We start from the raw sequence: 72,089 nt of genomic DNA, 5'->3' as shown, positions 1-72,089 counted from the left end.
AAACTTCAACTTGTCCAGTGGACTTGTTAAAGACTCTATATGCCCTTGTGTTTGAATCATATCCTAGTAAAAAGCCTTCTACAGTCTTAGGAGCAAATTTAGATTTTCTACCTCTTTTAACAAGAATAAAGCATTTGCTACCAAAGACTCTAAAATATGAAATGTTGGGCTTTTTACCGGTTAGGAGTTCATAAGATGTCTTCTTGAGGATTCGGTGTAGATATAACCGGTTGATGGCGTAGCAAGCGGTGTTGACCGCCTCGGCCCAAAACCGATCCGAAGTCTTGTACTCATCAAGCATGGTTCTTGCCATGTCCAATAGAGTTCTATTCTTCCTCTCCACTACACCATTTTGTTGAGGGGTGTAGGGAGAAGAGAACTCATGCTTGATGCCCTCCTCCTCAAGGAAGCCTTCAATTTGAGAGTTCTTGAACTCCGTTCCGTTGTCGCTTCTAATCTTTTTGATCCTCAAGCCAAACTCATTTTGAGTCCGTCTCAAGAATCCTTTTAAAGTCTCTTGGGTATGAGTTTTTTCCTGCAAAAAGAACACCCAAGTGAAGCGAGAATAATCATCCACAATAACAAGACAGTACTTACTCCCGCCGATGCTTATGTAAGCGATCGGGCCGAATAGGTCCATGTGTAGGAGCTCCAGTGGCCTGTCGGTCATCATGATGTTCTTGTGTGGATGATGGGCACCAACTTGCTTTCCTGCTTGGCATGCGCTACAAACCCTGTCTTTCTCAAAATGAACATTTGTTAATCCTAAAATGTGCTCTCCCTTTAGAAGCTTGTGAAGATTCTTCATTCCAACATGGGCTAGTCGGCGATGCCAGAGCCAACCCATGTTAGTCTTAGCAATTAAGCATGTGTCGAGTTCAGCTCTATCAAAATCTACTAAGTATAGCTGACCCTCTAACACACCCTTAAATGCTATTGAATCATCACTTCTTCTAAAGACAGTGACACCTACATCAGTAAAGAGACAGTTGTAGCCCATTTTGCATAACTGAGATACAGAAAGCAAATTGTAATATAATGAATCTACAAGAAAAACATTGGAAATAGAATGGTCAGAAGATATAGCAATTTTACCCAATCCTTTGACCAAACCTTGATTTCCATCCCTGAATGTGATAGCTCGTTGGGGATCTTGGTTTTTCTCATAGGAGGAGAACATCTTTTTCTCCCCTGTCATGTGGTTTGTGCATCCGCTGTCGATGATCCAACTTGAGCCCCCGGATGCATAAGCCTACAAAACAAGTTTAGTTCTTGACTTTAGGTACCCAAACGGTTTTGGGTCCTTTGGCATTAGAAACAAGAACTTTGGGTACCCAAACACAAGTCTTGGAGCCCTTGTGTTTGTCCCCAATAAACTTGGCAACTACCTTGCCGGATTTGTTAGTTAAAACATATGATGCATCAAAAGTTTTGAATGAAATGTCATGATCATTTGATGCATTAGGAGTTCTCTTCTTAGGCAACTTAGCACGGGTTGGTTGCCTAGAACTAGATGTCTCACCCTTATACATAAAAGCATGATTTGGGCCAGAGTGAGACTTCCTAGAGTGAATTCTCCTAATCTTGCTCTCGGGATAACCGGCAGGGTACAAAATGTAACCCTCGTTATCCTGAGGCATGGGAGCCTTGCCCTTTACAAAATTAGACAATCTTTTAGGAGGGACATTAAGTTTGACATTGTCTCCCCTTTGGAAGCCAATGTCATCCTTGATCCCAGGGCGTCTCCCATTATTAAGCATACTACGAGCAAATTTAAATTTTTCATTCTCTAAGTTATGCTCGGCAATTTTAGCATCTAATTTTGCTATATGATCATTTTGATGTTTAATTAAAGACATGTGATCATGAATAGCATTAATATCAACATCTCTACATCTAGCACAAATAGATACATGTTCAACGATAGATGTAGAGGGTTTGCAAGATTTTAATTCTACAACCTTAGCATGTAATATATCGTTTTCACTTCTAAGGTTAGAAATAGTAACATTGCAAACATCAAAATCTTTAGCCTTAGCAAGCAATTTCTCATTTTCAATCCTAAGGCTAGCAAGAGAAACATTCAACTCATCAATCCTAGCAAGTAAATCAACATTATCATCTCTAGGATTGGAAGTTGAAACATTACAAATATGAGAATCAACCTTAGCAATTAATTTCGCATTTTCATTTCTAATGTTGGCAATAGTGTCATGGCATGTGCTTAGCTCACTAGATAATTTCTCATATTTTTTACCTCTAGAGCATAAGCATTCTTAACCTTAACATGCTTTTTATTTTCCTTGATTAGAAAGTCCTCTTGGGAGTCCAAGAGATCATCCTTTTCATGGATGGCACTAATTAGCTCATTTAGTTTTTCCTTTTGTTCCATGTTAAGGTTGGCAAAAAGGGTACACAAATTATCTTCCTCATCACTAGCATTATCATCACTAGAAGATTCATATTTAGTGGATGATTTTGATTTAACCTTCTTCCTTTTGTCGTCCTTTGCCATGAGGCACTTGTGGACAACGTTGGGGAAGAGGAGGCCCTTGGTGACGGCGATGTTGGCAGCGTCCTCGTCGGAGGAGGAGTCGGTGGAGCTCTCGTCGGAGTCCCACTCCCGGCAAACATGGGCATCACCGCCCTTCTTCTTGTAGTACCTCTTCTTTTATCTCCTCTTGCCCTTCTTGTCGTTGCCCCTGTCACTGGATATTGGACATTTTGCAATAAAATGACCGGGCTTACCACATTTGTAGGACACTTTCTTGGAGCGGGGTTTGTAGTCCTTCCCCCTCCTTTGTTTGAGGATTTGACGGAAGCTCTTGATGATGAGCGTCATCTCCTCGTTGTCGAGCTTGGAAGCGTCGATGGGTTGTCTACTCGATGTAGACTCCTCCTTCTTCTCCTCTGTCGCCTTGAATGCGACCAGTTGTGCTTCGGATGTGGAGGAGGTGCCTTGCTCGATAATTTTCTTTGAGCCTTTAATCATTAGCCCAAAGCTCACAAATTTTCCTATAACTTCCTCGGGAGACATTAGTTTATATCTAGGATCACCTCGAATTAATTGAACTTGTGTAGGATTGAGAAATACGAGGGATCTAAGAATAACCTTGACCATCTCATGGTCATCCCATTTTTCGCTCCTGAGGTTGCGCACTTGGTTCACCAAGGTCTTCAAGCGGTTGTACATAGCTTGTGGATCCTCCCCTTGGTGAAGCATGAAGCGATCGAGCTCCCCCTCGATCGTTTCCCGCTTGGTGATCTTTGTCACCTCGTCTCCTTCGTGCGCGGTCTTGAGTACGTCCCAAATTTCCTTCACACTTTTTAACCCTTGCACCTTATTATACTCCTCTCAACTTAGAGAGGCGAGGAGTATAGTAGTGGCTTGGGAATTAAGGTGGTGAATTTGAGCCACCTCGTCCGAGTCGTAGTCTTCATCCCCTACGGATGGTACCTGTACACCAAACTCAACAACATTCCATATGCTTGTGTGGAGTGAGGTTAGATGATGCCTCATTTTGTCACTCCACATATTATAATCTTCACCGTCAAAACCGGTGGTTTGCCTAATGGAACGGAGAGTAAAGGAGTATGTTTTGAAACATGGGGATAGCGTAGAGGAATCTTACTATACTTCTTGCGTTCTTGGCGCTTAGAAGTAACGGACGGTGCATCGGAATCGGAGGTCGATGGTGATGAAGAGTCGGTCTCGTAGTAGACCACTTTCCTCATCCTCTTGTGTTTGTCGCCAGGATTTCTTCTCCTTCCCCTTCCCTTTGTTGGAGGAGTTTTTCTTCTTCTTCCTCTTGTTGCGGGACTCTTCCGATGAAGTCGACCCGTGGCTTGTAGCGGGCTTGTCGCCGGTCTCCATCTCCCTCTTGGCGAGTTCTCCCGACATCACTTCGAGCGGTTAGGCTCTAATGAAGCACCGGGCTTTGATACCAATTGATAGTCGCCTAGAGGGGGGGCTGAATAGGGCGAAACTGAAATTCTCAAAAATAATCACAACTACAAGCCGGGTTAGCGTTAGAAATATAATTAAGTCCGCAAGAGAGGGTGCAAAACAAATCGCAAGCAAATGAAGAGTGTGACACGTGGATTTGTTTTACCGAGGTTTGGTTTTTGCAAACCTACTCCCCGTTGAGGTGGTCACAAAGACCAGGTCTCTTTCAACCCTTTCCCTCTCTCAAACGGTCCCTCGGACCGAGTGAGCTTTCTCTTCTTAATCACTTGGAACACAAAGTTCCTACAAGGACCACCACAAGATTGGTGTCTCTTGCCTCAATTTCAAATGAGTTTGATCGCAATAAGGAATCAAGAAAGAAGAAAGCAATCCAAGTGCAAGAGCTCGAAAGAACACAAGCAAATCTCTCTCACTAGTCACTAAAGCTTTGTGTGGAATTTGGGAGAGGATTTGATCTCTTGAGTGTGTCTAGAATTGAATGCCTAGCTCTTGTAAGTGGTTGGAAGTGTGAAAACTTGGATGCAATGAATGGTGGGTGGTTGGGGGTATTTATAGCCCTAACCACCAAACTAGCCGTTTGGTGGGGCTGACTGTCGTATGGTGCACCGGACAGTCCGGTGCACACCGGACATGTCCGGTGCGCCAGCCACGTCACCAAAGCCGTTGGGTTCCGACCGTTGGAGCTTGTCTTCTGGGCCCGCCTGAATGTCCGGTGGCGCACCGGACATGTACTGTAGAGTGTCCGGTGCGCCAGTATGGGCGTGCCTGACTTCTGCGCGCGCTGGCGCGCATTAAATGCGCTGCAGGTAGCCGTTGGCGCCGAAATATCCGTTGCTTCGATGTCACACCGGACAGTCCGGTGTACACCGGACATGTCCGGTGAATTATAGCGGACTAGCCGTTGCGAATTCCCGAAGCTGGCGAGTTCCTGAGGCGCCGTTCCTTGGAGCACCGGACACTGTCCGGTGTACACCGGACAGTCCGGTGAATTATAGTGGAGCGCCTCTGGATTTTTCCGAAGGTGACGAGTTCGACTTGGAGTCCTCTGGTGCACCGGACACTGTCCGGTGGCACATCGGACAGTCCGGTGCGCCAGACCAGGGCACACTTCGGTTATCCCTTTGCTCTCTTTGTTGAACCCAGTTCTTGGTCTTTTTATTGGATAAGTGTGAACCTTTTGGCACCTGCATAACTTATACGCTAGAGCAAACTAGTTAGTCCAAATATTTGTGTTGGACAATTCAACCACCAAAATCAATTAGGAACTAGGTGTAAGCCTAATTCCCTTTCACTATGCGATATATAGGGCTATGCCTGATTCTCCATGCATGTGTGTTGCGAGATGCCACGAAGCGAAGCGCCCGAGGCACAGTGCAATTGCACAGGGTTAGTCCTCACAAATTCGCTGCTTTGTTTATGCATGCGATGGCTGGTACCCATCCTGATTTGCAATGCTTCTCTTGTGGGCCAAAAAATACACAACCTCTTTAGATTGCCCAGTCTTTGTGACGACTGATGCCCATCGCATTTTGCATGGTGAAGACGAAGTAGACCCATCTAACCTTCTGGGGACCTCTAACCAGCCAATACCTATGCTACATGGAACACGTGCGTAATCCATGTTTGTTGAGCCATTACTTCAGCAAAAAACAATATGGTGTTAGTGATGCTTATGCCGGCACATGTAGTAGATCTATAATGTCATTCCCTTCAGCGCTTGCAACATCCAATAGGCGATGCCGACGCAGCAGAGTACATCACATGGTACCTGACGAACCATTGTCGACCACGCTTCCTTTGGACAGGTCATACGTAGATGCTCTAAAAGGTGTGTATTATGCCCAACATTCCTGGTAGCATTCTTCCTGCTTGGCTTTGGTGCTACCCTTTCTCTTCTTCCTGTGTAGATGCCTACCCTAAGAGGTCATACTACGGTGGACCTGAACACATATGCCCATACTGCCATGTTGTTTTCTGGTTCCAGGAGTGTGTTAAAAACAATTTCTGCTCCACCCAGAGGAAAATTGTGTACAACCTTTGCTGCAAAGGAGGGAAAGTGAACCTAAAACCATTTGAGCGTCCGCCGCCTTTGCTTGCTAATCTTTTGAGATTTGATGGAGGTACTCGCTCGAGGCGTTTCTTGAGGCTTATCCGGTCCTACAATTCATTGTTTGCATTCACCTCTTTCGGTGCAGCTATCGACAAAACGATAAATAACGGCACTGCACCTTACGTTTTCAAAATTAATGGGGTGGTGCACCATAAGATTGGCACCCTACTTCCACAGCGTGGGACACAACCAAAATTTGCCCAGCTGTACACATATGACACGGAACATGAGACCCAGAATAGGCTAGGCATGTTTGAGACCGATGATGGCGCTGGTGGCCAGCCAGACCCTGCAATGGCGTCGTTGCTGCTCGATATGCTAAATGAAAACAACTCGCTTGTCAAAGTGTTCCGATACGCGAGAGAGCGCCTTGAGCGTGAGGGTGATCAAAAGATAACACTCATATTGCTAGGTTGTAACACATGCCATGATGTACAATACAACCTACCCTCAAATGGTGAGATCGCTGCCATTATAGTTGGCGACTACACAGCTGGGGAATACACATACGATGTTCTTGTGCATGATAGAGAGTGTGGCCTAAAACGTGTTTCATGCTTGCATCCAACATACATGCCTTTGCAATACCCGCTGTTGTTTCCTTACGGTGAACATGGCTTCCATCTTGGTATTAGGTACTTTGGTGCAGACGATGTTGGTTCATCAAAACGAAAATATGTTACGATGCTTGAGTTTGTAAGGAGACACCTGCACTACAGATTGGACGCGCCGAACCCATATACGTGTTACGGTAGATTAAGTGATCAAATAGATGTCGATGCGTATTCAACTATCGAGGGCAACAAGCTACAGTTCATAGAAAGCCACCAAAGCGATCTACGGTCAGAAACTGTGCAGGGCATAGCTGACGCCATTGATAAGGGCTTCGTTAATGCTGATTCGATTGGCGGTCGGGTAGTTGTTCCTGTCAGCTTCACTGGTGGTAGAAGGTACCATGTCATGAATTACCAGGACGCAATGGCTATATGTAGGGTATACGGACCACCGGATCTTTTTGTGACTTTTACTTGTAATACCAAGTGGAGGGAAATAGCAGATGCCTTATGCTTTGAACCTAGCCAACAACCATGCGACCGTTCGGACCTGGTGGTGTGTGTGTTCCATATGAAAGTAAACAAATTCGTAGCGGATATTAGAGAGGGAAAGACATTTGGTTCGATACTTGTAGTCCTATACACTATTGAATTCCAAAAGCGTGGCTTGCCGCATATACACTGCCTTATGTGGCTAGCCGATGGGAACAAAGAGTTTAGTGCTTCTATTGTTGACAAATTCATTTGTGCTGAGATTCCTGATATCGTCGCTGACCCTTTAGGGTTTGCTTTGGTCGACGAATTCATGATGCATGGTCCCTGTGGTGCCGACAATAGAAGATGCCCATGTATGAAAAACGACAAGTGCAGCAAAAATTTCCCAAAGACCTTCCAAGATGAGACCATCTTATATGGATTTGGCTTTACTATCTATAGGCGTAGGCCTGATGGCAGACATGTTCTCAAGAATGGTGTGAGACTTGATAATAGAAACGTTGTTCCATATAATATGCACCTCCTGAAAAAGTATAATGCACACATAAACATTGAATGGTGCAGCAAGTCAAACATGATTAAATATATATTCAAGTATGTTATGAAGGGAATCGATAGAGCAAAGGTGTACTTTGAAATCACCGCAAACACGTCTAACGCGTTGCCTGGTGCGCAGGTAGCACCACTGAATGAAATCCAGGAATACATCGATGCTAGGTACTTGTCTACATGTGAAGCATTGTGGCGCGCATTTGAATATGACATTCACTTTAGAGTGCCTTCTGTTGAGCAGCTTGTTGTACATCTTCCTGGGTTAAACCACGTGCGCTACGAACCTGGCGCAGACCTACATGCGTTGCTTGCTAGCTCCACGGCTAAAAACACAATGCTAACTGAATGGTTTGAGACTAATTTGAGGCCTGAATAGGCTAGATGCTTGACGTATTGCGACTTCCCAAAGCAATGGACATGGGATGCCTCGGCCCGATGTTGGAAATCGAGGTCTCGCTGCACAAAAATTGGACGCATGTACTATGTACATCCTACTGCTGACGAACTATACTACTTACGCATGCTATTGATGATAGTTAAGGGTTCGACAAGCTATGTTGATATCAGGACGTTCAACGGTCAAGTGTATGACACATTCCGTGATGTGTGCAAGGCGCGTGGGTTGCTTGAGAGCGATAATGAGTGGAAGCTGTTGTTTGACGAGGCGATCATATCTGCGTCCTCGTACCAGCTTAGACAGCTTTTTGTGACCGTAGTTATGTTCTGTCCTGTTGGTAACGTTCGTGCATTATTTGATACATACTGGCTATCTTTTACAGATGACATTGGTCGACAATTTAGAGATACACTGGGAAATCCTAACTACAACATACCGTAGGAACAACTCATGTCCCTCCTGATACGCAAACTCTCAGATGCCTTTGCTAATAGTGGCGGGAACATAAATGACTATGGTCTGCCAAAGATAGATGTCCAATGCGCTTTTGTGGATGAGAACATATTAATTAATGATGAAATTTATCCTGAGCCATTAATGTTGTCGATGCACGCTGATTCCTTGGTTACACAGTTGAATGCGGACCAGCGAACCATTTACGATACCATACTTGGCTGTGTTTACAGTAACTCGCTGGGGTTTTTCTTTGTCTGTGACCATGGTGGCACATGCAAAACCTTCCTATGGAACACTATAATCGCATAGTTACGTTCCGAAAAGAAAATAGTGCTTGCAGTGGCCTCCTCTGGTGTCGCATCCCTACTTTTGCCCAAAGGGCGCACTGCACATTCAAGATTTAAAATACCATTCGATGTAAACGATGCTAGCACGTGCAATGTCAATAGGGGTACCATGCTTGCTGAACTTATACAGGTGTCCTCCCTCATTATATAGGACGAGGCGCCAATGACGCATCGTTGGTGCTTTGAGGCTTTAGATAAGACAATGTGTGATATTCTTTCAGAACATACTCCTTCAAATGTGCTCCTCTCGTTTGGTGGCAAGACTGTAGTTCTTGGTGGCGATTTCCGGCAAATACTACCTGTTGTTAGAAAAGGATCTCGCTCTTCCATAGTTAATGCCTCTATTACAAACTCTAATCTATGGCGCCATATTGTTCTCCTTAGGCTGCGCACCAACATGCACCTTTTTTATCCCTCTTTGCAAGTAGATGCGCGAAACGAGCTCGACATGTTTGCCAGATGGGTCCTATCTATTGGTGATGGTACCTTGCCTGCTGAAAGAAGAGCGAGCGAGCGTGAGGCTACGTGGATTACAATCCCTGAAGATTTGTTGCTCCGGGTTGAGGGTGATAAGGTAGCTGCGCTTGTATCAAAAGTATACCCATATTTTCTGTTGAATTACCGAGATCCCACGTACCTTTCCTCACGTGCCATTGCTTGCCCAAATAATGCCACAGTCGATGACGTTAACAACTACGTCCTCTCGTTTCTCCTGGAGACACCATCCAATACCTGAGTTGTGACGTTATAGCAAAATCATCGGAACACATACCAGACTTCGACGTCCTCTACCCTACCGAATTCTTAAACTCAATTGATGCAAACAATTTTCCTACCCACAAACTCGAGCTAAAAAAGGGTGCCATTGTGATGTTGTTGTGCAACCTGAATCAAAATAAGGGTCTCTGTAATGGCACAAGGCTTCTTGTCACTCAACTCGGTCAACGCATCTTGCACTGCGTAGTGCTTAGAGGATCAAATGTTGGGGAAGAAGTCTTAATACCGAGGATTGCCCTCAATACTACTGATGTGAAGTGGCCCTTCACACTTCAGCGACACCAATTCCTAGTGTGTCTGTGTTATGCAATGACGATAAATAAAAGGCAGGGGAAAACGTTATCAAGAGTTGGCCTTTACCTCAAGAGACCTGTCTTTACACATGGCCAACTTTATGTGGCTGTCTCCCGTTCAGCGGAAGAAGTCTTAATACCGTTTATGAAGCTGGCTCGTGTGGCTCACAGACTCAGAATGTTGTTTACAAGGAAGTCCTTGCTGCCGCTGATGCGGCTGCCACTTAGCCCTTTTCCTACTTGGTTGCTATAGCGCCACGTGTGGCGTTTGTAAATAAATAACGTTGTCAAGTACCTACGCGTTTGTTTATTATACTTTTGTTTCTATGTTTGTAACTGCTTATGTGTGCTATGTATAGGTTGGTACGAGAGTCGTGCTTTTTTGTCATGCTTTAACATGCTGCTTCATGCATGGGTTCCGATGTCCTTGCTCTTATTAGTTCCAATGGGTGTCTTGACGGGCTTAGCATCCTTCATCCCAAACTTGTTGAGTATATCTTGAATGTACTTAGTTTGGCTGATGAAGGTGCCCTATTGGAGTTGCTTCACTTGAAATCCTAGGAAATACTTCAACTCCCCCATCATAGACATCTCGAATTTTTGAATCATTATCCTACTAAACTCTTCACAAGTAGATTTGTTAGTAGACCCAAATATGATATCATCAACGTAAATTTGGCATACAAACAAATCATTTTCAATGGTTTTAGTAAAGAGTGTAGAATCGGCTTTTCCGACTTTGAAGTCATTAGTGATAAGGAAATCTCTTAGGCATTCATACCATGCTCTTGGGGCTTGCTTGAGCCCATAAAGCGCCTTTGAGAGTTTATACACATGGTTAGGGTACTCATTATCTTCAAAGCCGGGAGGTTGCTCAACATAGACCTCTTCCTTGATTGGTCCATTGAGGAGGCACTCTTCATGTCCATTTGATAAAGCTTAAAGCCATGGTAAGTAGCATAGGCAAGTAATATACGAATCGACTCAAGCCTAGCTACGGGTGCATAGGTTTCACCGAAACCCAAACCTTCGACTTGTGAATATCCTTTGGCTACAAGTCGGGCTTTGTTCCTTGTCACCACACCATGCTCATCTTGCTTGTTGCGGAATACCCACTTGGTTCCTACAACATTTTGGTTAGGACGTGGAATAAGATGACATACCTCATTCCTTGTGAAGTTGTTGAGTTCCTCTTGCATTGCCAACACCCAATCTGAATCTCTTAATGCATCTTCCACCCTGTATGGCTCAATAGAAGACACAAAAGAGTAATGTTCACAAAAATGTGCAACACGAGATCGAGTGGTTACCCCCTTATGAATATCGCCGAGGATGGAGTTCACGGGGTGATCTCTTTGTATCGCTTGGTGGACTCTTGGGTGTGGCGGTCTTTGACCCTGTACTTCTTGTCCATCTTCCTTGTCTTGATCATTATTATCTCCCCCTTGATCACTATCCTCCTCTTGAGGTGGCTCATCCTCTTGATCTTCATTTTCATCATCTTGAGCTTGATCCTCATCTTGGGTTGGTGGAGATGCTTGCATGGAAGATGACGGTTGATCTTGTGCTTGTGTGGGCTCTTCAAATTCCTTAGGACACACATCCCCAATGGACATGTTCCTTAGCGCGATGCATGGGGCCTCTTCATCATCTAGCTCATCAAGATCAACTTGCTCCACTTGGGAGCCATTAGTCTCATCAAACACAATGTCACAAGAAACCTCAACTAATCCCGTGGATTTGTTGAAGACTCTATATGCCCTTGTGTTTGAGTCATAACCAAGTAAAAAGCCTTCTATAGCCGGTGAGGAGTTTCTACCTCTTTTAACATTGGGCTTTTTACCGGTGAGGAGTTCATATGACGTCTTTTTGAGGATTCGGTGAAGGTAGAGCCGGTTGATGGAGTAGCAGGCAATGTTAATCGCCTCAGCCCAGAACCGGTCCGGAGTCTTGTACTCATCAAGCATGGTCCTTGCCATGTCAAGTAGAGTTCTATTCTTCCTCTCCACTACACCATTTTGTTGTGGTGTGTAGGGAGAAGAGAACTCATGCTTGATGCCCTCATCCTCAAGAAAGTCTTCTATTTGAGAGTTCTTGAACTCCGTCCCATTGTCGCTTCTTATTTTCTTGATCCTTAATCCGAACTCGTTTTGAGCTCGTCTCAAGAATCCCTTTAAATACTCTTGGGTTTTAGATTTTTCTGCAAAAAGAATACCCAAGTGAAGCGAGAATAATCATCCACAATTACAAGACAATACTTACTCCCGCCGATGCTTATGTAAGTGATCGTGCCGAATAAATCCATGTGGAGTAGTTCAAGCGGCATGTCGGTTGTCATGATGTTCTTGTGTGGATGATGGGCACCAACTTGCTTTCCTGCTTGACATGCGCTACAAACCCTGTCTTTCTCAAAATGAACATTTGTTAGTCCCAAAATATGTTCTCCCTTTAGAAGCTTGTGAAGATTCTTCATTCCAACATGGGCTAGTCGGCGATGCCGGAGCCAACCCTATATTAGTCTTAGCAATTAAGCAAGTATCGAGTTCAGCTCTATTGAAGTCAACTAAGTATAGTTGACCCTCTAATACTCCCTTAAATGCTACTGAATCACCACTTCTTCTAAAGACAGTAACACCTATATCCGTAAAAAGACAGTTGTAACCCATTTTGCATAATTGAGAAACAGAAAGCAAATTGTAATCTAGAGAATCTATAAGAAAAACATTGGAAATAGAATGGTCAGGTGATATAGCAATTTTACCAAGTCCTTTGACCAAACCTTGATTTCCATCTCCGAATGTGATAGCTCTTTGGGGATCATCATTTTTCTCGTAGGAGGAGAACATCCTTTTCTCCCCTGTCATGTGGTTTGTGCATCCGCTATCAATGATCCAACTTGAGCCCCCGAATGCATAAACCTACAAAACAATTGAGGCCTTGTTCTTAGGTACCCAAACGGTCTTGGGTCCTTTCACATTAGAAACAAGCACCTTGGGTACCCAAACACAAGTCTTGGAGCCCTTGTGTTTGCCCCCAACATATTTGGCAACTACTTTGCCTGATTTGTTAGTTAAAACATAAGAAGCATCAAAAGTCTTAAATGAAACATTAGGCTCATTTGATGCAACAGGACATTTCTTTCTAGGCATTTTAACATGGGTGGAATGCCTAGAACTAGATGTCTCATTCTTATACATAAAAGCATGATGAGAACCAGAACGAGACTTCCTAGAATGAATTCTCCTAATTTTATGCTCAGGATAACCAGCAGGATATAAAATGTAACCCTCGTTATCTTGTGCCATGGGAGCCTTGCCCTTAACAAAATTAGACAATCTCTTTGGGGCATTAAGCTTGACATTGTCTCCCTGTTGGAAGCCAATGCCATCCTTAATACCAGGGCGTCTCCCATTATAGAACATGCTCCTAGCAAATTTAAAATTTTCATTTTCTATCTCATGCTCATTGATTTTACTAGTTAGTTGTGCTATGTGATCATTTTGTTCTTTAATTAAAGCCAGGTGATCATGGATAGCATCAACATTAATATCTCTACATCTCATGCAAATAGAAACATGATCAACAGTGGATGTAGAGGGTTTGCAAGATTTTAAATCATCGATCTTAGCATGTAAAATAACATTCTCATCTCTAAGATTGGAAATAGAAACATTGCAAACATTTAAATCTTTAGCCTTTGAAATTAAACTAGCATTTTCAATTTTAAGGCTAGAAATTGTTTCATTCAATTTATCAATCTTAGTAATCAAACCAGCATTTTCATTTTTAAGATTGACAATTGAATCATGACAAACATTTGATTTTTCAACCTTAGCAAGTAAATTAGCATTCTCGTTTCTAAGGTTGGAAATAGTGTCATGGCAAGTGCTAAGCTCACTAGTTAATTTTTCACATTTCTCTATTTCCTGAGCATAAGCATTTTTCACTTTAACATGTTTTTTGTTTTCCTTAATAAGGAATTCCTCTTGGCTATCCAAGAGTTCATCCTTCTCATGAATGGCACCTATCAATTCATTTAATTTTTCTTTTTGCTGCATGTTTAAGTTGGCAAAAAGAGCAAGCAAATCATCTTCATCATCACTAGAGCTACCCTTATCACTAGATGTCGTATATTTAGTGGAGGCTCTAGATTTTACCTTCTTCTTTTTGCCGTCCTTTGCCATGAGGCACTTATGGCCGACGTTTGGGAAGAGGAGACCCTTATTGACGGCGATGTTGGCGGCATCCTCGTCGGAGGAGGAGTTGGTGGAGCTCTCGTCGAAGTCCCATTCCCGACACACGTGGGCATCGTCGCCCTTCTTCTTGTAGTACATCTTCTTTTCCTTCTTCTTCCCTCTCTTGTCGTCGCCCCTGTCACTAGAAATATGACATTTTGCTATAAAGTGACCGGGCTTACCACACTTGTAGCATATTTTCTTGGAGCGGGGTTTGTAATCCTTCCCCCTCCTTTGCTTGAGTATTTGGTGAAAGCTCTTGATGATGAGCGCCATTTCCTCGTTGTCGAGCTTGGAGGCATCGATGGGGAGCCTACTTGAGGTAGACTCTTCTTGAAAGCACCTAGAGGGGGGGGTGAATAGGTGATCCTGTAAAAACTTCAAAACTTAAGCCACAAAAACTTGTTAAGTGTTAGCACAGTTTATGCCAAGTGGCTAGAGAGGAGTCAAAACACAATAACCACAAGAATCCAATCACAGAGATGACACAGTGGTTATCCCGTGGTTCGGCCAAGTACAAAACTTGCCTACTCCACGTTGTGGCGTCCCAACGGACGAGAGTTGCACTCAACTCCTCTCAAGTGATCCAATGATCAACTTGAATACCACGGTGTTCTTGCTTTTCTTTTCTTAATCCCGTTTGCGAGGAATCTCCACAACTTGGAGCCTCTCGCCCTTACAAAAGATGTTCACAGAGAATCACAGAGCAAGGGAGGGATTAGCAACTCACACACGACACAAAGATCACAGCGAATACGCACACACAAGACCCAGACTTGAGCTCAAAAGACTAGCACACTAGAACGGAGCTCAAATCACTAGAATGTCGAACAAGTGCGCGAGATTGATGTGTGAGTGATCAAGAGTGCTCAAGGAATGCTTGGTGTCTTCCTCCATGCGCCTAGGGGTCCCTTTTATAGCCCCAAGGCAGCTAGGAGCCGTTGGGAACAAATCTGGAAGGCCATCTTTGCCTTCTGTCTCGTGGCGCACCGGACAGTCCGGTGCACACCGGACACTGTCCGGTGCCCGATTTGTTTCCTTAAATGGCGAAGCCGACCGTTGCCGACCGTTGCAGATCTGGCGCACCGGACAGTCCGGTGCACACCGGACAGTCCGGTGCTTCCTTCCGACCGTTGGCTCGGCCACGTGTCGCGCGCCGATCGCGCGGCCGACCGTTGGCCTGGCCGACCGTTGGCTCACCGGACAGTCCGGTGCACACCGGACAGTCCGGTGAATTTTAGCCGAAGTCGCCGGAGAAAAACCCGAGAGCGGCCTCTTCGGCCGAGGCAGCCTGGCGCACCGGACACTGTCCGGTGCACCACCGGACACTGTCCGGTGCACCACCGGACAGTCCGGTGCCCCAGACCGAAGCAGCCCCTTGGCTGTACACAGCCAAGTCTTCTCTTCTCTTCTTCTATCTGTTTCTAACACTTAGACAAATATATTAGTACACAAAACCAATGTACTAAGGCTTAGAAACATACCTTAACTTGTGATTTGCACTTTGTTCATCCTTGGGCATATTTTCACATTTAAGCACTTGTGTTTGCACTCAATCACCAAAATACTTAGAAATGGCCCAAAGGCACATTTCCCTTTCAATCTCCCCCTTTTTGGTGATTTATGCCAACACAACATAAAGTAGATAGCACAAGTGCAAAATCACTTCAAATAAAAACTCAAATTGGTTTTATTCAATTTTGACATATATGGATCATCCTTTGCCACCACTTGGTTTGTTTTTGCAAATCAAACTCAAATCTCTATCTCTAAGTCAAACACACATGTTGAAGTATAAAGAGAGTCATTCCAAAAGAGATTGATCAAAGATTTCAAAAACTCCCCCTATTTCCCATACTCAATACTTCTCCCCACAAGAAGCCAACTTTTGACAATAGAGACAATAAGAGACAATAAAAGCTTTTGACAAAACAAAAACTCTATCCTACTATTTTCAAAATCTCTCAAGTGGTAGCTGATCCATTTATCGCTTTGGCCTTTATTTTCTCCCCCTTTGGCATCAAGCACCAAAACGGGATCAATCTTGGCCTTTTAACCCCATTGCCTCACCAAAGTCTCCTATTAAGAGCAAATGGCAATAAGATTTCATGAGATGAACTTGGAATTAGTTACCCTCTCATCGGAGTGCAGTGGAAGTCTTTCATGGTCCAAGTCCACCTTTTCCCTTTCAATCCTCCTTCGAGACTAAATCAAGCAAACTCAAGCAAATGGTTAGTCTCAAAGGGTCAAGTTGTAACACATCTCCCCCTAAACATGTGCATCACTTTGCAACGGACTTGTGAGGTCCAGGGAGTGTTGGTACAACTTGAGCACCACAATAAGCAACAAAATGCAGAATGAACCTGATCAAATGCATAAACACATGTATGCTACAATTCAATCCAAGTTCCGCGAATCTAAGACATTTAGCTCACTACGCAGCCTGCAAAAGGTCTTTTCATCTAGAGGCTTGGTAAAGATATCGGCTAGCTGGTTCTCGGTGCTAACATGAAACACTTCGATATCTCCCTTTTGCTGGTGGTCTCTCAAAAAGTGATGCCGGATGTCTATGTGCTTTGTACGGCTGTGTTCAACAGGATTTTCCGCCATGCGGATAGCACTCTCATTGTCACATAGGAGTGGGACTTTGCTCAGATTGTAGCCAAAGTCCCTGAGGGTTTGCCTCATCCAAAGTAGTTGCGCGCAACACTGTCCTGCGGCAACATACTCGGCCTCAGCGGTGGATAGGGCAACGGAGGTTTGTTTCTTAGAGTTCCATGACACCAGGGACCTTCCTAAGAATTGGCACGTCCCCGATGTACTCTTCCTATCGACCTTACATCCAGCATAGTCGGAGTCTGAGTATCCAACTAAGTCAAAGGTAGACCCCTTTGGATACCAGAGCCCGAAGCAAGGCGTAGCAACTAAATATCTAAGAATTCGCTTCACCGCCACTAAGTGACATTCCTTAGGATCGGATTGAAATCTAGCACACATGCATACGCTAAGCATAATATCCGGTCTACTAGCACATAAGTAAAGCAAAGAACCTATCATTGACCGGTATGCTTTTTGATCAACGGACTTACCTCCTTTGTTGAGGTCGGTGTGTCCGTCGGTCCCCATCGGAGTCTTTGCGGGCTTGGCGTCCTTCATCCCAAACCGCTTTAGCAGATCTTGCGTGTACTTCGTTTGGGAGATGAAGGTGCCGTCCTTGAGTTGCTTCACTTGGAACCCAAGGAAGTAGTTCAACTCGCCCATCATCGACATCTCGAATTTCTGCGTCATCACCCTGCTAAACTCTTCACAAGACTTTTGGTTAGTAGAACCAAATATTATGTCATCGACATAAATTTGGCACACAAACAAATCACCATCACATGTCTTTGTAAAAAGAGTTGGATCGGCTTTCCCAACCTTGAAAGCATTAGCAATTAAAAAGTCTCTAAGGCATTCATACCATGCTCTTGGGGCTTGCTTAAGTCCATAGAGCGCCTTAGAGAGCTTACACACATGGTCGGGGTACCGTTCATCCTCGAAGCCAGGGGGTTGCTCCACGTACACCTCCTCCTTGATTGGCCCGTTGAGGAAAGCGCTCTTCACATCCATTTGAAACAACCTGAAAGAATGGTGAGCGGCATATGCTAGCAAGATTCGAATTGACTCTAGCCTAGCCACAGGAGCAAAGGTCTCCTCGAAATCCAAACCTGCGACTTGGGCATAACCTTTTGCCACAAGTCGAGCCTTGTTCCTCGTCACCACCCCGTGCTCGTCCTGTTTGTTGCGGAACACCCACTTGGTTCCCACAACATTTTGCTTCGGACGAGGCACCAGTGTCCAAACTTCATTGCGCTTGAAGTTGTTTAACTCCTCTTGCATGGCCAACACCCAGTCCGGATCTAGCAAGGCCTCTTCTACCCTGAAAGGCTCAATAGAAGAGACAAAGGAGTAATGCTCACAAAAATTAACTAATCGAGATCGAGTAGTTACTCCCTTGCTAATGTCACCCAGAATTTGGTCGATGGGATGATCCCTTTGAATCATCGCTCGAACTTGGGTTGGAGGTGCCGGTTGCGCTTCTTCCTCCATTACGTTATCATCTTGTGCTCCCCCTTGATCACACGCCTCCTTATGATGAACCTGTTCATCGTCTTGAGTCGGGGGATGCACCATAATTGAGGAAGAGGGTTGATCTTGCTCATCTTGTTCCTGTGGCCGCACTTCTCCAATCGCCATGGTTCGTATAGCGGCTGTCGGAACATCTTCTTCATCTACATCATCACAATCAACAACTTGCTCTCTTGAAGAGCCATTAGTCTCATCAAATACAACGTCGCTAGAGACTTCAACCAAACCCGATGATTTGTTGAAGACTCTATACGCCTTTGTATTTGAGTCATAACCTAATAAAAACCCTTCTACAGCTTTGGGAGCAAACTTAGAATTTCTACCCTTCTTCACTAGAATGTAGCATTTACTCCCAAATACACGAAAGTACGATACATTGGGTTTGTTACCGGTTAGTAGCTCATACGACGTCTTCTTGAGGAGGCGATGAAGGTAGACCCTGTTGATGGCGTGGCAAGCAGTGTTAACGGCTTCCGTCCAAAAGCACTCGGGGGTCTTGAACTCTCCTAGCATCGTCCTCGCCATGTCGATGAGCGTCCTGTTCTTCCTCTCTACCACACCATTTTGCTGTGGTGTGTAGGGAGCGGAGAACTCGTGCTTGATTCCTTCATCTTCAAGGAACTCCTCCACTTGAAGGTTCTTGAACTCGGACCCGTTGTCGCTCCTTATCTTCTTCACCTTGAGCTCAAACTCATTTTGAGCTCTCCTGAGAAAGCGCTTGAGGGTCCCTTGGGTTTCAGACTTATCCTGCAAAAAGAACACCCAAGTGAAGCGGGAAAAGTCATCAACAATAACTAAACCATACTTACTCCCTCCTATGCTCAGATAGGCGACAGGTCCGAAGAGGTCCATATGCAGCAGCTCCAGGGGTCTTGAAGTGGTCATCACGTTCTTGCTGTGATGTGCTCCTCCCACTTGTTTACCTGCTTGACAAGCTGCACAAGGTCTATCTTTTTCGAAATGCACGTTAGTCAACCCTATCACGTGTTCTCCCTTTAGAAGCTTGTGAAGGTTCTTCATCCCCACATGTGCTAAGCGGCGATGCCACAGCCAGCCCATGCTAGTCTTAGCTATTAAGCATGCATCTAGACCGGCCTCTTCTTTTGCAAAATCAACTAAATAAAGTTTGCCGTCTAATACACCCTTAAAAGCTAGTGAACCATCACTTCTTCTAAAGACAGACACATCTACATTTGTAAATAGACAGTTATACCCCATATGACATAATTGACTAACAGATAGCAAATTATATCCAAGACTCTCTACTAAAAATACATTAGATATGGAGTGCTCATTAGAAATTGCAATTTTACCTAAACCTTTTACCTTGCCTTGATTCCCATCACCGAATACAATTGAATCTTGGGAATCTTTATTCTTGACGTAGGAGGTGAACATCTTCTTCTCCCCCGTCATATGGTTTGTGCATCCGCTGTCGATAATCCAGCTTGAACCCCCGGATGCATAAACCTGCAAGGCAAATTAGGCTTGGGACTTAGGTACCCAACTCATGTTGGGTTCTACAAGGTTAGTGCAAATTTCCTTAGGGACCCAAATGCAAGTTTTGTCTCCCTTGCATTTTGCCCCTAACTTCCTAGCAACAATTTTCTTATCCTTTCTACAAATAGCAAAGGAAGCATTCAAAGCACAATAAATTGTAGAAGGTTCATTCACTACTTTCCTAGGAGCATGAATAACTTTCCTTCTAGGCACATGATGAATAGCATTTCTTTTAGGAACAACATTTCTCCTAGTAACATTTCTATCATACACATAAGAGGAACTAGGAGCAAACATGGCATGAGAATCATAAACATATGAATCAAAAGCATCATGACTTACATTTCTAGTTTGTCTTCTATCATGATACAAAAATGCATGGTTCCTTTTAGCACTAGTAGCCATAGGGGCCTTCCCTTTTTCCTTGGCGGGAATGGGAGCCTTATGGCTTGTTAAGTTCTTGGCTTCCCTCTTGAAGCCAAGTCCATCCTTAATTGAGGGGTGTCTACCAACCGTGTAGGCATCCCTAGCAAACTTTAGTTTTTCAAAATCACTTTTGCTAGTCTTAAGTTGAGCATTAAGACTAGCCACTTCATCACTCAATTTTGAAATGGAAACTAAGTGTTCACTACAGGCATTAATATCAACATCCTTACATCTAGTGCAAATTTCAACATGTTCAACACAAGAGTTGGATTTATTTGCTTCTACTAGTTTAGCATTTAAATCATCGTTTATGCTCTTTAAGTTAGAAATAGAATCATGGCATGTTGATACTTCACAAGCAAGCATTTCATTTCTCTTAATTTCTAATGCAAGAGATTTTTGAGCCTCTACAAACTTATCATGTTCTTCATACAACAAATCCTCTTGCTTTTCTAAAAGTATATTCTTTTCATTCAAGGCATCAATTAATTCATTAATTTTGTCTATCTTAGATCTATCTAAGCCCTTGAACAAACATGAATAATCTACTTCATCCTCATCACTAGATTCGTCCTCACTTGAAGAAGCATAGGTAGAGTTGCGAGTACATACCTTCTTATCCCTTGCCATAAGGCATGTGTGGCGCTCGTTGGGGAAGAGGGTTGATTTGTTGAAGGCGGTGGCGGCGAGTCCTTCATTGTCGGAGTCGGAAGAGGAGCAATCCGAGTCCCACTCCTTGCCTAGATGCGCCTCGCCCTTTGCCTTCTTGTAGTGCTTCTTCTTCTCCCTTTTGTTCCCCTTTTCCTGGTCACTTTCATTATCAGGACAGTTAGCAATAAAATGACCAAGCTTACCGCATTTGAAGCATGATCGCTTCCCCTTGGTCTTAGTCTTGCTTGGCTGTCCATTGCGACCCTTTAGCACCGTCTTGAAGCGCTTAATGATGAGAGCCATTTCTTCATCATTAAGCCCGGCCGCCTCAATTTGCGCCACCTTGCTTGGTAGTGCCTCCTTGCTCCTTGATGCCTTGAGAGCAAAAGGTTGCGGCTCGTTGATCGGTCCATTCAAGGCGTCATCGACGTACCTTGCCTCCTTGATCATCATCCGCCCGCTTACAAATTTTCCAAGAATTTCTTCGGGCGACATTTTGGTGTACCTGGGATTCTCACGAATATTATTCACCAAATGAGGATCAAGAACAGTAAAGGACCTTAGCATTAGGCGGACGACGTCGTGGTCCGTCCATCGCGTGCTTCCATAGCTCCTTATCTTGTTGACAAGGGTCTTGAGCCGGTTGTATGTTTGAGTTGGCTCCTCGCCCCTTATCATCGCGAACCGTCCCAGCTCGCCCTCCACCAACTCCATTTTGGTGAGCAAGGTAGCGTCATTTCCCTCATGAGAGATCTTGAGGGTGTCCCATATCTGCTTGGCATTGTCCAAGCCGCTCACCTTATTGTACTCTTCCCTGCACAAAGATGCTAAGAGAACAGTAGTAGCTTGTGCATTTTTATGAATTTGTTCATTGATAAACATAGGGCTATCCGAGCTATCAAATTTCATTCCATTCTCTACAATCTCCCATATGCTTGGATGGAGAGAGAATAAATGACTACGCATTTTGTGACTCCAAAATCCGTAGTCTTCCCCATCAAAATGTGGAGGTTTACCAAGAGGAATGGAAAGTAAATGCGAATTCGAACTATGTGGAATACGAGAATAATCAAATGAGAAGTTCGAATTAACCGTCTTCCTGTAGTCGTTGTCGTCGTCCTTTTGGGAAGAAGAGGACTCATCGCTGTCGTAGTTGACGATCTCCTTGATGCGTCTTGTCTTCTTCTTCTTCCCATCTTTTCGCTTGTGTCCCGAGCCCGAGTTGTTGGACTTGTCATCCCTTGGCTCGTTGACGAAGGACTCCTTCTCCTTGTCGTTGATCACAATTCCTTTCCCCTTAGGATCCATCTCTTCGGGCGGTAAGTCCCTTTGTGAAGAGAACGGCTCTGATACCAATTGAAAGCACCTAGAGGGGGGGGTGAATAGGTGATCCTGTAAAAACTTCAAAACTTAAGCCACAAAAACTTGTTAAGTGTTAGCACAGTTTATGCCAAGTGGCTAGAGAGGAGTCAAAACACAATAACCACAAGAATCCAATCACAGAGATGACACAGTGGTTATCCCGTGGTTCGGCCAAGTACAAAACTTGCCTACTCCACGTTGTGGCGTCCCAACGGACGAGAGTTGCACTCAACTCCTCTCAAGTGATCCAATGATCAACTTGAATACCACGGTGTTCTTGCTTTTCTTTTCTTAATCCCGTTTGCGAGGAATCTCCACAACTTGGAGCCTCTCGCCCTTACAAAAGATGTTCACAGAGAATCACAGAGCAAGGGAGGGATTAGCAACTCACACACGACACAAAGATCACAGCAAATACGCACACACAAGACCCAGACTTGAGCTCAAAAGACTAGCACACTAGAACGGAGCTCAAATCACTAGAATGTCGAACAAGTGCGCGAGATTGATGTGTGAGTGATCAAGAGTGCTCAAGGAATGCTTGGTGTCTTCCTCCATGCGCCTAGGGGTCCCTTTTATAGCCCCAAGGCAGCTAGGAGCCGTTGGGAACAAATCTGGAAGGCCATCTTTGCCTTCTGTCTCGTGGCGCACCGGACAGTCCGGTGCACACCGGACACTGTCCGGTGCCCGATTTGTTTCCTTAAATGGCGAAGCCGACCGTTGCCGACCGTTGCAGATCTGGCGCACCGGACAGTCCGGTGCACACCGGACAGTCCGGTGCTTCCTTCCGACCGTTGGCTCGGCCACGTGTCGCGCGCCGATCGCGCGGCCGACCGTTGGCCCGGCCGACCGTTGGCTCACCGGACAGTCCGGTGAATTTTAGCCGAAGTCGCCGGAGAAAAACCCGAGAGCGGCCTCTTCGGCCGAGGCAGCCTGGCGCACCGGACACTGTCCGGTGCACCACCGGACAGTCCGGTGCCCCAGACCGAAGCAGCCCCTTGGCTGTACACAGCCAAGTCTTCTCTTCTCTTCTTCTATCTGTTTCTAACACTTAGACAAATATATTAGTACACAAAACCAATGTACTAAGGCTTAGAAACATACCTTAACTTGTGATTTGCACTTTGTTCATCCTTGGGCATATTTTCACATTTAAGCACTTGTGTTTGCACTCAATCACCAAAATACTTAGAAATGGCCCAAAGGCACATTTCCCTTTCACTTCTTTCTTCTCCTCCGTCGCTTTGAATGCAACGGGTTGCACCTCGGGTGTGGAGGTGGCGCCTTGCTCAACGATTTGTTTGGAGCCTTTGATAATTAATTCAAAGCTCACAAACTTTCCTATCACTTCCTCGGGAGACATTAACTTGTATCTAGGATCACCACGTGTTAATTGAACTTGAGTAGGATTACGAAATACGAGTGATCTAAGAATAACCTTGATCATTTCATGGTCATCCCATTTTGTGCTCCCGAGGTTGCGCACTTGGTTGACCAAGGTCTTGAGTCGGTTGTACATGGCTTGTGGCTCCTCTCCTTGGTTGAGGATGAATCGACCGAGCTCCCCCTCGATTGTCTCCCGTTTGGTGATCTTGGTCACCTTGTCTCCTTCGTGCGCCGTCTTGAGGACGTCCAAAATTTCTTTGGCCGTCTTTAACCCTTGCACCTTATTATACTCCTCTCGACACAAGGAGGCGAGGAGTATAGTTGTGGCTTGGGAGTTAAAGTGCCGAATTTGGTCGGCCTCGTTCGAATCGTAGGCCTTGTCCACTACCTTCGGTACCTGCGCTCCATACTCAACAATATCTCATATGCTTTTGTGGAGTGAGGTTAGGTGATGCCTCATTTTATCACTCCACATACAATAATCCTCACCATCAAAAAATGGTGGTTTGCCTAGGGGAAGGGAAAGTAATGGAGTGCGTTTGAAAATGCGAGGATAGCGGAGGGGCATCTTACTATACTTCTTGCGCTCGTGGCGCTTAGAAGTGACGGACGTCGATTCGGAGCCGGAGGTGGAGGGTGACGAAGAGTCGGTCTCATAGTAGACCACTTTCTTCATCTTCTTTTTCTTGTCACCTCTCCGTTGTGACTTGATGGAGGAAGAGGATTCCTCCTTGTGTTTGTGGCCGGACTCCCTCGAGTGAGTTCTTCCCGAGCTTGCAGACTTGTCGCCGCCGGTCACGATCTCCCTCTTGGCGTGATCTCCCGACATCACTTCGAGTGGTTAGACTCTAATGAAGCACTGGGCTCTGATACCAATTGAAAGTCGCCTAGAGGGGGGTGGATAGGCGGAAACTGAAATTTACAAACTTTAAGCACACTACAAGTCGGGTTAACGTTAGAATAAAACCAAGTCCGAAAGAGAGGGCGAAAACAAATCAACCAAGAAATAAAGCGAGTGACACGATGATTTGTTTTACCGAGGTTCGGTTCTTGCAAACCTACTCCCCGTTGAGGTGGTCACAAAGACCGAGTCACTTTCAACCCTTTCCCTCTCTCAAACGGTCACCTAGACCGAGTGAGCTTTCTCCTTAATCAAATGGGTCACTTAGACCCCGCAAGGACCACTACAAACTTAGTGTCTCTTGCTTTGATTACAAGTCACTTGAGAATAAGAATGGGAGAAGAAGAAAGCACGATTGCAAAAAGCCAAGCAACAAGAGCGACAAATATCACACGGATCACTCTTTCTCTCTCAAGTCGCTAATCACTAATGATCACTTGTCTCAGTTGTGGAACTTGGAGAGATTGGAAGCTTTGATTGTGTCTTTGAATGGATTGCTAGCTCTTGTATTGAATGTTGAGGATTGGAATGCTTGGGTAAAGTGATTGCAGGTGGTTGGGGTTGTATTTATAGCCCTCAACCACTTCCTAGTCGTTGCTCCCTTTCTGCTGACCGCGGACGGTCCGCGCCCCTGGTCCGGACGGTCCGCCCCTGCACATCAACGACTACAATCGCAACGGTCAGCAGTAACGGCTATATCAACGGCTACTATGCATTAAATGTGTCATCAGATGTCAGATAAAGGAAGTCATGGACGGTCCGGTCGTGCACCCCGGACGGTCCACGAGGACGCTATAATTCATTTTACCAAACCCATCACCTTCGGGTTTTTCGGTTCTGCGCCGACCGGACGGTCCGCTCTTGGTCTCGGACGGTGCTTGCTTTTCCATCGGACAGTCCGTAGTGTAGACTTGTGTTTTTGCAATGGTTCTGTCCGAGGCTCACCCTAGTGTCGCGGACGGTCCACCGCAAGGGCCCGGACGGTCCGTGCTTAGGTGATTTTCCAAAAAGCTTCTCCTGTCCGGAATAATCTACGGTATTCTGGATAGTCGACTTTAGAATAGTTGTAGATGAACTTATGCACTTGTGGAATGATCAACTAGACAAACTGGTTAGTCCACAAGGTTTGTGATGGTCGTCAAACACCAAAATCAATTATAGGAAATGTTGAGACTATTTCCCTTTCAATGTCTCCCTTTTTGGTGATTGATGCCAACACAAATCAAAGCAAATATAAAGTGTAGAAATGTAGCTAGTTTGTATTTTGACAGATGTGCATAAGTTATTTTGAAATGAAACCATTTCTAAGTATGTAAGTTTGATTTGATATTTAACATTTTGGACCACGCTTGCACCACTTGTTTTGTTTTTGCAAATTCTTTTGGAAAATCTTTTCAAAGTCCTTTTGCAAATAGTCAAAGGTATATGAATAAGATTGCAAGAAGCATTTTTAAGATTTGAAATTTTCTCCCCCTGTTTCAAATGTTTTTCCTTTGACTTAAACAAAACTCCCCCTGGCTGAAATTCTCCTCTTAGTGTTCAAGAGGGTTTTTATCAATTGAAAGAAGATCAAATATTTTAGATACCAATTTGAAATACGTCTACTAAATATTTTCATCATAAGATACCAATTGAAAACTTCTTTTAAAAAACTTTGAAATTGGTGGTGGTGCGGTCGGTTTTATCAACAAAAAATACTCACTAGTGTAAATCCTAACTACTGGGTAAGTGTTCGAGAAGGTATGCTTGCTCTTTTCTAGATCGATGTGCCTCCTATTGAGGGAGATGGTACTTGACATCATAGAATAAAATCAGAAGGCGCCTCATCATCCACATGTTCTTGTTTGCATGACACATTAAGCTCAAGTTTATGGGTAGAATGTTGTCATAGTTATAAGCATACCACTAAACCTGCATAAAAGAAGCATCAACAATGTTAGTGGTATACACTAATTGAAGTTGTACATGGTGAGTGCTAGCGGCCCCAAAATCTCAAACTTAAAGCTTGTTCTTACATGTTGAGGTTGAAGGATGTCAAACTCATTGGTGTAGCTAATGTATTCCTAATGAGAGATGTGGTACGTACCCGAGGCACGCTCATATTGTGTGCCATGGTAGGGGGTACCGTGGGGTTTCCTTCTAGGAACCAAGCATTAGGTGGGGCCAATGTGTGTGTCCTACAAACTAGTAGTCAATGTCACATCCAAATCTACAAAGATGCAACTGTTAGTGAATTTACATTACATCTAGATGTCAAAGGATATAGTAATACATATTGCCTCCTCATGTGAAAGATGTAATATCTAAAAAAATAGTTGTGCATCCCAGCTGAGTGGACTAGGCACCTCTAGGCCATCGACAAGCCTCACGGAGCTGACAATAAATGAAGGAAAACATTGTGGATCCCCATCTTGCCTTAGGTTCTTGACATCATCCCAACTCCACAAGCATATGGTGTACATCCACGAGGTTGTATCCTCGTGCCATTCAAGAAGAGGGTCGTACTAAACATATGAAGCGCTCAAGCACTATATAGTAGTTGACGACTACTTGGTATGCGTCCAGTGGGCACTCTTCAAACTACTCATTAAGCCACCTCAAGATGCCACCACTCGTGTACCACTTCTTGGCCACCTCAACATCTAGAAAAGGATGTCCTAAGAAATGATCCACACATCCCTCCCACCTTACTAACTCCATATTATCTCTCACTATGTTGCGTCGAATTGAAACCCTAAGATTCATGGCTACATCCTCAAGAGTGATTGTCATCTCACTGTACGATAGGTGGAAGGAGTGTGTCATAGGACACCACATATCAATCATCATTTATCAAAACTACTGGGTTGAACGGTGGCACCCCCAACGACAAACACAGACAACTGGCTTCACACGCAGACACGCTTTAGGAGGGGCGTGTACTGCTCATTGCATTAGATTACTATAGGAAAGTCATGGTTCATTCACCTTAGTACATGCACACCTATATCAACAAAATAATATGCAAAGTGAACAAAGAACATGTATTGCAAATTAATTGTTGCTAAATTTAAATGGGCATTGTGAATTTGCAATAGTTACATAGAACCTACCTCTCCTTGCTTGGTCCTCTCTACCTGGTGCTTCACATCATACCTCTCCTCCAACAACGCGTACTGCTCCATCCTACAAAATCAACCATAAGACAAATTACTAACATGTTAAAACAATTGTATTGTTTAGAGAATTTAAAATAATCACATCATTCTAAGCTACATCCTAAACACGAGACATTGATGCCACCAACCATTTATGAGAACAAGAAAGCATCACTATGAGCTACAAATTTGAGCAATTATGAAAGTTGCCTAGAGAGGGTGAATAGGCGAAACCTGAATTTTAACTCAGAACAATCCAAAACTTGATCCGATATAAGTAATCTTAAGTGTTAGAACAAGATGGTTAGACTGGGAATTAGTGAGTTCAATACTTGCTATCGTTGCAAAGAAGATTGCATAATTTAGACTTAGAAATAATATGAAAACAATAAGAGCTCAGAGAGGAGTGGGGAAGTGAAATGACAAACACAAATCAATAAACACACGATGATTTGTTACCAGAGTTCAGTTTTAGAAAGAACCTATGCCTCTGTTGAGGAGTCCACTAACGACCAAGTCTCTCTCAACCCTTTCCACACTCAAGTGATCGCAGAGATCAAACCTGAGTTCTATTTCTCTTTTCTTATTGAGTTCAAGGCTCTCCACGCACTTGAAGGCTCTTAGTCACTTTACACAATCTCAATGGGAATCTAGCTCCAAAGCTTAGGATCACAATTCACAACACAACTCCACACTTTAGCTCACACAAGTGCTCTATCTCTTTTTGTGGCACTTGGGACCCTTTGATCACTTGGATGTGTTGTTCTTGTGTATGCACTTGTTTGCCTAACATTAGGATGTCTAACACACTGGTTGGGGACATATATAGGACCCCAAACCCCTATATAGCCATTGGAACTCCACTCCCAAATATACACATAAAATGTGTGCACCAGACCTCAAATAGTACCATTCCTGTTTTGTTAGTAGCCGTTGTGGAAACTGGAAAGTTGTTAGGCTGTTAGTACTCAACAGACCGTCCGGTGACCCGCCGAACCTCGCCACATCACAACGCCACATCATCGGACCGTTGGTTTGAACCATCCGACCATTGGGGCGATCGGTTGGTCTAGTGCACCATTAAATTGCTGTCAACAAATAGAACTTTGGTCTGGTGTACCACTAGACTCGGTCCATCGTGCCAAAGCCTCTATGCCCAAAACAAGCTCTCTGGTACTTTAGTTTAGTGCTCTCGGAATAGCTAGGCTTAGTCCTTTTTTGGACATTCTTCACTTGTTTGCATTTGGCTATATTGTTGAGCACTTTTACGACTTAGACAAAATTATTAGTTCATCCAACTACTCTAAGTCAAAGGTATTCATCATTTTGATCTTCTCAACTCTTTTGCTCAATTTATTTAAACTTAGCTCCTGGAACACCATTTTGCATATCTGCTCATTGTAATCATCCTAAGGTGTTCCAAAATGTTCCTAGAGCCATTTAGAACTTATCCAAACACTCAACCCAAGATTTAATTCTTTTCGAATTATGCCTTTTTTCATGAGTTTTGAGCTGTTTCACACATTGAATATTCTATATTTATTCTTATGAACATGCAACCAATCACTTAGCGAACCGATTAGTTTATTAGGTTAGCATGGTATGGCACATATTAGGTTAGGTGTGGTGGGCTGCGGTTGGGAACCAAACTAGACGTCCCCATGGTAGCAAAAAGAAGGCTATACATCTCCAAACCTAGGGCTCCTTTGGAATACATGATTGGTAAAATATAAGGATATGAAAAATGTAGGATTAGAGTTGCATGACACTTGCAATTTCATAGAAAATTTTTCAAGAGGCTAGGCCTCATTTGGAATGCGGGAATTTCAGAGAAATCAATATAGAAATTTCACAAGAATCAGTTCATTTTCACAAGAAAAACACAATGAATTAAAAAAATTCCCGCAAACTCAATGGGGCCTAGATCTCATGTTAGAAATCCTTCAAAATCTCACTACAATTATCCATTCCATAGAAATTTTATAGGATTTATAGAAACTCAATCCTTTGTTCCAAAGGGTCACATAGGAAAATTTTCTATATAATTTAAATTCTTCAAAAATTTCTTCATCTTTTCTTTGTTCCAAAGAAGCCTTAACATTTTTGGATGGTGCACATCCATTTTTTCATGTCCCCCTCCCCCCATGCACAATAGGCAAAGCGATATCTAGCTCCGTCCGATCAGAACCACACGGTGCAGGAAGGTCCCTTGGAGAAGAGGAAAGAAAAAGGTCCCTTGGAGAAGAGGAAAGAAAAATACCGACAAAACGAGAAGTCGAAGTACCCCAGAGGCCCAGACAAAGGCATCTCCAATCTCCTCGCCCCCCACGGACCTGAACCGAGAACCGTTACCGCCGCCGGAGAAGCGCCGCTCGCTCAGGAGGACAGCCATGGCGCCGGAGCCGGAGGATGATATTATGAACGAGAAGAATCCCCGCCCGCTCGACGAGGATGACATCGCGCTCCTCAAAACCTATGTGCGTGACACGATCCCCGTTTGGATCTCTCTTATGATCTCGTGGATCTAGGGTTGTTTGGTGCTTTGGTCTCGGGGGCGGGCCTTTGGAGCTGTGTTCGTTGTGGTTCGGGCTCTAGTTCGGTCTAGGGTTTTCATCTCTGTCGTTTGTGACGTTATCGTGCTTTTACCAGATTTAGGTCGCCACGTGTGTGATTTGAGGGGGAGAATCTTCTGATGTTAGCTAATTTTGGTTTGCTGATGCTGTTGCAGGGACTGGGGCCGTATTCGACTAGCATTAAGAAGGTCGAGAAGGAGATCAAGGAAATGGCCAAGAAAATCAACGACCTCTGTGGTGAGGATTTTTTAATGTTTTTTTGGTTAATTGATGGAGATGGAGAGTTGGAGACCAGTTTGTTAATGTGTTGTACATTGCACTGTTTGTAGAGTGTAATTTGAATATGGGTATGGGTAAGCTGCTGGAGATAATTTTTGTATAAGTTCGATCACTTCCTGGCATTTTATTCATCCTCTTTGAGCTGGCCTTTTACTCGCAGCTAATAGGGAAATTCATTTAAGTGAGGATCTCACATATCCAACCAAATGGTTATGATGTAGTGATGTGTTATTTTAGTGTGACTTCGAAACATTCTAGTCTACTCGCTCTTCTCAACAAGGGTACAAATTGATGTGAATTGTATCTTTAGTTGATGCCTCTGGTTTTGGTACGTAACTGCAGCTATATTTACATGCACTGTAGAGATTTGTTGTGTTATTAACTTAATGACAGTGTAGTCAGATGAATCAGCTGTGGGATCACATCTCATGCCTGGAGTTCTCTATCAAATGTTCTTCCATTCATCAGCTGCTTTAAAGGTTAAGAAGGTCCTTTTGAATTAGCATACCTGAGATGTGCCCTCATACTTAACGCAGGGATAAAGGAGTCTGATACAGGGCTGGCTCCACCTAGCCAGTGGGATTTGGTTTCAGATAAGCAGATGATGCAAGAAGAACAACCGTTACAAGTATATTAACTGAACCTGATATTGTGTCACTTAGTTGTTTTTACAGCTTTGAGCATGATAGTTAGGCACAAAATCTTTTTGGTTTCAGTTTTACATGTGCCAGCGCACTATAACTTCTCTCTCTTTCTGCAGGTAGCAAGATGTACAAAGATTATAAGCCCTAATACGGATGATGCCAAATATGTTATAAATGTAAAACAAATTGCAAAGGTATGACATGCCTTTGCCATTTTATTTCCATCGCATGTCACCTAGAAACTACACTTTTCTTATGCCTCTTTTTGAATCCTGCAGTTTGTGGTTGGATTGGGAGATAAGGTCTCTCCAACTGATATCGAGGAAGGGATGAGGGTTGGGTATGGCATCCTATGTTTCAACCTATAAGCTTATCATAAGTCAAATTGTCTTTCATCTTTTAGCATATCATACTTAGTCGTTCATTTCTACTACAGCACTATGATGCATTTATGTCATTATGTGCTTGTGCTAAATGTATACAAAACTGGCCTGGAAAGATGTCATAAACTTTTCATGGTTGACATAGATGGGAAAACATTGCTTTATTGAATCAGCTGTACATTTAGCTCCACATGACTTGGCAGACATTTAGGTGTTCTGAAAAGCATCATTTTAATCTAGTGTACCCTCTTTGTATTTTAGTATCCTTTGAATAGACCTATTGAATAGGGAATAATTGTTAGCTGCATATATATTGGATGCTAGAGTATAATGCTTTCTGCCCTACATATTGTTTGGAGATGAAAGGTTGGTTAATCTAAAGATGACACTTCATTCCAAATTATAAAGATGTTTTGGCTTTTCTAGAATCTAGATAGATCACTTTCACTATGTATCTAGACATACTGTATATCTTAGTGCATAACAAAAGCTATGAATCTAAAAAAGCTGAAGTGTCTTGTAATTTGGAATGGGCGGAGTACTGCGCATTCATTTTCTTGATGAAACATCACTGGTCTTTTGGTTATTTCTCCATGTGTTGTGCTATTATTCCCGAATGAGTTGAACTGTTTCTCACCTAGTGAAAAAACTATTATCTCACTGGATTCTTGTTGCAGTGTTGATCGCAACAAGTACCAGATTCAAATCCCTCTCCCACCAAAAATTGACCCAAGTGTTACCATGATGACTGTGGAGGAAAAGCCAGATGTGACGTACAATGATGTCGGTGGCTGCAAGGAGCAGATTGAGAAGATGCGTGAAGTATGTGGTCCTTCTTCCTTGTGAGCTGGGAAATACTGCATCACAGTTAGTGATGGATCTATTTTGTTTACTATTTGCTGTACTATTTTTGCAGGTTGTTGAACTTCCTATGCTTCACCCAGAAAAGTTTGTCAAGCTTGGTATTGACCCTCCGAAAGGTGTCCTTTGCTATGGCCCACCTGGTACTGGCAAGACACTTCTTGCAAGAGCTGTAGCAAACCGGACTGATGCTTGTTTCATCCGTGTAATTGGAAGTGAGCTAGTTCAGAAGTATGTTGGAGAAGGTGCTCGGATGGTCAGGGAACTGTTCCAGGTATATCTAGGGCTGTGAATCCGTAAAAGGTTCATCCAGTTTTTTTCCTGCACACATGTTAATATTTCTGAAACAAAATATTCTATTGTAGATGGCCCGCTCAAAGAAGGCATGCATTGTATTCTTTGATGAAGTTGATGCAATTGGTGGTGCTCGTTTTGATGATGGGGTTGGTGGTGACAATGAGGTGCAGCGTACAATGTTGGAAATAGTAAACCAACTTGATGGGTTTGATGCAAGAGGGAACATCAAAGTTCTCATGGCCACTAATAGGTATTTTTTCATTCTACTCGTGATTCCAGATCCTTTTATGTGCTTAACTCGTACTCAAACACAGGATTTTGAATATGTGAACTTCTGCATGAAACCTTTATAGGCTCCATGCCTTGAGTTGATATGGCAATTTATTGGCCGTATCCTAGGCCCTGGAAGCTGACCACCTTTTCCCCCCTCCAGGCCTGATACCTTGGATCCTGCACTTCTGCGCCCTGGTCGCTTGGACAGAAAGGTGGAATTCGGGCTACCTGACTTGGAGGGCCGTACCCAAATTTTCAAGATCCATACACGTACCATGAACTGTGAGCGAGATATTCGTTTCGAGCTTCTGGCACGGCTCTGCCCCAACTCTACTGGTGTGGTTTCATCTGAGTGGTTTCTGCTTTATTCGATGACAGACGATCAGGTTCTCACATTGCCTTGCTTGTTGCTCCAGGAGCTGATATAAGGAGCGTTTGCACAGAAGCCGGGATGTACGCCATTCGCGCCCGCAGGAAAACGGTGACAGAAAAGGATTTTCTCGATGCTGTCAACAAGGTCATCAAGGGCTACCAGAAGTTCAGTGCAACACCCAAGTATATGGTGTACAACTAGTCGGCGTGTCTTCATGGGATCTGTTGTTTCTAGAAACTCTGGATCTTTTTCATGGTTGTATCATCATGAGATTCTCTATGCAAAGGTTGTTGTTTGTTTAGCAAATTGGATGCCGAGTGATTTGTGACCTGTACCGCATGTTTTTAAGATAACAAGGTTCTTCGCTCGGTGGTTCACTGCTGCTTGTGTCTATGACTGATGATGTGCACAGGGCGCAAAGTTCATTCGGAAAACTGACGCAATGTAAACATCAGGTAACGCAGGTTGTTGTTTCTCTGACGTCTCATCTTGTTTATGTGTTGCTGGTTGCATAGACGACCATACAATGCTTGTAAGGTGGTGCAACCTGCGAGTCTTAAGCGGCCGCTCGCTCTCGTCCTCATTTACCTAGTATATAAACCCCCTCAAAAGAGCCAAGCTAACTGATCGGCATTATTTGATATTGGTAGGTCATACATACAGAGGTTTCTTTGCCAGGCCATATAATATGTACAAAAGATATATGTACCCAGCTACATCATATTATTATCTCCACTTTCTCAATCAGCTTGATGCCTGACGACTCCAAGATCTCCAATGCTTCACGCACGCAAATGCAGAGTCAGTACCGTTGCGCGTCATGGTAATTCCACAAGGGCAAACATGAAAACTAAGTAGCACCTGGAATGTAGATTTCCGGTTGCAGAGGCCTGATCACTCCGTTCGTCTGTAGCAATAGCTGCAACATAACATGGTCCGAGAACAAATGAACATACATTGTTTTTTTTTCTGACTATTGTTCAAGTAAAATTGTGGTTAGGTTTGCTACCAGGGCCCCTATTGCCGCTGGAATACCAACGGTCAGGGCCATGGCAGTGGTGGATCTGCCATTTTCAACCTTCCCGAACTCCAGCAGCGTCGCTTGGTGCTTTTCGGTGGGTTGCCCGTCCGGGTATTCCACCTCGACTTCGTGGTGGAGCAGTACCATGTCCTGAATTTACAGCAACGCTTATCCGAGGAAAGCTATTGATTCGATTTAATCTATTTTGTGAACATGAAGTAAAAAAAAAAAAGGCAGCATGAAATATGGTTGTTGACCAGAGTGTGGAAATAAGTTTGGATTCACAATTTCACATTAATCGCAACCTACTGCAAATCTACAAGGAATAAAAAGTGTGTTTTTGTATCTGAGTTTTGTCCCTGCCAAATTTATACAACTGAACTGATTAAGGCAACTGCAAAGAATAAATTAGTAGGTTGAATCTCTTATGATTTTAGAAAGAAAGAACTGTAGTACGGATATTTTAGCAGCTACATGCAACACATGAGGCATAAGACAAGCCTCACCTGCTCATTATGGCCATAAGCCATCCTCTGTTCCATTCGTTGGCAAATCACATCAAATGGGCTTGAACAACCCGTAGGAATTTGAGTCTCTTCGTACAGTCCCAAGAACCTGCTCGTGCATGATTGTGTTTTGTCAGTTCTAAAATACAACTACAACATTCATGCTTCCTGTTTCTATTATTCCTAAATCATTCTTTGCTAGGAGGTTCTTTAACATATTAACTTGATGGCATTATTTATATTGCACTACAACAGTTCATAAAAGATGTGGATTTTGTAGCACGGGATCAGGACTAACTTGATGGTTTTGACTGTCTTAACAGCTATTTCCGTATCTTTGCAATGCCCGAACTTCAGCAGTCTGGCAATCAATTCATCATCATATCCATCAGAGGCTTCAATATCAAAGTCTGTGTTAGTTGTGGAGATATTATTAAGTAGTTCATCAAGGAAACCCTTATGTGTTGGGCGATTAGTATCTTCCATCAGTGGATGATTTGCAGCATCAAAGAACCCAATTTTCGTCAGGGTTGCCATTATCTCACTAAAACCTGCACATGTACAGCAAAATGGCAAATGGAAATCGGACTTGCAATGCAAAGGAATGCCTCAGTGAAGCAAAAGGTATGCAGATGCTTACCTTCGTAACGAAGAGTAGCCCTGTATATGGTAGATGCTTCTTTGGAGATACCATAAAGGTCTCCATATATCAAGGAATTCCGATTCGGCAAGTGTTCCAGAGCAAAATCTGGAAGCTCTGGTAGTCTGAGCCTCTTTGCTGATTTATAGGAGTGATAAGTAAATCACTCAAGAGCTGTGTGGAGTAATCCATTGTTTCAACATACCATTAGATTCCAAGATATGAATTAGATCCAAGTGCTCCATATCTCCACAGTTTGTTTATTTGTGGACAAAAAAAAACTAATAGATGGATAGCGTATAAGTTTGGTCTTTGATACATTTACACCCCGTTTAATACAGGCCATTATGGGTACCTCTTGAACTGGTACTATTCCTATTAGTGTGTTTATATGAGATGTGTGTTGTAGTTTGTAGCATCTACTTCTCCCTTCAACGATTACTAGGTAAGTACCCGTGCGTTGCAACGGGAACATATAATACCATGATAACTTATATACAAAATGTGTCTTATATTGTTATAAGAAAATATTTCATAATCCATTTGTGATCCTAGCCATACATAAATTTTGTTATTTTAATTTAGTTGTTTCACTGCTATATTGCAACCATCAGTATCATGCAGACTTCGATATATGACATGATTTGCATGGTCTCATTATTGGAGAGCACGTGCCACACCTGCCGGTAGAAGTTCCGTCGTACATCGTTAGTCATCAGGCACGCACCACCATACACGCTTGCTTAAACAAAAAATGCAAGTGTGTGTTTGCGAAGAGAATTAAAGGCAGACCGGCACAAAAGGTACCCCGACGATGGCGAGTGGTCATTGTTGTCGGTCCACCTCTGCTCACCTTCGGTGTCGAGATGACGCCACAATCCTTGATATAATAGTCGTCGAACGCGCGCGATATGGTGAGTACCGATCACTCTTGGCTGGGCTGCCAAATGAAGTGCACCCCGGGCTCATCAGCGAGGTAGTACACCTGGTCGTTGCACCACCGGATGTGCTACTCCTCTACATACATCTTGTTCGAGGACACTCACACAACAAAAACAATGGTCGTCATTCCAGCGCACAAGAATTCATGGCCGGTCAGTAGCGACTTACGTGGCAGGTTAGGCTTCAGGTGGATGATGAGCTAGACGGCGTGATGGCGTCGTCGTAGGTTGCGATGCCCAGAACAACCCGAGAGTCATCGACATTGGCGACGACCATGAGGTCCCCATGTTTGACGATGGACAGCGCGGTGCAGCCGCTCTGGACCACGTCCAAGCGGCGGCTGCGCCGGAGCTTGCCGTACACAGCGGCGCATGGGCCATGTAGGACTGCTTCCAGAGGTCGAACTGGCAGTCGCCAAGTTTCTTCTCGTCGTCGGTGAGCGACGCCAACGCGAGCGCCTCGTGCTAGTGGTGTTTGTTCGGGGTTTCCAAGTAAGAAACATGGATTCACCTTTGGCATTGGTTTATGAAAATGATTTATAAGTTAGATCCATGGAAAAATATTACGGAGAATAAATGTTACACATGCAAAAAAAGTATTTAAGTTGAAAACATTATTCAAACAAAAGAAATTGTATGCAAGGCTCTTCTTTAAATACTACTCCCTCAATCCAAAAATATAATTTAATAATCTCAGTGATACTTATCTACTACTACACATTGTGCAAGGTTAGCAGGTGGGCTTCGGGAGAGATGTATTATATGTTTTTACTATAATAGATGTAGACATAAACACACATGTGGTGTAGTGGTAGCTACAAACACATTTATTTGAGAGGTCGCGGGTTCGAATCCCCTTGGAGCCTGTTTTTTTAATTTAATTTTAGTTAGGCGTGGGATGCACGTGGGAATGGGAATAGGCTTTGTGGGAGGGAGAATGAGAAATACACGTGATAGCCGGGAATGAAAATGTGAATGGGCTTTGCAGGAAGGGGTCAGAAAGACAGACAGCTGAGAATGGGAATGTGCTTTGCAGTGAAGACGGAATGGGAATGGCAGAACACGGAATGGGGCAGCCTACCCCTTACCGTCTTAATAGGTAATAGCTACTGCCATCTTTTTTGAAAAAGGGAGAACAGGCGAGCAAGCATTTGCTCCTTTAGTGTAGCAGGTTAGGAGAAATAAAACTGTAACAGACTTACCATCTACATGGATCGTCTCACCAAGAAATTTGTAGACAGCAGGATTTTTCCCTGACCGGAGGGCACCAGCTGGGTTCCAACTGAAAAGGAGGAAGATAATTATTAGTATTCCACAAAATATGCCACGTGAAATATTGTTAAGAATATTTGGATGTAGAAACCTCATTGTGCTACTACCAATAACGGAAATACTTAGAACATGGATACATCTACCTGAATTTATAGGCAAGCAGATTGTTTGCTGCAGCTGGAGATGGTAACCCACCACAATAAGATGTAAATGCCTTTATTTTTCCCTTTCGTGCATGAACTTCATCAATCATCTTCATTGATACCAAGTGATCTGCATAGCACAAAAATATACTTAAAGCTTGTTTTACAGGAAAATTAATCTATGATGAAAGAACACTTTCTTAGTTACCATTACTGTTAGACTACCCGTCTAGGGTTTGGGGTGTTCCCCATGTAATTACCTTCTCACCCTCCTTGTAATGGGTCATGCCCAATTACCATAGTCTATTAATACTACACCCAACCCTGTTTAGGGTTAGGGGTTCTCATTCCAACATGGTATCACAGACCTAGGTTAGCCTCACAGCCGCGCGCGTGCTTCTCCCAGGCCGCCGCCGCCCTCTCTCCTCCCTCTGTTCTCTCTCTCGCTCGCGCTTGCAAGCCAGCAAGCGGCCGAGCCGCTCCCGCCCAGCGCGCCCTGCAACCGCGCGCAGGCGAGCCGCCCTGACCCGACGGCGCGAGCCGCGCCACCCGACGCCGCTCAGACCCGACCGCGGCCGAGCCGCCAGGAACGCCGCCGAGCCAAGCACCGCGCCCGTCCGCGCCGAGCACCTGCGCCGCCCCGACGTCCGCGCCCTGCGCCGACCGCGCGACCCCGCCGTCAGGGACCCGTCTCCGGCCAGGAGACCGAGCAGCAGAGCTGCGCCCCTCCCCGCACGCGTCCTGTCTCCGGCCGCCACAGCAGAGCTGCGCCGCTCCGACGCGTCCCCGCCCGGACGCAGCCGCCAGGCCGACTGCGACCGTCGCCCCCCTGCTGCGCCATCGCCCCGATGGACGCGGACACCGCCGCCACCACTGCGGCCATGCTGGCCGCCATGGCTCCACGACACCATCACCGTTGAGCTACAGGACATCATCCGCGACCAGGCGGACACTGCACGCCAGGCATGGCTCGCTCTCGAGGACCAGTTCCTCGGGAATCGGGATGCTCGGGCGCTCCACCTCGACGCCCAGTTCCACCTGTTCTCTCAGGGGGACCTCTCCGTGTGAGAATACTGTCGCCAGATGAAAGGCCTGGCTGACTCTCTCCGCGACCTCGGCGAGCCAGTCGCCGATCATACCTTGGTGCTGAACCTCCTGCGTGGCCTCAGCCCCCGCTACGGCCACCTGAAGGCTCTCATCAAGAGGAGCGTGCCCTTCCCCACCTTCCACGCCGCGCGGAACGAGCTTCTCCTCGAGGAGCTCACCATGGCGAATGAGGCGCCCACTCCTGCCTCGGCTCTCTACAGCGCTCCTACCAGCGGTCAGCCGCATTCGGGGGGCTCGGCCACCCGCCATCCGTCAACCGGGGCTCCTAACCGCCCTCCACTCGCCGTCCCGGCGGCCACTCGTCCGGCTTCCTCGACCGACGGAGGTCGTCGCTCCCGCAAGAGCGGCCGTGGGGGTGGCGGACCCTCTCGTGGTGGTCCCTCCGGCCGGGGTGGCGGCCACGCGTGGCCGTCTTTCTACAACCCCTGGACCGGGACCATCTTTTAGGAAGCTTAATAAATTTCATGTAATTGATCTTTAGTTTCGATTTTTTTCGAAACTAGAGCTCGTGGAGATAGACTTATTTGGATGGAAGAAGCTAAGGAATACAGAATTCTTGAAGTGAAGCCACCTAAGACTCTCTTCAATGGTTCACATCCCCTCTCCCCTCCCCTTAAATAGCGGCAACAGAGACACATTTTGGCGTGCATCGCTGCCCCCTTGCACTCCATCTACGAGCTACAGTGCTAGCGGGAGGAGAAGTGAACCGCCACATTTGGGGTGCGACAACCGGCCCCCTCATACACTGTGCTGATCTTGGGTTTTGTGCCGACAACAATAGTTAGTAGAGAAAAAATATAATGGATGATAAATTGGTATATGAAATAATATTTTATGGATGTGGTGGGGTATAGAGGTTTGATATAGGGGGAACCGCTGTAGAGCGTGGAGATATAGGAAGGGAAGAGAACGCTAACGTGGCACATGAGTGGGATATAGGAGGAGAAATTTAGGGGGAACCGTTGAACATAGGGCCCCTTTGGCAGGGCTCTGGCTTCTCCAAAAACGGCTTTGGTTCTGGCTCACGAGGTGAAGCCACTTCTTTAGATGAGCCAAAGCCATTCTGAAAAATCATTTGGCAAAACGGCTTATAGGTTGTTTTTCATAAAGACCCTGTACTGGTCGATTTCTCCTGTATGTGGCTAGGGATTGAGGGCAGGACCAAAAAATAATAATTTGGACTGGTGGGAGGGCTATTGTGCAAAAATGACGTGAGCTGAAGCCGGGTGAGCCACTTTTTTTTGGCTCATGCCCTCTAGTTTATTTTGGAAAAGCACTTCACTGGTGAAGCCATTTGAAAAAGAGGTGTTTGGCACAACTTTTGCATTAGCCAGAGCCGAAGCTGAAAAATAAGCCCTACCAAAGGGGCCCATAGTCTAACACAGCGCATAGCTTATCAGCACCAGGATAAGCACCACGGACGCCGGCTGACAGCGACATAGGAGGGAGAGCCGTGGTCGGGTGTGCGCAACACGAAGCTTGACCTTGCTTTGCTTGTTCAGACTACGGACCATCACATGCACATGGCCGTCAATCACTAGTCCCTCCTCAGTACTAAACTCCTAATCATATCGTAGCTAAATAGAAAATAGTTAGTTAATGAAAGGCGGTGCGTGGTCGTGATGTAGCCATCTCCCTCGTGAAGCACACAACATGTCGACTTGGCCATGAAACATATAACAGAGTTTGAGGTTTATTATATGGGATGTTACAAAAATCAATTAAGTCGTGAACTCGTGATTGGGTACACAACAGTAAAGCCTCGAAAGCCACCGCGGTCCGCCTACCATTTCGGTGGTCACCACACTACATTTAAACGCAGCAGAGCCTCGAAAGAGACCATTTCCCCACCTCCTTTACATAATTGCATTGACATTTTTTTAGTTTATATATTAGGGAAAAAAGACTAGGATATAGCTAATAAGATATGCGCAGAGCAACGAACTAAGGGCTAGTGCTTAAACTTAATTAAAATTCTGTTTGGATGCTCAGGTAACAAGTCTGCTAATGTTTTAGCTACCATCCAACTATTAGCTACTAGCTGGTTTTTCTAGCTAACTCAACTAGTAATTAGTCAAGTCACTGCTACAGAAATGACCTTTACCACTGCATATTCTCTCCTAAGCATTCTGCTATAAAGCTATTTATAGCTTCTAAGATGTTGTATTTTTATTTTAACTCTAGAGGAGCCTCTATTATCGATTGATGCCAGAAACCAGTACTAAGAGTTGGTGGTAAAAATGGTACTCGGCACTAATTGGCACTGAACTTTTAAATTAGCGTTACCAAAAGTGAACTTTTTAGTACTGATTGGAAACTCGAGATAAGTACCTCGAGAGATAAGTAACGATTGGTGATTAAAGAAGAAATTTAGGTATCGGTCGAAGCTATAAATTGATGCTAAATACTCTTCCAAGAAGCGCAATGAGATACTAAAGGTATGTTTAGTTTTCCACCTAAGACGTAACTTTTCTTTCTAAATTTAGGGGTTGTTTGATTTGTGACTAACTATGACTCATTTTGCCTAAGGTTAGTTGTTCGAATTAAAAACTAATCTTAGACAGAAAAGTTAGGTAAAGTGTGGTAAATTAGGTATCAAATTAAACGGGCTTGAAAGGAAACGTATCTGGTGTAAATCATCCCCTACATGCAACCATGCAAACTTCTAATCTAAATCACATGATGTTGATCTAAGGGACACAGGGGCGTAGATAAGTTTATACTTAACCGCCGCTGCTAATCACATTTTTTCAAATTTCCCCTCTCACTCCTCCGCACGCCCCCTTAGATCAACATCATATGATTCAAATCTGATGTTTGCACGGTTACTCGGAGAGGTTGGTTTACATCAGATATGTTCCCTAATTATTCAATTCTTGGCAAGTTGCGGCACCTTTCGGCAGGAAACCAACATGCCCTAAATGCTAAATTAGTATCGGCCTTCACAAAACTCTAGCTCTCTCACTAGTGCGCGACGAGCCCTGCTGTCCAATTTGAAATATTTGTAGCATGATCGGCTCTCATAGTTGTTACTTGTTAGCAAACTCCATCGCGCGTGTTCATGCAGCCATGAGCCAACGCCACTCGATCCCATTGCGCTGTTACGTTGCTGGCGAAAGAGGGTTTAGGGGATGGCCACATGTTACCTCAGGGTCGACGAAGATGAGATCTAGCAGATTATTACTTAGTTGTCTGAAACTGAGTCTCCACTGGAACTCGGTGTCTCTGCTTGGCTGCTATTGGTGTGTTTGGTTTGTGGAGTCACTTTATGCTTCATAAAGTGATGCATCATAAGTTCATTCCATCAATTTTGGTGGAATCAACTCACTCCTCATATATATACTAATTATTAGTTTATGAGGAATGAAATGGTGATGAATCAACCTATTTTATTCCACAAACCAAATAAAAAAGTGAGTAGTGAGAAGAAGATGGATCACTTCATTCCTCAAACCAAACACACTCTATGTTTTTCTTCTTCATCAGAAGATGCTCATCAAAGTACTAATACACTTATACAAGGTAAGTTACAAACGATAGGCTGGTATACGCCAAGAAGGGAGCGACAAAGCAATGTCGCGTTTTCTAGTGGTTACTTAAAGCATCTCGACCACTTGAAGATTTATAAAGTTTATTATCACAAGATCACCGTAATAATGACAAGGGCACTTTGTATTAGCACTTCATACACTACGAATGCACGACAGCAGATTCCGATCTTTCAAAAATTGAAAAAAATAATAATTAATCCCTTCAGATTCCTGCGTCGTTGCAACATACTGATGAACATTTTATCAATTCAATACAAATAAACACAACAAATATCTATATAAAAAAATGAAGTTTCAAGCAGTTGATCACTCGCCTGGAGTTGTACTGAAACAAAAGAAAGATCCTTCGAGTCTATAGAATTATTATATCTAAATACGAAACCTGAAAGGTAGCATTTAGTACACAGAACACATGAAAGATGCACAGATTATCTTCAAAACAGAAACAAAAAGATAGATGCACATCATGTAAATTCGGTAACTGATTTCATTAGTAGCATACATAAAGCTGGCTTACAACGGATGCATAATTTGGCCAACTGTAACGGACAAAACACCATAAGGACAAAGACATCCAATCCGTGCAACCAAAAAAAAAAAAAAAACAGGAGTGACCCGATTGTAGTAGATCTATCGAGGTTGCCAGCGTCTTCAAGCTTAGGACTCAGGAGATATAACACTTGCTGAACATCCAAAGAGTACCCCCCACATGCTAACAACTTCAGTGCTTCATAACGATTTGAAGAAGGGGACATACTGGGTAACATAAGGACAATCGTGCCCTAAGGAGCACAGAACTTGCACTTGCCTGCTATCCATGTCGTATGATATCAGTTTCTGGTATAAGCGATGAACAAAAAAGATCAAATTCCGATCTGTATGAATGACAACAATAGAATAGTAAGAATTGTATTTAAGATTTGTTGCTTCGACCAGCTGGCAAAGAGGCTCAGGCTATGCTTTAGAACCCACTCTTCTGTATCGTAGTCCTCAAGAACCCAGATCGACAGACCAGGGTCGCTGAAACGATTACATTCAACCAATCGAGTGATACAATGAAGGCGTCCCTGTGATTGACCAATAAAACCAACTGCAGGGAAAAAATCATATGGCCATGGGAGGACTCGGCATGTGTTCCCTTGGCCATCCACTGCAACTATTACATATTCCTCTGTCCGAAATAGGAAGACAAGAAAATGCAGCATGCCATTGACAAAGGCCCTGCCATATGGAGGTTTTATTATCTCTGCATAGCCTCCCCATTTCCCCCATCCACCACCCTGTTCCCATCGCATCCATTCACTTGACCTGTCATTCCACAACCCAGTCACAGAAGAGTAGGTGTGCACTGTAAAAGTAGATTAACGAGGATACCAATACAGGCCCTCGGTTCCGTGTTAATATAGGCAAGGAGAACAGCCCTCCTGCGGTGGCTTACAGAAGGAAGTTACAACAACCATATCACGGTGATTGCAAATCAACAATCTAACCCTATAATTTAGGAACTGCCATATACAAAAGATCCTAGACTATATATAGAAAATATCCTATTTTAACACTCCCCCTCAATCTCAGCCACGAACAAGGTTGAGATTGTTCCTAAAGTCTAACAACTTTGCACGTGGCAGAGCTTTAGTAAAACCATCAGCCACTTGATCACTTGAACTTACAAACCTGACGTCCAACAACTTTGATGCTACTCTTTCTCTCACAAAATGATAATCTATCTCTATGTGTTTAGTTCTTGCATGAAAAACTGGATTAGCTGAGAGATAAGTTGCACCTAGGTTGTCGCACCATAGCAGAGTCGTAGATGCATGAGGAATCCTCATTTCACTCAACAACTTTTGCACCCAAATCATCTCTGCTGTTGCATTTGCCAGTGACTTATATTCTGCCTCAGTGCTGGACCTTGACACAGTTGCCTGTTTCCTAGAGCTCCAGGAAATTAAATTACTCCCTAGGAATACTGCAAAACCTCCAGTTGATCTTCTGTCATCTACACACCCTGCCCAGTCTGCATCAGAGAAAGCACTTACTACCATGGACTTGGATTTACCAAATCTTAACCCCAAGCTCAATGTTCCTTGAACATAACGAAGAATTCTCTTAACTGCACTCCAATGAACTGTAGTGGGTGAGTGAAGAAACTGGCAAACTTTATTTACTGCAAAAGATATATCAGGTCTAGTCAATGTTAAGTACTGAAGTGCTCCAACCATGCTTCTGTACCTTGTACAATCTTCAGGACTGAGAGGATTACCATCCTCCAGACTTAATTTTTCGCTGCTAGAGAGAGGGGTATCAATTGCTTTGCATTTGTTCATCCCTGATCTTACCAAGATATCTCTAGCATACCTCTCTTGATTAAGTACTAGGCCATTTTGTACCTTCTTTACTTCAATGCCGAGGAAAAAATGCAACTCCCCAAGGTCCTTCAGAGCAAAATCATTCTGCAATTTCTTGAACAATGGGCCAACAGCTTCAGATGAAGAGCTTGCCACAATTATATCATCAACATACACCAGAACAAAGATACTCAGGTTTCCCTGAATAAAATAGAACAAGGAGGTATCTGACTTGGATGGTATGAAACCCAAAGATACTAACTTAGCACATAACCGAGCATACCAAGCTCTTGGAGCTTGTTTTAGACCATAAATAGCTTTATCAAGCTTGCAGACATAGTTAGGATATCTGTGGTCTTCATATCCTGGAGGTTGTTGCATATAAACCTCCTCTTCTAGAATGCCATGGAGGAAAGCATTTTGAACATCCAACTGCCTTAAGGTCCAACCCTTTGACACAGCAACAGACAACACTAATCGAATAGTAGCAGCTTTTACAACTGGACTAAACGTGTCTTCATAATCAATTCCATACCTTTGCTTGTAACCTTTTGCCACTAGCCGTGCTTTGTAACGTTCAATAGAACCATCTGCTTTCCTCTTCACTTTATACACCCATTTGCACCCAATCACATTCTTCCCTTTGGGCCTAGGGACGAGATGCCAGGTGCCGTTTCTGAGCAAGGCTTGATGCTCATTCTCCATCGCATGAGACCACTGAGGACTCTTGAGAGCTTCACCAACACTGTGAGGCTCATCAGCAGATAAAGTACTATGCATACACCATCTTACCGTACCGTCGGTATACTGTTTGGGTCGAGTGATCCCATGTTGTGACCTGGTAGTAGGACGTGCAGCAGGAGCAGGAGCCGGCACCGCAGAGTTGGATGCAGACCCGGCTGGTTCAGCCACAGCCGATCCGATCGGATCACCAGAGAGCTGAGAGCCTGTCGTTGAAGCTGTCGACTGCTGTTGTTGCTCCCCCTCGATCGGATCCGTGTGTGTCGCGTGGCTGTCAGTCGACGACGACGAAGTGGAGCCCGAGGTTGATGTCGCCTGCCATCGCGCAGATGGATCAGGACCGGGATCAGTGCCGCCCCCCGGTACCCGACACATAAAAAAACGATCCTGCTGCTCACCATTGGAAGCCCCGGAGCTCAAAATTTTTTCAGAAGACACCTGCACATCAACAGTACTGGAAGCTTCATTAGTATTACCAGGAGACCCCGGTTGTTGATCAAGTACAATTGCATCCCCAAATTGCATAGATGGATTGCGAAGAATTTCTGGCAGAAGGTGGAGCTCAGCACGCAAACGTGCACCAGCATTTTTGTGAAGGGATGCAAAGGGGAAGACATTCTCATCAAACACAACATCTCTTGAGATGTAAACCCGACCTTCTTTTGGATCCAAGCATTTGAATCCTTTGTGAGAGTTGCTGTAACCAATGAACACACATTGTTTGGAGCGAAATTCTAGTTTCCGTGAGTTGTATGGCCTAAGATTTGGCCATACTGCACATCCAAAAGTGCGAAGAAAAGTGTAATCTGGTGCATGTCCATAAAGCCATTCAATAGGGGATTGATTATCAAGTACTTTGGATGGTAATCGATTGATCAAAAAAACAGAAGTGAGGAAGGCTTCATCCCAAAATTTCAAGGGCATAGATGCATGGGCAAGAAGGGTGATGCCCATCTCAACTATATGACGATGTTTACGCTCGGCTGCACCATTTTGTTGATGAGCATGGGGACATGAGACATAATGAGTAATGCCAACATTTTTTAAGAATGAATTAAGAGATTGATACTCTCCACCCCAATCACTCTGTAATGCAAGAATTTTCTTGTCAAATTGACGTTCTACTAGATTTTGAAATTCACGGAAACATGAAAACACATCTGATTTATGACGAAGCAAATAAATCCATGTAAACTTGGAGTAATCATCAATGAAACTCACATAGTACTGATAACGACCAACTGAAGTTGGGGCAGGTCCCCAAACATCAGAGAACACAAGCTCCAAAGGACTAGTAGACACACTGGTTGACTTTGGATAGGGCAATTGATGCATTTTGCCCTGTTGACACGAATCACAAACATGATTATTGTTTCTTTCTCGACTAACAGGAAGACTATGATGACTAAGGATATGCTGGACGACTGGAGTAGAGGGGTGACCGAGCCTATGATGCCACAGCGACGGGGACACCTTTGCAGCACCAAGGATCTGCTTATTGGATGATGACTCACTGGAGGATAGCTTGATAGGATAGAGGCCAGCCTCGCACTTGCCTCTATGAAGTATTTGCTTCGTCCCCTGTTCCTTTATAAGAAAGTGTTCAGGATGAAACTCAACAAAAGCATTATTGTCTCGAGTGAGACGATTAACAGAAACCAGACTTTTGTTGGCGCTAGGTACATGAAGGATATTCTTGAGATGAATTTTATGCAAAGGGGACTGCAAAGTACTATGACCAACATGTGAGATCTCCATACCTGAGCCGTTGGCCGCATGCACCTGCTCTCCTCCGTGATACTCGTTACGGACGGTCATCTTGTTCAGCTCTCCAGTGATGTGATCGGTGGCACCTGAATCCATGTACCAGTTTGTGTCCACACCGTAGTTGGTTGATGCAGCGGAGGCAGACTTCTGTGGACGGTTGCCGTTGTAGCGCTCATCGAATCGATTGTAGCACTTCCAGGCAGGGTGACCCTTGAGGCCACAGATCTGACACTTGACGCCGTTCTGGTACTCCGGGGAAGGAGTCCAAGTACCAGTGCGACCACCCTTGGGGCCACGGTTGAAACCTCCACGGCCACCATTAGGGCGGCCACCACTTCCTTGGTTTGGCTTGAAGTTGCTGCGATTCCCCTTCGCAGCGACGTTGGCGGACGACTGGCTACCACTGCTTCTCATCTCCACCCTCTGCTCATGACTCGCCAGTTGGGTATACAACTCCCCAACGGAGATCGGCTGAGTCCTGTTGCTCACGCCCGTGACGATCGAGTCATACTCGGGATCATTTAGCCCGGTGAGGATGTAGGCTACGAGCTCATCATCTTCAATTCTTTTGCCGGCCGACGCCATGTCATCGGCCAAGCCCTTCATCTTCGTGAAGTACTCATTCATGGTGAAGCTTCCCTTTGTCGTCGTTGCCAGTGCCATGCGTGTGGAGATCAGACGCGCACGGCTTTGAGAGGCGAACATCTCTTCGATGTGCGCCCATGCAGATGCCGCCGTCACCTTCATGGAGACTTGTGCGGCGATGTCCCGTCCAAGATTGGACAGAAGATAGCTCAGGACCGTTTGGTCCTTTGCTACCCAGGATGCATACTCCGGATTTGCCACCAGAGGATCACCTTCCTTCGCATCGGACTTCGACGGGAGGAACCGATCTAGAGCCGCCGCCATCGGCTCGATGAAGCCATCGAGTTGTGCCCCCTTGATGGCGGCTAGGACTTGTGCTTTCCAAAGCACATGGTTGCTGCGCGAGAGTTTCTCGGCGGGTGGGATGAGGAAGACGCCGAGGGCAGTTGCTTGCGCTGCGGAGGAAGAGGCGAACGCCATGAATGTCCGTTGGGACTATGCGGCTTTGGTACCATGTAAAAGTAGATTAACGAGGATACCAATACAGGCCCTCGGTTCCGTGTTAATATAGGCAAGGAGAACAGCCCTCCTGCGGTGGCTTACAGAAGGAAGTTACAACAACCATATCACGGTGATTGCAAATCAACAATCTAACCCTATAATTTAGGAACTGCCATATACAAAAGATCCTAGACTATATATAGAAAATATCCTATTTTAACATGCACCCCTTCCACATCGTCCACCGTGCCATCTTGCCAGAACTGCACAATGTCGAAGTTCGAGGAGAGGGATGGGTCGAAGATGATAAAGGGACGCGGGTCCTTGACGTGTTCGTCCACAATTTCTTCTGCTGGAGTCGGAGTCCAGCCGGAGGATGGTATCGCCACCCACTGTTCGGTGACAGGGTTGCACACGATGTAGCCCAGGGAGTCGTATGTGTCTGAAACCCGCCTGTGTCCAAAGAGGAGGAGGCCGTTGCAGGAATCGAGGAGCTCGATAGCATTGACGCCCGGCTGCTCCTTCAAAAAGGCGAACGAAGGGTCGAGGAGTGGCATGGGTTTACCAAGCAGGTCGATGAAACGCCCGTGGCCGTGGCGAAGCAGCATCCCGTCGCGGCTGCCGGCGAGATCGCCGCCGTAGGCATTAGCAGCAGCAGCATCGTGGCCGTCGCCGCGTCTTCCGACGTCGAAGTAGAGGAACCCTTGCAGCGATTGGGGGAGATCCTTGCAGTAGAGGCGATCGGCGATGAGGTCGCGCCACGGTTTGGAGACGCACTTGGATCGGCACAGCGACTTGGCGCCGAGGCGCGAGAGGATCTGCACGAGGGCGTCGTCGGGGAGTTGGTCCACCGAGAGCGAGCTCCTCTCAAGCCCGTCCATGCCGCTGCCTACCGATGGAGATGGAGGTGAGGGTGCCGTGTTTAGCCATGCACACGCGTTCGAAAGAGATATATAGAGAAAGCGGCGCACCGTGTGTGGAACGTGGAACGGTGGAAGTGGGGAGGGGGAAGAAACGAGCAGAAATTAAATTATCACCGTTTGTTCCGCCAGTTACTGGTTTTCGGGAAGAGGAAGAGACGAGCAGAAATTGCTCTCCCATTTATTTAGGCTGTGCGCAACGCTGCCCTGGCCATCCCCTTCCCTTGCATGCCGGCTGTAGAGGGCACCCTATAGCCTAGAGATGTCAATGGGGACCCAATACCCGCCAACCCGTGGGGAATTCCCTTATTAGGGTACGGGTATGAGACGAAAATTTTCCCCATGGATATAAATATGGGACAAAATCTCCACTCATTGGGTAAACGGTATGGATTTGGGAAGCAATAATCCAAACCCGATTACCCATGGGTATTTCATATGTGTACACCAGTCGTGTTTGTATGAATAAGTTGAGGCTGAGCCGGCCACCAAGCCCAACACGGCAGCGCACCAGGCCCCAGGTCCTAGCCCAACAAGGCAACTAGCAGACTAGTAAAAAACAAAACCCTAAAATAACCAGTCATATGCTACGCCCTGCCCAGACGACGGTGACGACCATGGATTCTTAGGCGCCAACGAACTCAGATGGTGACCAAAGAAGGTGAGCAAACTCCATTTCTTCTATCGGTTCCGAAGTACTTGTTTCTTTTCTGATGGATGGATGAATGGATAATGGTTCATGGATGAGTGCTTGCCGATGTAGTGATGTCTGAAATCTAGATTGTTTGTGCTACATGTTAGTACCTAGTTATCCCTTAATTGGTGGTGGGGACCCATTGGGGACCCGAAACCCAAATGGGGATGAGTATGGGATGAGTTTTGTACCCATGATGGGTATGGGGATGAGTATGGGGATGGATTAAACATGATGGGGATGGGTATGAGATGCTATAACCCGGTGGAGAATTTCCCATTGACATCTCTACTATGGCCGCAGCGGTGCCCCTACAGCGCCCCCTACGTGTCGGTCTCTTCTCTCCCCCCCAGATCTAGCGTGTCACTGTTCATCACCTTAAACACTGTGCTGTGGGTTCACGGGTAATTGTTAGTAGATAAAAAAATGATAGTTGGTATAGAAAATGATATTTTATAGTGGTAGTGGGGTACATGGGGAGTATTTAGAGGGAACCGCTGCGGGAGATGAAAAAATAGGGGGGAAATAGGGGGAAAAGTGATATAAGGGGAAAAATTTAGGGGTAACGATTGCGGATAGCCTTAGGTGCGCACCCCGAGATGCAGGTTGGTAAACACTTCCAACAATACTGAACCAACAAATTTGTAAGCCAGATCGTCTGCTCCCATTTTCGACAAAACTGAGAATATGGGAGATATTTGCTCCAGCTAGCCTACTGAAAACTCCCTTAGGCACCTGCTGCAGTAGCCTGAGTGCTACCCTAGCAACAACTCAGAGGCATTGACAACGACACTGATGGTACTTGGGCACAGCCTTTGATAATATGCCCCAGAGATAAAAGCGGGAGGTCCATTGACAGTGTAAACAGGTGATTGAAGAGTTGTATGCATTGTGAACATTTCTGAGCTTCTGACTGTTCAAAGCATGGTGCCTTCTTTTGAACTGAGTGCAGCAATACAATTCGGTTCATCCAATCTTAATTTCAAGTCAAAAGCAAAGATAGATCGGTGATTTACTGAAGTCATGTAATTTGGTGGACAAAACAGTTGCTCTCCTTTTCTGGTGTGTCGTCACTCCTAGTCTTAGTACAGGTGGTGGAACTTCTTCTGGTTTGTGTTTTTCTTTGTATCGAATGATCGAGCTACTGCCATACTTGCCGCGGAGAGCGAGCGAGCTATGTATAAGCAATTTCTTCAGCAGTTTGCACTTGGCAGTAATGTTCTGCAGAGCTTTTTTGTTGTTGTTGTTCTTTGGAAAAGGCCAGGTCTGCACATCATGTCCTACCGCAACAAGTGTCCAGGTGGATGCAGATATTGCACAGGTCGATGCTGGACCATGCTATTGTGTACTTGGTTATCAGTTACAGTTTAGGGGGGTGTTTGGGAGTGAAGTTTTTTCACAGTTTTGGAAGAATACTGCAGTATTATATATAGAATGTTGTTTGGCAAGCTGGCTAAAATCTCTGTTTTCAAAACTGAAGTATTGCAAATATTATAGTTGTTTTAAGGTATTCTAAACTTAGGTCTGGACCTCAGTTTTCAAAACTGCGGTATTGTCATGACTAAAGTATACTGTAGTATTTCAAAAACTGTGGTTTTCAAAAACTTTGTTCCCAAACAGGGCCTTATAATGGAAACAGAACACATGGAAGGGGAAAACTCTAATCGTTTAGTAACTCGTTAACTAATACGTCACCCAGTTTGAGAACTCTGTTTTCTGAAGGGATTCTTATTTTACCAAGACCAGCGCAATGACTTTGCATGAGCTCAGCCAAGATCGACGTACAATAGCAACCATGTCCGAGCATAGCACAAAGTAAATACAGCCAACCAAACGCGCCTTATCGTATATAGAAACCATACTAGTTTTCAATCTACGTACGAGTACGAGCACGAGCTGTGACGTGAGCATGGGTACTATATGTTTGAAAGTCACGTGGGTGCAGGTGCATCCACGCGCTGGTCAGTTCGACTCGACCGCATCAAAAAAGGGTCGGAGATGTTCTTGCCTACACAGACACCTCTAGCCAGCCGGTGGCCTCACCCTCACCTCCGCATGCCCAATTAATTTGATTTGATTTGATCAGCGAAAAGAAGGAAGGCATCCGTGAGTAGGACGGCCTGCTAGTGGGTCAGTCAAAAGCGGATTAGGTGGGTCAGGGGGAACACTATTACAACCTGCATTTGAACTGGCTAGTTTATCATTACGGTCACGTGCCATATACTAAACGGTAAGGCGTTCAGAGCATCGGCTCACCGCCGCCGACTCGTGTAGCAGTAAAAAGTAAAACAAATAAAAAGAAAGATGACGAGAGCTCGTGCCGCGAAAACGACGCCAGACAGTCGGCACAGCGGCAGAACGTGGCTGCTGCACGCGCCTTTCCTTGTCACGTGTAGTAGTAGTACATTTGTCCGCAACAAAGAGAAGAGAGGAGACGGCAGAGAGAGAGAGAGAGAAAGAGAGAGAGAGGGGTGACGTGACACGGAACGGAACGGACCCGGGGCCACCTTTGGACCTTGGCGCACAGCACAGCAGCCGAAACCGATCGATCGATCGGCGGACGAGTTCGGCACGCGTTTGCTTTCGCCAGCCGACTGGGGGACCCGGACGACACGCGCGCCACGGGTCTAGTCTAGTCTAGCGGGAGACTCCGCTTGGACGGAGACGGACGGCCGCCCAAACGTAGGGAAATTCGGCTGGCCCCTGGCTCTTCCGTTCCGTCAGAGGAAAAAAATTTGGTGCAGCACTGCTGCAAATCAGAGTGTTTGCAGCCCCTCATAAAACGGAGTATAGATCCCACACGCAGCAGCAATAATATAACTAAAACGTTATCTGTTGGACCTGTAGGTGGGGTCTATACTCCTTTTTGTGAGGGACTACAAACACTTTGGTTTGCAGCAGTGCTGTACCAAATTTTTTTCCCCGTCGGACAGGAAGGAGACTAGGGAGGGTCGCGGGCGTTGAGTTGACCGAACGGTACGGCAGAGACGGTATTGCCCACGCAACCTTCGTCTAGAGGACGGTGGGACCAAAGATCCATAATCCGTGTGGTACATTCGAATTCGTGCATGTACGAATCTGATTGGATCTTGGGCATCAGACACCTAGTCCTAATATTTCGCGTGTGCGATAGAGATGCAAGAAGTGTAGAAAGCCCAAGGACATTTTAGACATTCTTCTCTGCAGTGAATCTAGTATCCGAAAATAGTATAATAATCTGAGATCCAGATGGAACTGATTATCACTATTCAAAATCCAGATTTCTTTTTTTTAAGTCGCTAGCTGAAATCTGAATTCTCATAATCCTTTGCGGACCCAACGGCTCCTCAAAATTATAGAGGATTCTAACACGCAAGCACAAAATCTAAAAAAACATCAAAGAAGAGTCTAGATTTTAGAATCATATCCAACAATCCAAATATGGACATAGTTAAGGCTAGTCTGATCCTACACAGCTAATAACATTTATAACTACTTGCATTTAGCTAAGGTCTCGGTGGTTGGATCCATAATTAATAATCTAATTAACATCTTCCCTACAATTCAGCTAACAATTAGCCAGTGCCGTAGCTAGGATTTCTTCGTGAGATATGTCATAGGAATTCTTTCATAAATAATTTAGTATAATCCATAATGATTTGTCATACAATTCAGAATATAAAGATAATAATAGCGTATGAGACTATAGATTTAACATTTAAGTTTATAAGTGCATATTTTAGAATATAAATACAACATAAAATAATCCAAACATCAAGTATAAAATACATTGTTGGTGTCAGGTTTTTTTGGGCCTAGGTGAACTGGTGGTTTGGTGGGCCGGCTTAGGATATGACACGGCTCACCTAGACCACCCACTGGATGCGCCTCTGCAATTAACTATTAGTTGATTTATCCTAGCTGACATAAATAATGATAATTTGTTAGGTGGATTCAAAGTTTGACTTAGTTGAACTAATAGGTTGTGGTTAGAATATTGATGTAAGAAATATAGTTTGCTAGAGCTAGACAAACAACCAAGCAAAGCCTTGATTGATATAGGTGGGAGCGACTATTTTCTTCTCCTTTAAGCCTTGTTCGATTATTCTCATTCCAGGTGGATTGGACGAGATTGGGAGCCCTCTCCTCCCCTCCAATCCACCTCAATCCATCCCTAACCGAACAAGCCCTTATATGGATCAAGTGATCAAATGCTATGACATTGATGGAAGGATGGAGTAGGTATTATCAACGTTTAATAAAGGTCATTCCCCTTTACTAACAGTATGCCTTTTGCAGATTTCATCTAAAAAACTCAACAAGGATCAGGTCGATGCCAGCCATGAGTTCTTGGGGCACGTACAACTTTGGCAAAGTCTAGTCCTCTAGGTCGGTGGACCAAGTCTCGGGATCTTCCGACTCTCTATAGCCCTTCTATATATCTTTGTCTTGAACCTTTGTTTTTTGTTGATCTCCTTTCATCTTGGGCATTTGTTCATATTGTGATCAACATCGTCCTTTTCATAGTTGGGTGTGGACTCAAACCTAACTCATTCATAGCCCTTACCATTAAAGGTCACTCCACCATATGTCCCAATTATCAAAACCATACGTGGATCTTTCATCGAGACATAGGTCCTCGGGAGCGCTAGTCTCAATGGCTAAGCTCCACAATAACTTTTTATATGGGGATCCTTTGAATGTGCTTTAGCAGCTGTCAGGGTATGACCTTCCCAAACACTCACACTATATTATATATTAAAAATAATATGGATGCTATTTTTCCTAAAATTCCAATACTCCAAATGTGACATTGGAGCATTAGATACAAAATGGCTAATAATCTCGACTGAGAATATATTCAATGTGTACCACGTGAAACTCTGCATATATAGTGGGCAATATATGGTTGTCCTAGTCTTGACGTCTTTTGGCTATCACATTGTTATCGCTATAGCTCTTCCGTTTCTAACTCCATGACTTTCACTTGACGCTTCTACTAGCTGATGTGGGCCTACACCACATGTTCTGGCACATATGTGCCTTTAGGAACTGCCTAGGCAATAGTTTGCTTTGTGATTGTACCTTAGACATGCTAAGCTCGTGTAGTTTCTTCTGTGCGTTTTATGGATGAAATATCTTATGATGGTATTGTTTGCCAAACCTATGACACCGACAAAATTACATTTACTAGTCATATGACCAAAATTTGATCAGATGGACTTGTGTACTTTTCGATGGCAAACAATTAATTAAAGAGAATGAATACATAGTTTCTCTATAAAACACATATTTGGCATGAAATTTAATAGTTTAGATCTATTTGCATATTCACAATGCATGAAACACCTAATATTTTCATAGTACCAGTTACAATTATGTTTTACTATATATTAATAAATATCGTAGAAGTTGTTTTTCCCTAAAACCCTAATATTCCAAATGAGACTTTGGAGCCTTGGACACCAAAGTATAAATGTCTAATAACCTCAAGTACAAATGTGATGTTAGAGTTTTTGGATTCCCCTTATTAAATTTTATGACGTGTCACTCAAATGATTGAATATCAATTACGAGTATTAAATGCAGGCTTAATAAAATCATCTTATTGTTAGTTTTCATATGTGTAATTAGTTTTATATAATTAAAATATATTTAATATTCGGAATTATCATTTAAAGTGACACAAACCAAACTTTTACATCATTAGAACCAAACACACTGTTAATGACTAATATCCCAGATTGAGATTAGATTTATAACATACTTGTGCAAGGACGTCTCTATCAGATCGTGTATATGGTCGTACAAAATATTGTTTTGCATTATAGATAACTATTATAGATATCTTTGTTTATAGAGTAGAATTTCAAATGGTGGATCATGAGATACGAGCAGATAGCATAAAACTCTATATCTACGATGGAATGTCCTAGTCCTAGCTATCTCCTGCCTACTTTGCACCATTATTACTGTAGCTTTTCCGTTTCCAACCCCGTGGCTTCAGCTTGACGCATCTGTCCACTGAGGTGTGGACCCACCTCCCTTCCCTACTCGCCTGCAGACTGTGCCAGTGGCGGCCAGACAATAAATAGGGCCCACACCCCGTCCGCGTCCGCGCTCTCCAAAGTTTCGTCCACCATTTCGCTCCCGCAAGCACCGATTTGTTTACTGCTCTCTCCGACGCGCGGCGGCGGAGCTCCCTACGACGACTGAACCATGTGCGGCGGCGCGATCCTTGCCAACCTTCGCGAGCCGGCGCCGCGCCGGCTCACAGAGCGGGACATCTGGCAGCAGAAAAAGAAGCTCAAGAGGGGCGGCGGCGGCGGGAGGCGCTCGTTCGCGGCGGAGGACGATGAGGACTTCGAGGCCGACTTTGAGGTCTTCGAGGCCGACTCCAGTGATTCAGATTTGGAGCTCAGGGAGGGGACTGACGACGACGTCGTCGAGATCAAGCCCTTCACTGCCAAGAGGACTTTCTCCAGCGGTACTGGCTCAAGCTCGAGGCGGCTTATTTTCTATGCTCGTCTGTGCTTTTTTCGCGTTTGATTGATGTAGACGATTAGAATCTAAGTGTTGGCTGAGGAATTTTAGGTGGGTTAGGGAGTAGGTGGGCGTCTGAGGTGCTACTTGGTGGTTGGATTGGGGACGGGGAAAGAAAAGGATACTGTTTAGATATTGGATTCTGGCTTGTTATGGGATTCTGCAACTTATTGGATGATTTTATGGTGTCCCATTACGGATGAAGTCTGTGGCTACCGTTTTCATCCGTGTTATAATTCTGAAATGTTGGGCGGCATAGTCTGTTTTGGTTCCCGCACCTGGCAGTCGAGGGAAGACAACTCGGTTCATCAAGTGTTGGATCTGGAGAGTTCCACCGTTTGTGCACTCGGATGGGGTCGTGTATGATTAGTTACATTAGATGCATATTATGCCATAGTTCTAAACTCGTGGTATCACTTAGATACGTCTGTAGACTATGAGTTTTCGTGGGGATTGTTATAGAGTCGTTTTGAACTATTCCACGCGATTTATGGTGTTGAGCTTGAGCATATGATTATATATTCGCATGCATCTTCTGTTTCATATGGTTCCTTGTATGACTGTATATCTTTGTGAGTTTGATTGAGCAAGGATTAGTCACCATGCATGATTAATTGTCCAAATGGTTGCATTCCAGAGTCAAACTGTAGGCCCTGGATGCAAAGTTTAGGAAGTTCAGATTTCTGGTCCCTTTGTCTGCAAATTGGTTCTCATGCGCAGTATCGTCTATAGTGGAAGATTCAGATATGATTGCATAATGATGATTTACTTGATGGCACAAGGGTTGTAAAGAATCTTGGACTTTCATATTTGTTGTGTTTTGAACTGTGCTTTCTGCAAATATGAAGGAGATGCACATGGAGAATGCTAATTTTGGTTGTGATGTTGCTTCATAACTCAATATGCATATATATTTTTGACAGAGTCAATATCACTAAGGTTTGCTTTTTTCCTGTTTGCAGATGGCTTAAGCACCATGACTAGTGCTGTAGCAAGGTCAGCCAAGAGGAAGAGAAAGAATCTATACAGGGGTATCCGCCAGCGGCCTTGGGGCAAGTGGGCTGCTGAGATCAGAGATCCTCAGAAGGGTGTTCGTGTTTGGCTTGGTACTTTCAATAGTCCTGAGGAAGCTGCAAGAGCTTATGATGCCGAAGCGCGCAGGATTCGTGGCAAGAAGGCCAAGGTTAACTTTCCTGATGCACCAGCAGTTGGTCAGAAGCACCGTTCTGGCTCAGCTTCTGCTAAAGCATCCAAGTCAAGTTTTGGACAGAAGCCTATCGTCAAAGTAGCTATGAACAACCTTGCCAACACAAATGCATCCTTCTTCCAATCTGCTAGCTACCCCTCCAATTTATTTGTTCAGCATGGCAATATGCCATTTGTTCCAGCAATGAACTCTACTGCTTCTGTTGATGATCTTATCATGAATCTGCACTCTGACCAGGGAAGTAACTCCTTTGGCTGCTCAGACTTGGGCTGGGAGAATGATACCAAGACACCAGACATCACTTCCATTGCTCCCATTTCCACTATTGCGGAAGGCGACGAGTCTGCATTTGTCGACAGCAATTCAAACAGCTCATTTGTGCTTCCTGCCCTGGAGAACAGTGCTGTTGATCTCACTGATGGGCTGACAGATTTAGAATCCTATATGAGGTTTCTTCTGGATGGTGGTCCAAGTGATTCAGTTGATAGCCTTCTGAACCTTGATGGATCGCAGGATGTTGGTAGCGACATGGACCTCTGGAGCTTCGACGACATGCCCATCGTCGGCGATTTCTTTTGAGGATTTTGAAGCTTGGTCATAGGAGTATGTACATAGGGACTAGGGGTAAGCACTGCCTCTGCAGATTTCTCTGAAGTTACATGCCATCTGCACAGTTGTGCTGGGCTAATTTTTTTTTGTTCCAAATGTTTCAGGAATAAAGACCGGGGGAGATTGGGAAGCACCTGCTTGGCACCTTGGGGGTAGCATTTGCTCGTGTCTAGCTCAGAGATGCAGAAGTTGCATTCTGAAACTACTTGGTTATCGACCTGTTCCCTATTTTAGCTATCTCTTTATGAGAGCCATTTATGAGACTGAACCATTTTGTTTTGCTTTCTTTTCGTTGTTACAATATATGGTTTAACATTATGATTTATGGATATGTGCCAAATATGGTGCTCAACAGTGGTCAAACATGCCTTTTAGATGCTCTTGTTTCTCGTATTGTTGTGTACCTTGTGATATTTCATTCGTTGAAATTGAGTTAAACTAGTTATCTGCTGAAACTTTTCTTGTACAAGCAAAAGTATTCAAGATTTAATCTTATTGGCATTTGGCAAGATGCTAGATTTTTGGTGCCTGCATCCTTGTGCATGCTGATTTTAAGATAAGGTTGTGTGAACATACATGAGGCAGGATCTCTGTCGTATTCGTATGTAGCCCTTTCCTGTTGTGTTTCTCATGACATGAAAAGAGGATGGCGAATCGGTTCGTTGTGCATTTGCTTCCGTTTTCAACAAACGCTGGATTCTTAGATATTTTGGGAGGCAAAAAAAAAAGAGAGAGCTGGGGTGTGAAAATGCCTCCCATTCTGTTGAGATATATGTATTTATTTTTGACCGGGACGAATTTTAGACCTGCGTAAACTTCCGAAATTTCAGATGTTGTTTCTCACTCCACTATTCAAAATGGTCTCCATGAGGGTCAAATCAAATATGCCTGCTGCTCATTTGATTCCGTCAATGTGATGCGGTTGCACTTATACCTTACCAAGTCTAGTTGGCCAGCTGATGTTGAAGCGCCCGATGGATCACGGCGTCTGGAGACGGCATTGACCCGTTTATTCGGCCAGGCAGCAACGACGAGGGGACCGACCGTGATGCCGCCTGCACCTGACCGTGCCGTGCCATTGATGTGGAGCTTGGCCCCCTGAATGACTACGCGTTGACACCGGCTTCTGTCGCGGAATTCGTCCAGTCCGTCAAGCGACCAATTGAAGGTTCATGATCTTACAAGCTTGTCTCCAGAGAGGCCAAAAATGGGTCCGCGAGCTCTTAGTTTTCACGCCCTCTCTACTCCGCAGATGATGGCGTTTGACAGACACTAGGAAGCAGTAAATAAACCATGAACCTTGTTGAGTACGTTCTCGGACTGGTAGGCGTCCGGTAAACCTTGTAAACCTCCGCCGCAGGCATGTCTCGGTCGACCAGTCGATGTGTCCTGGTTAGAGATGGCAAGGGTTACAAACCCGCTGGGTTTTGCCGTCTCAAACCCGTACCCATGAAAAATATTTATACCCATTAAAAAACCCGTATCCATGACGGGTTTGAGATTTTGCCCAAACCCGTACCCATCGGGTTAGCAGGTACCCATGGGTTACCCGCGGGTTTCATCACCAATATACGTGTTCTTCTCATAATCAATAATTATCGTAATGATTAATGATATAATGATCCAAAATCTATGTAACGATCAACGAGTTCATGATTTGGTATAAAAATTATTAGTAGAGAGAATGAAATACAAATAATGAGTTGTATAATTAAGTGACCTTGCACTAAGTTATCCATCCACCACATCTATAACGTTAGTAAAAACTATAATAGCAAGCAAGCAACACTCTCACCAACTACTGATACATTTACCAATTGATAAAAATTATGAAGTAAATAAGGAATAACAAGTTTGTTGTTCGTTTATAAAATAAAATGACAATATACACTAGGTTTGGCCGGGTTTAAAAAACTCACGGGTTCACGGGTTTGGGTACTATAGGAACAAACCCGTACCCATAAACCCGCTGGGTATAGATTTATGCCCATTAACAAACCCATGGGTATGAAAATTGACCCAAACCCGTACCCTAATGGGGTAAAAACCTATCGGGTTTCGGGTTGCGGGTACCCATTGCCATCTCTAGTCCTGGTGAGCCTCGCAAGGCCACCGGCCACCTCAAGCACGGTGTGTCGGTGTCGAACAGTAAAACATGGGTCCGGTCCAAAAACCACCACAAGAGTAGAGATCTAAATTTAACCCGTAAACTCGAAATCTGATAGGTACCCGATCAGATGGGTGTGGATATAGGTGAAGGTTTTAATCCAGGAAATTTTTTTGCTTTAGCCCGGCTGCAAACTAGGCTGTTTGCAGCCCCTCACAAAAAGGAGGATAGACCCCACCTGCAGGCCAATAACACAACTAAAACGTTATCTGGTGGACCTGCAGGTGGGGTCTATCCTCCTTTTTGTGGGGGTCTGCAAACAGCCTGGTTTGCAGCCGGGCTACAATAAATTTTTTCCTTAATCCATGGGTGTAACCACATCTGACCCATAATTTCGCGGGTGTGGGTGCAGGTTTCTGTTTCAACCCGCGGGTGACCTATATCTGATCCGAAATTTGGTCCGTTCTTTATTTTACGCAAAAAAATATTAAAATATAATAGCAATTTTTTTGAATAAGTAATTTAGCTAATGATTAATAAAATGTTTTATTGTTGTTCTACTTGAGAAGGCTTAGATATAACTTACTTATTGTCGGCACTTAATTACTTATAGCTAAATTAATATTTAAAAGTGTACCGTAAGTAAAAAAACGTAGTTGATTCAAAACCCAACGAGTTCCGGTGCGAGTTTAGAATTGCATCCGCGAGTGCGATCACATGTGGATCACGTGTGGGTTTAGATAGACTCCATGGATATGATCGCAGGGAGATTTTTACTACACCTAACCCGTTGTCATCCCTACACAAGGATCTGTGGAAGGCCATGTTTCACTCCGATTCCTGATGCATCTTTGGTTGAACCGTTGGAGCACCTCAACTCCCGAAGAAAGAAAATGCTGCACAAGTCGCATCTCCTTGGATTGAGATCGTACCCACCATCCTATCTCGCACGCAGGTGATGAATCCGGTTCTCCTGGTAACCAAAGGCCAAAGAAGGTCGACAAAATAGTCTCATAAATGGCTTCGTGACTAGCAGTCTTATCAGGTTCCTTAAAACCTGAACCGATTCCGAGCGCTCTCCGCGTTCGGCGGCTGTTCCGTCTGTCTCGCACCGACTCGTGGCGGACCCGAATTTATTATCAAAGCCTGTTTGGTTCAGCTTTTTTCTGATCAGCTTTTCCGAGAATCTAGCTGTGGGGAGAATCTGGCTGTGTAGAGAATCTGTGTATCATTAGGATTACGTGCGGAGGAAGATAAAGTTGTCCATGGGGCTCAGGATCTATAAAGTGACGGATTACTACTATTGCGACGACTCAAACGATTATATGTTTATGTTGATTTTAAATGGTTTTTACCCAAACAAATTTTATAGAAGCTGGCTGAAAAGCTGAGTGTTTGACAATCCGCAGCAGCTTTTAGTGGCCAGAAGCTGTGAAAAGCCGAAACAAACGGGGCCATTATCAAATTGCGTTGAGCTATCTCGGGTCCGCTCCCTACGGCCTCTCTCTCTCTCTCTCTCCCTCGCCTGCTTCCCACTCCCACCGTCCCACGCCGCCTCCCGCTTCCCCTCGCGCTCGCTGGCGGCTTAAGACTGCATGCAGCGCCACACGCTACCGCGCGCTCCCCTTGCATGGGGCTACAGCCGCACGCTAGAGCCCGCAGCGCCGCACGCTACCGCGCACCCCACGCCACGGTACTCCTCTCTCTCCCCCAGCTGCAGCGCGCGCGCTTTCCCCCTACCACTTCCTGTGGGCCCGCCTTCAATTAATAGTAGAAGAAAAATTGATAGTAGATGAAAAGTAGGTATAGAAAATAATATTTTATATTGTAGTGGGGTATAGGGGGAGTATTTAGGGGAAACCACTGCGGGAGATGAAAAAGTAGGGGATACACTATTGATGATGTGACCCAGAAAAGTGATATAGGGGGAAAAATTTAGAGGGAACAGCTGCGGATAGCCTAAGCGTCTACCGGCGGCCTCCTTGGTCCCCACCACCGTCACGGACACACGGCTCCAGGTTCAGGTGAGTCTCCATCCTTTCCTCCTCTCCCCACACCTGACCCCGCTTCCCCTCAATCCTGGTCGCCGGCTCGCTAGGGTTACTTCACAGGGAAGACGAACGTGGATATCTGAACTGACAACTTCTCTTTTTAATAAACACTTAATGGGACACGTTTGCAATACCTTTTGTTTTCAGATTTAGTTGATGGCATCAAGTGATTGCTTGTATATTCTACCAGTTTGGAAACATAATGAGATCTGAAATTATTTTGTTTCTGAAGGAAGGATCACGGTTGAAAGTAGACTATGACGTGACCTGGGACTGTGAAGGTTTCTTTCGCATTTCTCAATATGAGCCAGCTCGTAACAATTTAGAGGAGAGGAATCAGGTTCCTTAAAACCTGAACCGATTCCGAGCGCTCTCCGCGTTCGACGGTTGTTCCGCCTGTCTCGCACCGAGCCGTGGCGGACCCGAATTTATTATCAAATTGCGTTGAGCTATCTCGGGTCCGCTCCCTACGGCCTCTCTCTCTCCCCCGCCTGCTTCCCACTCCCACTGTCCCACGCCGCCTTCCGCTTCCCCTCGCGCTCGCTAGCGGCTTAAGCGTCTACCGGCGGCCTGCTTGGTCCCCACCACCGTCACGGACACACGGCTCCAGGTTCAGGTGAGTCTCCATCCTTTCCTCCTCTCCCCACACCTGACCCCGCTTCCCCTCAATCCTGGTCGCCGGCTCGCTAGGGTTACTTCACAGGGAAGACGAACGTGGACATCTGAACTGACAGCTTCTCTTTTTAATAAACACTTAATGGGACACGTTTGCAATACCTTTTGTTTTCAGATTTAGTTGATGGCATCAAGTGATTGCTTGTATATTCTACCAGTTTGGAAACATAATGAGATCTGAAATTATTTTGTTTCTGAAGGAAGGATCACGGTTGAAAGTAGACTATGACGTGACCTGGGACTGTGAAGGTTTCTTTCGCATTTCTCAATATGAGCCAGCTCGTAACAATTTAGAGGAGAGGAATCAGGTTCCTTAAAACCTGAACCGATTCCGAGCGCTCTCCGCGTTCGACGGTTGTTCCGTCTGTCTCGCACCGAGCCGTGGCGGACCCGAATTTATTGTCAAATTGCGTTGAGCTATCTCGGGTCCGCTCCCTACGGCCTCTCTCTCTCTCCCCCGCCTGCTTCCCACTCCCACTGTCCCACGCCGCCTCCCGCTTCCCCTCGCGCTCGTGTGAATCATCTAGGCCCCTTTGGTAATGTTTTGGTAATTAATGACAACTACTTGTGGACTAACGATTCTTGGAGAAATAAGAATGCAGGGTTGGACCACATAGAACAGGAAATGTTGAAGAGTCATACGCATTGGTTGTGGATCAGATGAAGGCAAAGGTATAATATAGGTTTTACTTTTGCCGGTCTTGATGAGTTTAGAGAAGATACCTGACCGGATTAGTAGGCTAGATAGCCGTACTATTAAGAGGGGTCAATGACTTAGATCTGTGTAAAACTTAGTGCCTCATAGAGCATCAAGTAGTTGCATTTGCATGAGGACTAACAGCGCTTCTTATTTCGTGAGTTAAAAGTTCATTCAAAAGCATGTTTGAGATTTGAGAAGTCTTGGTCGCGCGGACTGTCCGACCCTTGGGGGCTGACCGTCCGCGACCCTCCAGAGGGTCCGAAGTCTTACCATTTGTGTTGACACTGTGTTCTATTGTACTGCGGACCGTCCGGGCCTTAGGGCCGGACCATCCGCAGTCCTGACCAAAGGAAGGTGGCTTCGGGTCAGTCCCTGAATTATAGGCGGACGGTCCGCCTGTGAGGGGCGGACGGTCGTCCGCATGTGTCTAACTCGTTTTTGGACAGGGACTGTGTGTTTTTATAGATTTGTACTACGGACGGTCCGGGGGACCAGTCCGGACAGTACTGTCTCAGGTCGCGGACGGTCCGGGATTTATAGCCGGACGGTCCACGTGTGTTAACTCCGTTTGATCCGAGGCTCGGGTGTTTGAACTTGCCAGGTCGCGGACGGTCCGGCCTTGAAGGGCGGACTGTCCGGACCCACCTTTTGAGACAGCTCTGACATGTTTCAACGGTCATTATAGCCGTTATGTTGTACGGCGGACCGTCCGGCCCTAGGGCGCGGACGGTCCGCGTGTGCGCAGAATTGCCCCCCCTTTGCACATAACGGTTGGTTTTAGATGGAGGGCTATAAATAGAAGGGTAGCTCGTGTGAGAGAGCTCTCTTGGCCATTCCTTGCACACATTGAGCTCATTTGTGATCCTCCAACTCACTCTCTCACACTCTTTGCTTGAGATTGCATTCTAGTGAGAGATTGAGGGTTCCTAGTGCATTTGCATCATTTGGTGATTCTTGAGGCACTAGGTGGTACACCGAGCAAGCGTCATTGGCTTGTTACTCTTGGAGGTTGCCGCCTCCTAGACGGCTCGGGTGATTGTCTCCGTCGAGCTCTCCAAGAAGATTGTGGAGAAGCCGCAGTGTTGATTGTGAGGGGTTCGCGCCTACCTCGCCGGAGCGGCAAAGGTGACATTAGTGGAATCGAGGTATTGAGTGATTTCTTGTCCACTTGGCTCAAAGATCAAGTCGTGTCTTGATAGAGGAGCAAGTGAGAGCTTGAAGTCCACCTCAACGTGGATTAGGGGTGATCGGCAAATCACCGATACCACGGGATAAATTTCGGTGTCTATTCCTTCTAGCATTACTTATTGCCTTGCAATTGATTAGTGTTTTGCTTATTGTTCTTCAAGTATTCAATCTCCGTAGTTGTCTTTCATACATTGTTTACTTATTGACACTAGTAAATTTATTCCTCTTGTCGTATTGATTAAATTTACTTAGTATTGTTGTTTTTAGTCAAAACCGTCTATTCACCCCCCCTCTAGCCGGTGTCCTAGATCCTACAAGTGGTATCAAAGCCGAGGACTCCATTGTTTGTGGATCTAATCATCCCGGAGTGGGACAAAATGGCTAGTAACAACAATGTGCACATTGGGAAGCCACCGCACTTTGATGGAAACAATTATGATTATTGGAAAATAAGAATGTCAATGCATCTTAGAGCAATGGGTGGAAAAATTTGGCCAATTGTTAGAGATGGATTTGTTGTATTGAAGGAAGATGAACCATCCGTTAGTGATAATGAGAATATCCTCACAAATGATCAAGCCATGAATGTCTTTTATGATGCTCTTGATATAAATGAGTTCAATCGTATCAAGAATCTCACAACCGCTCATGAGATTTGGGTAAAACTAATGGAAATTCATGAAGGAACTACAATTGTGAAGAGTGCCAAACTATATGTGTGCAAAGGGAAGTTTGAGCAATTTATTATGAAAGAAGATGAGAGTGTATCCGATATGTTCAATCGGTTGAATGAGATAGTAAATAAACTCAAAGGACTTGGTTTTAATGTACCGGATGTGGACTTCACACACAAGTTCCTTAGATCACTTCTGGAGAAATATGAGACTATTGTGACAATGCTAGTAAGGAGTGATCTATCTACAACCTCTCCAACCGAAGTATTGGGAGAAATTCTCACTCAAGATATATTTAAGAAGTCACAAGCCGATGCTTTAAGTTTGGCAAAGAAGGTGAAAAATGAATCTATTGCTCTCAAAGCCAAGGCCTCAAAGGCAATTGAAAAGGAAGATAGCAATGATGAAGAAAATGAAAGTGAGAGTGATGGTGACATGGCTTTATTTGTAAGGAAATTCAATAAATTCATGAAGATGAGAAGAGGTCAACCTAGAAGAGGTCAAACATCTAGAAGAAATGCTTTCAATGATAGAAAATGTTTTGAGTGTGGGGAACCCGGTCACATTGCCATGAATTGTCCAAGCAAGAAGAAGAAGGGCAAAGATGAAAGTGACAAGAAGAAAAAGAAATACTATAACAAGAAGAAAGATGGCAAAGCCTACTTAGTTGAATGGGACTCGGATGATAGCTCGGATGATGATGATGATGACACCTCATCCAAGCTTAATGCCGGAATTGCCATCAAGGAAGCTCCCTCACTCTTCTCATCCCCCCATTGCCTCATGGCAAAGGGAGATGCTAAGGTAAAAATCATCACCGATTTAAATGATATAAATGATGATGATATCGATGATGTCGATGATGATGGCTATTCATATGATGATCTTGTTAGAATGTTAGGTGAGGCCGATGACTACATGCACAAAGAAAAAGAAAAATTTAAGGCCTTGAAGGAATTGTATAAAAACCTCCAAGTGTCTTTTGAGGAGCTCAAGACCTCTCACAATGACCTCAAAGAAAATTGTGAGAAGCTTGCGGATGCTCAAAAATTATCTATTGTGCATGAAGTTGAGGTGGTCACTAAGGATGTTGGAGTCACTTGTGACTTACTTGATAGTCTTACAAGTGAACCACTACCTACTAACTTTATTTGTGATAAATGCAAAATTTCTCTCAATGATAACATTGCTCTTGATGAATCAAAAATTATTGTTGAGAATGAAGTGTTAGTAGATAGAATAAATACTCTAACTCATGACTTAGAAAAGGCATATGGTGGTAAGACTAAATTGGATTTCATATTGGGAAGTCAAAGATGCTCTCTTAACCGTGAAGGTCTTGGATATGTTCCCAAGAAAGGAAAGAATGCTTTTGTAAAGCAAAAGACATTGTTTGTGAAAGAATGTGACAAAGTGTGTCACAAGTGTCACAAAAAGGGACATGTTAAGAAAAATTGTCCCAAGTTCAAAAATGTATCCTCCACTTGTTTTGAGCATTGTTATGTTCTTTCTCACAATGCAAAAGGTGTTCATGCTAAATTTGTTGGTACTTCAATTGTTGGAAACAAAAAGAAAGCTATTTGGGTACCAAAGACCTTGGTCACTAACATCCAAGGACCCAAGCAAGTTTGGGTACCTAAAAGAGATTGATTTCCTTTTGTAGGTAAACTACAAGGCGGGAGGGAATCATTGGGTGTTGGATAGTGGATGTACTCAACACATGACCGGGGATATGAAAATGTTTACCCAAATGAGTGAGGAAGATTGCTCAAATTATGATAGTATCACATTTGGAGATAATCGTAAAGGAAAGGTTAAAGGTTTGGGTAAAATTGCTATCTCAAATGGTCATTCTATATCAAATGTGCTATTGGTTGAGTCTTTGAATTTTAATTTACTTTCCGTAGCTCAATTATGTGATTTAGGATTTTGTTGCAATTTCACGGTTGAAGATGTTATTATCTCTAGTGTTGATGGTAGCAATCTTAAGTTTAAAGGTTTTAGACATGAAAATCTTTATCTTGTTGATTTCTCATCTAATGAGGCAAAGCTCACAACTTGCCTATTTTCAAAAGCTTCACTAGGTTGGTTATGGCATAGAAGACTTGGTCATGTTGGGATGAAGCAACTCAATCGGTTAACCAAGCATGACTTAGTTCGAGGCTTAAAAGATGTGAAGTTTGAAAAGAACAAATTGTGTAGCTCTTGTCAAGCCGGTAAGCAAGTGGCAAACACTCATCCAAATAAAAGTCAAATGTCCACTCATCGACCCTTGGAATTACTTCATATGGATTTATTTGGGCCCACATCTTTTGTAAGTATTGGTGGTAATTCCTATTGTCTTGTGATTGTGGATGACTATTCAAGATTTACTTGGGTCTATTTTCTACGAGACAAATCCAATGTGTTTGAAACATTCAAGTCATTTGCTATATTGGCTCAAAATCAATTTGATTTCGACATCAAAAAGGTTAGAAGTGATAATGGGTCGGAATTCAAAAATGCAAGAATTGATCAATATTGTGATAACAAGGGTATCAAACATGAATTCTCTTCAAAATATACCCCGGAACAAAATGGTATTGTTGAAAGAAAGAATAGAACTCTTATTGATATGGCAAGGTCTATGTTAGCGGAATATAATATATCGGATTCTTATTGGGCCGAAGCAATAAATACCGCTTGTCATTCATCAAATAGACTATATTGTCACAAGCTCTTGAAGAAAACTCCATATGAATTGCTCATTGGTAGAAAGCCAAATATCTCATATTTTAGGGTATTCGGTTGCAAATGTTATATTTTGAGAAAGGGGAGCCGGCTTTCTAAATTTGAGAAGAAATATGATGAGGGTTTTCTTCTTGGATATTCATCAAATAGTAAGGCTTATAGAGTCTTCAACAAAACTCATGGTATTATTGAGGAAGCATATGATGTTGAATTCGATGAAACAAATGGGTCTCAAGATGAGGGTGATAATCTCGATGATGTTGGGGGAACTCAATTGATAAATGCAATGAAAACAATGGCCATTGGTGAAATAAAACCAAAGGAAGATGATGATGAAGATAGTGTGGTTGTCATTCCTTCATCCTCAACTATAAATAAGGAAGATCACCAAAGCCAACAACTTAATGAAACCATGGATACTCATGATCAAGGTACTTCAAGACCTTCGGTTCCTCCTAATGCTTCATCAAGCAATTATCAAACGGTATCAAGAATTCATCATTCCATTGTGAAGGATCACCCGGTTGATCAAATTGTGGGTGATATTAGTAAGGGTGTTCAAACTCGCTCTCGCATAGCTTCGTTTTGTGAACATTTCTCTTTTGTATCTTGTATGGAACCTAACCGTGTAGATGAAGCTCTACTTGATGTTGATTGGGTGAATGCAATGCATGAAGAATTAAATAACTTCGCTCGAAATGAAGTTTGGGAGCTTGTTGAGAGACCAAAGAACCACAATGTTATTGGTACAAAATGGGTGTTTCGCAACAAGCACAATGAAGATGGTGTGGTAGTAAGAAACAAGGCAAGATTAGTTGCACAAGGATATACTCAAATTGAAGGATTGGATTTTGGGGAGACATTTGCTCCCGTAGCAAGATTAGAAGCAATCCGGATTCTACTTGCTTATGCTTGTGCACATAATATCAAGCTCTACCAAATGGATGTAAAGAGTGCCTTCCTAAATGGTAAGATTAGTGAACTAGTGTATGTTGAACAACCTCCCGGTTTTGAGGACCCCAAAAGACCTAACCATGTGTTCAAGCTTTCTAAAGCTCTCTATGGGCTTAAGCAAGCTCCACGCGCTTGGTATGAAAGGCTTAGGGATTTCTTGCTTTCCAAAGACTTCAAAATTGGGAAGGTTGACACTACTCTATTCACTAAAAGAATTGGCAAAGACTTATTTGTTTGTCAAATCTACGTTGATGATATTATTTTTGGATCTACTAATGAATTATTTTGTGAGGAGTTCGGAAAAATGATGTCAAAAGAATTTGAAATGTCTATGATAGGAGAATTGAGCTTCTTTCTTGGCCTTCAAATCAAACAATTGAAAGATGGAATTTTTATAAGTCAATCAAAATATTTGAAGGACATGCTCAAGAAGTTTGGTTTAGAAAATGCTAAGCCTATCAAGACTCCAATGGCAACAAATGGTCATCTAGACTTAGATGAAGGAGGTACTATGGTTGATCAAAAACTTTATCGTTCAATAATTGGTAGTTTGCTTTATATTACCGCATCTAGGCCCGATGTTATGTTTAGTGTATGCATGTGTGCTCGATTTCAAGCTTCACCTAGAGAGGTTCACTTGAAGGCCGCTAAAAGAATTCTAAGATATTTGAAGTATACTCCCAATATTGGTCTATGGTATCCCAAAGGTGCTCAATTTGAATTAATTGGATATTCGGATTCGGACTATGCGGGGTGCAAAGTTGATAGAAAAAGCACCTCCGGTTGTTGTCAATTTCTTGGTAGATCTCTTGTTTCATGGTCTTCTAAGAAACAAAATTCGGTTGCTCTATCTACCGCCGAGGCGGAATATATATCGGCCGGAAATTGTTGTGCTCAACTATTATGGATGAAACAAACCTTATTGGACTATGGAATTATTTTCAAGAATGTGCCTCTCATGTGTGATAATGAGAGTGCGGTAAAATTGGCTACCAATCCGGTCCAACACTCAAGAACCAAGCATATTGATATACGACATCACTTCTTAAGGGATCATGTTGGCAAGGGAGATATCTCTATTTATTCCATTGGCACGGATGATCAATTAGCAGACATTTTTACAAAACCTTTGGATGAAACAAGATTTTGTTCTCTAAGAAGTGAAATGAATGTGATCGATATCTCAAATGTGGCTTGAAGTTGATCACACATGTGTCGTCTTGCAACTCGGGTCTCAATATGCTCATTATGCTATTTATTTGGTATTATTCGTGCATTTTTTCATTTCTAATTGCTCTAGATAGTCTAGTTCAAAAATCATGCATTACTCAATTAAATCATATGTATATGCATGCATATCAACTCTTGGATTGGTCAAAATGTCCATATATGAGCATCAATTCGGATTCGGAATTCAAAATCAGAAAGTGGACAGCAATTGGAAAAATGAGTATCAGGCTGCGGACCGTCCGCCCATGGACCGCGGACCGTCCGCAGCATCAGGAAATGGACAGTCCGATCAGCCTCGCAGACCGTCTGAGATCATCAGGGCGCGGACCGTCCGCCGTCCCAGCGCGGACCGTCCGCGACAGGACAGAAAAAGGGGCAGTGGCCGCAGACTTGCCAGTAGTGCTCATTCGCTTGTTCTCTCTAGCTCTCTTCTCACCAAATACTCTCCCGTGTCGAGTGTGCGCGGACGGTGAAGTGAAGTTGTGCGCGGACAGTCCGACAACTTGTGGCAACATTCCCTCAACATGTCTTCATCACGTGGTTTTGGTGGTCTCCGCAAGAAACTTGCAGGTCGCTTTAAATCCAAGCGCCCTCGTGGCAATGATGATGACTATACACCGACCACTGATTCAGAGGCCCAATCCTCAGCTGGGGGCACTGAATCCATGGATGCTGAAGATTTTCCTCATGTTCATCCTGATTATCCCATTGATATCCAAGGATGAACTTATCCCAAGCGGAGATTTTCTATGGCTGAGTACTGCTCTAGACGGACTGTGAACCAGTATAATCTGCCATCTGATACAAATATCCAGTTTTTCCACACTCAGCTGCAGTTTGATGTCTTTTGGGGCACTCTGGTGGATACCAATTTCCACAAGCATCAAGTGATTGATTGGTCCTTCTTGCTCAGTCAATCAGTCATGGAGGGTCTCATCCCTAAGTTTGAAACATGTGGATTATATCAGTTTATGGGCCAACACACAGATTTCAATGAAATGGCTGTTAAGCAATTCTTGGCTACTTCAGAGATTGATATTGAAGCAGAATCTATCACCTGGATGACTGGCTTCAAGCGCTATTCTGCTTCCTTTGCTGACTTTGCCGCTGCAAACAATCTGAACTATGGCACCATTTCTGCTGGGCTGGATCTTTATACTGAAGATAATTTTGAGGATTTTGTGCAGTTTTATGAGCCAGCCAGGCTCGGTATACCCAGGAGGTTTGGAGAGACAGCAGGACTCAGACATCATCCTGCTGTCATCAACAAGATTGCCAGAGTCACCATTCTTCCCAAGAGTGGTGATAAGAGTAAAATTCGAGATAAGTTCTGGAACATAATCCAGCA

General features: G+C 44.3%; 3 protein-coding genes across 4 annotated transcripts; 2 read left to right on the top strand and 1 right to left on the bottom strand.

Annotated features, from left to right (window-relative positions):
• The first annotated feature begins 29,974 nt into the window (after nucleotides 1-29,974).
• LOC100274064 (uncharacterized) lies at nucleotides 29,975-33,721 on the top strand. The gene is made up of 10 exons (NM_001148443.1): nucleotides 29,975-30,151; nucleotides 30,403-30,484; nucleotides 31,063-31,154; nucleotides 31,287-31,364; nucleotides 31,449-31,510; nucleotides 32,231-32,375; nucleotides 32,470-32,688; nucleotides 32,780-32,961; nucleotides 33,145-33,320; nucleotides 33,401-33,721. Exons 1-10 carry the CDS (start codon nucleotides 30,065-30,067, stop codon nucleotides 33,556-33,558), a joined length of 1,281 nt encoding a protein of 426 aa, NP_001141915.1. The 5' UTR covers nucleotides 29,975-30,064; the 3' UTR covers nucleotides 33,559-33,721.
• A 181-nt stretch (nucleotides 33,722-33,902) lies between these two features.
• On the bottom strand, nucleotides 33,903-38,167 carry LOC103628894 (alpha-aminoadipic semialdehyde synthase). The gene is given in 9 exon segments (XM_008649015.3): nucleotides 33,903-34,137; nucleotides 34,219-34,276; nucleotides 34,367-34,528; nucleotides 34,885-34,993; nucleotides 35,183-35,435; nucleotides 35,525-35,690; nucleotides 37,654-37,747; nucleotides 37,881-38,010; nucleotides 38,149-38,167. Coding segments are annotated over 9 exon segments (1,053 nt in total). The 3' UTR covers nucleotides 33,903-34,075.
• Nucleotides 38,168-56,138: 17,971 nt separating this feature from the next.
• Nucleotides 56,139-59,831, top strand: LOC100283876 (ethylene response element binding protein). 2 transcript variants are annotated; one of them, NM_001412595.1, is made up of 4 exons: nucleotides 56,139-56,560; nucleotides 57,579-57,901; nucleotides 58,061-58,447; nucleotides 58,537-59,831. In NM_001412595.1, exons 1-3 carry the CDS (start codon nucleotides 56,293-56,295, stop codon nucleotides 58,400-58,402), a joined length of 933 nt encoding a protein of 310 aa, NP_001399524.1. In that variant the 5' UTR covers nucleotides 56,139-56,292; the 3' UTR covers nucleotides 58,403-58,447; nucleotides 58,537-59,831. The 2 variants fall into 2 exon arrangements, with proteins under 2 accessions (NP_001399524.1, NP_001150246.2); NM_001156774.2 differs by having other exon boundaries at nucleotides 57,579-58,447.
• Nucleotides 59,832-72,089: the final 12,258 nt, after the last annotated feature.

This window comes from Zea mays, chromosome 5 (assembly GCF_902167145.1).
Source record: "Zea mays cultivar B73 chromosome 5, Zm-B73-REFERENCE-NAM-5.0, whole genome shotgun sequence".
Taxonomy (NCBI): Eukaryota; Viridiplantae; Streptophyta; class Magnoliopsida; order Poales; family Poaceae; genus Zea; species Zea mays.
This window is presented reverse-complemented; position numbering and strand designations above follow the sequence as displayed.

Excerpts from the sequence above, each read along its gene's own strand:
- LOC100274064 (NM_001148443.1), top strand. The coding sequence starts at position 30,065 with ATGGCGCCGGAGCCGGAGGATGATATTATGAACGAGAAGAATCCCCGC. Across the intron at positions 30,485-31,062 it reads GAAAATCAACGACCTCTGTG|GGATAAAGGAGTCTGATACA; the intron begins GTGAGGATTTTT and ends TACTTAACGCAG. Across the intron at positions 32,689-32,779 it reads TGGTCAGGGAACTGTTCCAG|ATGGCCCGCTCAAAGAAGGC; the intron begins GTATATCTAGGG and ends ATTCTATTGTAG.
- LOC100283876 (NM_001156774.2), top strand. The coding sequence starts at position 56,293 with ATGTGCGGCGGCGCGATCCTTGCCAACCTTCGCGAGCCGGCGCCGCGC. Across the intron at positions 56,561-57,578 it reads CAAGAGGACTTTCTCCAGCG|ATGGCTTAAGCACCATGACT; the intron begins GTACTGGCTCAA and ends TCCTGTTTGCAG.